This window comes from Myripristis murdjan, chromosome 23 (assembly GCF_902150065.1).
Source record: "Myripristis murdjan chromosome 23, fMyrMur1.1, whole genome shotgun sequence".
Lineage (NCBI taxonomy): Eukaryota > Metazoa > Chordata > Actinopteri > Holocentriformes > Holocentridae > Myripristis > Myripristis murdjan.
The window spans coordinates 10882788-10943735 of NC_044002.1; the positions used below are offsets into that span (position 1 = coordinate 10882788).

The following is a 60948-nucleotide window of genomic DNA, read 5'->3' on the forward strand; positions in this document are numbered from 1 at the left end:
AGATATTCACCAATCACATCACCGTGGATTACCAGATGCAGCCACAGCCCATCAGGACATTGGATATTGAAAATTAACCAGAGGATTTGGTAACAATAAAAAAAATGCTTCTCATGATGTGTCTAATGTAATCGGATCAGATCTGCAATGCTCGGCGCATCACTGTATAATGGTATTCAGCACCAGTGATTTTAGTCTGCGGCAGCACAAAAGAAGTTGTGATATCTGAGGACCAGAATTCACAAGCAATCTATTTGACTCATTTATCGAGACGTTCACTCTCGTAGTGTAACTGCAAGATTGTACTGACAAGATATGATATCTCACTGCAGGATAATGAATTAATTATAGCTCAGCAGTTTGTTACTCATCACAGAATGGCAACATACACAGAGGACCACTTTAAGGGCCATGAAAGCTTCGTTATGTTCACATAATTGCTCCAGTGGTGCTTATCAGTGGCCAGTAGTGCAAGTCAGTGGTCGTGAAGGATGAATTATGCCAATGCCAGACAGTTATCTTTCATCAACCGTGAACACGTCATTTCAATAATATGGGTAATCAAGTGCTTATCATAATTAAATGTTTTGTAAGCAAACACTACTGTGTACAATCTGTGTATATGGAGCAGGGTGGTCTTTAGATTGGCTGTACTGTGGTGGGTGTGCAGGGAGCAGTTTAGCTCAGGGACGTTAAGCTGTTCCTTATTACTGAAATGAAATGACCTGTAGGGGTAAACAGCACTGGAGCCGTCTTTAAGTGTGTTTGTGTGTGCGTGTGTGTGTGTGTGTATTTTAGTGCACATGTGCCTGACCGAGGGGGGCATGGGTAGAAGCACGGAATTCGTATGAGCATGTTCGTTTACAGCGTGGAGATTGCTGTCATTTTTCATGCACAAAATCAGATGAAGATTTATTTCTAAACCAAATTGTCCCATTCCTTGTCAACCGCACCCCGATCGCTGTGACGTCCCACCCGTGTCTGCCCATGATGCAGCGGTTGTTTAATCTAAGGAGGCATCAACCCAAGGGCACCACAGTGGATGACGCTGCCCATGATGATTCATCAATCACTGTCAGTGCTTAAACATCCAATCAGAGAGACCTTGCCAGTGTCATGTCCAATCAGATTGATGGGCGAATTTTTCGTCTCCTGGTTTCTTCAGATTGAGGATAGCAAACATCTCTCACTCCCAGATTTTTCATGTGTTCAGGATTACATTAAGATTTTTACAGCTAGAATGAAAAAAGTCCAAGTCTAAAATATTAAAATATTCTAAGGTATCTAAAATACATAGACTCAATCAGAACCAACCTGAAAAACCCCTTCGTATTTGTGAATATACTTTGCCTATTGGTAGAAAATTGTGTATATTTTAATCTGGGAAGTAACCTACACTGTGCAACATGAAAAGAGAAATTAAAAATGACTAATCAACCAAAGATGTCTGAATCAAGTCACACCCTGCCAAATAATGTGGCTGCCCAAAGGCAATAAGTCAAATAAGCTTTCAAAATGACAAATGGACTAGATGTCTGCATAACTATAGGTACCAACAATGTCTTTGTGGTTTTGTGATTCAGGTGAACAGTATTCCTTTGTGGCACATTGTAGCCCTTGGACGGCAGACATCTAGACAGCTCATGATAGATACAGCCACATATGTGTTATTCCAGACTTGGATAATGGATTTCCAGAGATCATTTTCCTGACATGACGGTGAATTTGCAATCTGAGGCTATCAGGTGCAAGCAGGATTTCATGGCCTCACATTATCAGTGCTGAAGCAAAATTGAATGGGACAGTTATTACTGTTGGGAGGATGAAATCGCAGATATGCACACTAACACACAGGTGGCTGTACACATTGTTGGATTCTGAATACTGCACAATGTTGCTCCTGTTTCTGATGCTCATTGTGTTTTCAGTGACTTTCCTGGAATTTCTTGGAACCTAGTCATTAAACACTTGTGCATATTTGAAAAAAGCAAAGCTGCAATCACTTCATGCACAATAAACACATAGAATGAACAGGTACTGCATAGAGAATGTGCACTGCTATGAACTGTGAATCATCAGAGGTCCTTTATGTTTTCAATGCTGTTATACAAGAAGCCAACAAGAAATGCAGATGTGAGAGTGAAAAAGCAGAACCAGTGGTTCCCAGCTATGGTGCATAATAGTCTGGCTCCCAAGTGGAAGGCCCGTATTTCACCAAGATTACAACCCATGAATTCAACACTCACTGTATTCAAGTGCATCTATAAAAGTCTGTCTATAAAAATGAGTTGCTGATGTTCTAAAAACAAACAAACAAACAAACAGTTAAATATACCACAAAGTGTTTAACTGGATTTTGAACTTTTGAAATGTGTGTCACACTGAATCCTCATGTACAAATGGTATCTGATCCTGGGATTAGGTTTCCACCAAGGTACTCACCAGGTGGACCCAAGCTGATGCAAGAGTCATGGGCACTAATCCCCCAAACTGGCTGTAGACACAGGCTGATTCCAGCACCTGACCTTTCTCTTCATCCCCTGCACCTCTGTCTTCCAGTCTACCCATCTCTCAATGAACCATACATGCACATACATGAGGGGAAGAAAGTATGGATGCACATAAACACATGCCTAATTCCCATATACTACTAATACAACTGCTGCTACTGCTGCTGCTACTATTGCCACTACAATTACTACAGCCACCAGTACTACTTCCAGTATTACTTCAATGGCTACTACAATGACTTCTACTACTACTACTGTCGCTGATAATACTACTACTGCTTCTACTAAATTCTGATGAAAGAGGAAGTAGCCACAAAAAGTTAGATCCTAAAAATTAGATTTGAATTTATTGAATTTGCAAGTCTGATTTCCTCAGGCTGTGACCACAAAATCCCGATCACTCTTCCCCTTTAACCTGGAGCTGCGTGTGGGCAGGAAAGCTCTGCCGGAGGACCTCTGGCTGTGATTTGGCTCATGGGGTGTTGGATGATAAGAGATGTAGCTTGGGGCTAAAACATGTCGCACTTTGAATGTGATCAGTATAATACAAATGAACACATGCAAACATACATTTGCTTGTCATGCTGGCAAACGACTGAGTTAAGCTATGAATCCTAATTAATTGTGGCTGAGAACGTCAGTGAAATGCCTAAAATGTGTATTCAAACACAGTGTCATAGTCCTCCTCCACACCTCCCCCTGTTGAGACTTTTTGTGAATGAGTGTCCCATTGTTGCAGGTTGCTTTTTATCTTCTGAGTTGTGAATGTATCTGTCTTGTTCTCTCTGTCTCTCATTCTCTCGTTCGCTCACACTCACACTGTACCAACACCTCTTCCTCTCAGGCTGAGTCATGATTCATATGCTCTATCATGCTGCCAGCTCATGATCAATTTACTGGCAGATTCATGCCTACACACATGCCCAGAATCTTTCCTATAAAATCACTTAAAGCAAGTTGGAAATCCTGTTTATTTTCACACCTAAAGGTTCATCAGCTCCTGGCCCACTCGCCAGCACACTGACATTGCCTCCGCTTTCGTGTCCCTGCAGAAATCGATGGACGGCCACTTAGAAGCGAGGAGGCTCTAATTAAATAAATGGATTGCAGCAGTTTTGGAGTTGAGAGAGAGGAGAAGAGGCTGATAAGAGTATTGAGACAAGAGGACTGCAGAAAGTGGTACAGTCTGTGTTTTAGGAATCCCACCCCTTGTGCAACCATATGGCAGTCACACACAACACTCTCAACACGTTACCTCTTCCCTGCATGTGCACGCATACATGCTCTATATCAGGTGTGTGACTATATATACCATTGCCAGTGTGCCTCACTAGCCCACACACACACACACACACACACACAGCCATCCCTGTTTCCCATCTGTCACCCTCCACTCAGCAGACAGCAGCGTTGCCTGTCAAAAGTGCTGGTCATTGATTGCTACTGTAAGGTGGGGTGGGCCCTGCAGTGTAGAATTACGAATGACTGCAGCAAACTATGGAGCTTGTGTAGGCAGTGACAGCTGTTTGGGTACAGTGCTCCCTTTGTACAGGCCAACTGACTCAAAGATCTCATCATGGACAGTTAATATTCAGCTGTAGGATCAGGGGCTGATTCACTGCAGGCAATTCAAACTATGACTAGCAAATTGGCTTAATTGAATTCTGCCTGCAATACAAGGCAGAATTCTGAGATGATTGAAAATGTCTTCAGAGTTTTATTTTATTGTAGGGGTAGTATCAAATTGTGAGTTATTAAAGGCTAATGGGACTTACAGTTACACTTAAAGAGAAAAATATTCATTGAGTCATCATTAGTTCAAAATAAGCATAGGTAGGACAAGCCACAATATCACCATCACTTTCTTTATTATAGTGTTCCCCCATAAGTGTATCCCTTGCCAGCTTGTTTGTTTGTGCTCTAATATGGATTTATTTGAGTGCTCCCATGTTTGTTTTCGATGTGGCCGTGTCCGGGTGGGCATCATGTTCCGATGTTTTCTGAGAAAGGCTTGTTGGCTGACAACAGGAGGAGGAGGAGGAGGAGGAGGAGGAGGAGGAGGAGGAGGAAAAGGAGGCTTGGGCCGAAGCAAGTCTCCGTGTCCCACCGCATCCTCAGGTTACTCACCGGCCTCATCCATTATTGCTGCCCCTCATCCATTATGAATGAGCAGGTACAATGCCACATGGCTCCGGAACCGACGCTCCCAATGCTCTCCCCTCCCTCCACCACCGGCATCGCTGCCACTGCCGCCACCACCGCCACCGCCCTTGCCCGAAACCTCCTCCACCCCCGAGCTCCTTTATCTTCTCTGTGGGCTTCGACCTACATAAACAGGGACGGCGGACAAAGTCTCAGTGAGACAGAGGGGAGAGGGGGTGATGAGACAGACATGGGAGAAGGAGGAAGATTGCAAGTACAGACAGGGTGCAGTGATTCAACAGGGGGGCAATGACATGTCAGAGAGGAGGAAGAGTATATGATGAAGATGGCAATCATTATGACAAAAATATTTTATATTGCTTAATGTTCCTGTCCAGTACCAACAATAGATCTGTCTCCAGTGCACATAACAGTTTATACCTTGAGCAAACTGTCTATTTAATGATGACACCTACTGAAATTGGCATGGCGCCTGCATGCAGTATCAGCCACCATTAGGCTCCAGATAATAACACTAATGATAACTTGCAGCCTCAAACCAGATTCTCCTCCAAGATTCCTCTCTGTCCTCTTTCCCATTTATAGCAAGGAGTTCCTCGATGCTACCGCTCTGGGGAATATAGTTTAGTCACTGCTTGCCTGCGTTTGACAGTCAAGAGGCACTTGTTTGACATTGGGAAGTAAACTGGATAGACCCAATGCTATGTTCCAGCCTGCAGCACATCAAAAGTCTTGGCTAATGTTCTCAACTAGACCCTGGAAACAGCTAGGCTTCCCATTATGTAAAGCCACTATAATAATCCAGTAATAAATTTTGCATGATGCTATAGAAACATCATGGCAAAAGTCACAGTAGGAATATCATCATCATACCATGCAGTATGATGAGGTCATTGCTGAGTACCACAGACACACTATGAGCCCTTGCAGGAAAATTACCCGATTTTTCTTGTGATTTTTCATTTCATGCTCGGCCAAGCTGTGGCAGGTTGGTCTTTAAGGTAAAAGGAAAGGAAGGGACGTTATTTGAGCCTACAACTGACAATATGACACATACTTTTATCCGATTTATTTTATAGATATGGAAAAGATCACTCACTTTAAAATTCTCACTATGCAGTGGAGCAGTGGGAAAGAAGACCATCCCATAACTGGAAGTTCACAGGCACAAAAGCCCATTAGTGTCCATCAACAGCCATGTGACCTGCCAAAAGTGTCTTTGAGCAGGACACTGAACCTCCTCCTGTTCAGTCACGATAATTCACTGTCAGATAAATTGAGAAAATGTAAATGTAATGCACCCCACCCCACTTCTGGCTCCTTGTGACAACACTACCCAGGCTCCTCTCTTTATTTTTGGGCGAGGGTAGCTTCAATGTTAGCTCAGAGTTGCCATTACTTATTTGGACTCTGCTCTCATGGAGAGACTGACTCTTCTGGGTCTTTCTGTAACTGGGCTATTGGAGCTGAAAGTAGGCTAGCCTTTAACTAGGCTATGTACAGACTGCTCCAACTAGGCTTCATGTAGTCTGGACACTCTAATTAGGCTAAGGTCTAGTTCCCAAAAAGTGTATCTGTCTGTACATCTAACTTGGTGACATATAGACACTTAAGCTTTAGTTAAAATTGAGTTTCCATCCATTTGCATGAGGACAGATGTGTTGTTAACCGATCAAAGTGTCCTAAACTTATTATATGGCCAGATCCTTTAACTATTCTCTGACAAACTCCAGACAAGCAATTCATTTTGTTCATAAATTATTAAGAACTGCAGGACAGGCACCATGCAAACAAACACTGTGGTGTTCACAATCTTACACTTCTCCTTCAACTCCAAGCATTGGAATAAAGTGTGATTCTGACTGGTACAAAGTGTCTCTGCATGTTTAGCATGGCAAAAAGAGGGAGTTTATTCAAAGGAAGATTTAATCAGTTCTACCACAGAAAATCATCTTTGGACCATTAAATGTCACACCTTTTATTAATGTAATTTTTCACCATTTTTTTCTTTGACACCGAATGTGTGTGACGTAGGCCAGGCATCTGCCGCAGCAGTATTTCTCAGTTCAGCTCACAGGACACTTTGCCCAGCTCAAGAAACAAAGGCCAGTCTGTTTCTATGGTTTCACACATACTGGAGATCTGAGTGGAATTTTACATAGACAAAGCTAATGGATAGGCTGCACTAGTCGACATTTAACAAATACCAAGGAGAGGTACTATTATGGAGAGAGAAGCTTCAGTACTGTGTCGCTGAATGTAAGCCAATCCACAGATAATGTTTTTAGTTATTACTTGTGCCATGGTATTGCTCATCAGTGAAATGAAGTGGAGTCATTACATCACAGGTGGCATGGGGGGAAAAAAAGCCTTCCGAGAACACACTCCAATGCCAGGCAGAACCCAAACACCTCCTCCCAAACAAAATGCACACACAAAAATGCACACACACCTGCTCTCCTGCGGGCCACAATAGGAAGCCCACCAAAAGAGCACTGACAAACATGGCCTTGTTTCTCTCTTCCCCTGATGCATTGCAGTAGAGATGGCTATTTTTCTGTGGGTGGAGGGTTGGAAAACTCCTGCCTTGCCCTTCATATGACACACCGACAGAGAGGAAAGTTTCCATTAGCCAGTGGACACCAACTAAACATGGCAACTGGAGAAAGGGGTGGGGGGTGGAGGGGTTGAAGGACAAGAGAGAGAGGCAGATTTATAGAGTTTGCATATTATCTCGTAAAACCTTTTTATTGATATTGCCGAGGCAAATTGAATAACGTGTGTAAGAGAGAATTAGAGCCAGACAGAGAGACCTGTGTAGTGTAACTGGATCTGAGAAGATGAAACACACACCACTGACATGACGATGGTCTGAATTTGTGAGGTAAAGTGAATGTGGCCAGGGCCAGGGCTCCAGTTATCTCAAAGCACCGAACAGGCCTGGAAGGGATTTCTGATAAAAATAAAAACCTGCTTTATGTCAACCATATCACCACACACACAGTTGAAAAGGCAATTCTTCCTGGCCAAAATAAACCTCACACAGATTATAATTATAGAATAGCAAATGGAAAATGGTAAAGGACAAAGTGTTTCCTAAGTAGCAATGAGTGGCCATTATGTGCGTTATGAGTCAGAGGAATTGAACCTCAACCTTGTTGTAATTTTCTCCATTGAATTGCCGGGCACATGATGTTCTTTTTTTTGACAAAAGTACACCCAACTGACTTCCTGAACTAACCAGTTTAACACCAATGTGTTCAATTTATAAGACTACTGACCTTTTGGAATAAACAGACTTTTATTGCTTTTTTAGACCCATTGCTGCCTTAACCCATGCAAGACAACACAAGACATGGATTCTGTTGGCTGTATCAAGAACTGAACCTGAGACCTTTAAGTTATAAGAAAGCCTCTCTAACCATTACATTGCCTTATGTTGGACTAGGTAATACCATGTCTTAACCAACGGCATTTACAGTGATGCTTCCTCCTCTTTCTTTCACTAAGAAAACACCCTCCTTGTCATCCCTCAAGCTGGAACGGACAAATAAAGTTATAAACTGGCCCTGCCTCAGCGCTGCCTTTCTGTCACAGCAAAGTGACTGTGAGTTTTCCCCAGACAGGCTCAATGTAATTGGAACAGTGGATTGAGAGGTGGGCGTGCACACACACATAGTCACGCACACACACAGGTCATTACATTTACCACTAAGCATCTCAATAAGCCTGACCAGGCATATCTGACATATCCATCTGCTGTGGTAGGATCATGCTGGATCTGTCTCTGTCTCTCTCCCTCTCTCTCTCTGTCTCTCTCCCTCTCTCTCTCTCTCTCTCTAAATCAGGGTAAGGGGTGTTCCTGTAGTAATGATCATGGGGACATGACATGTAATCATGGGGTTGGTCACAGCTTGGTAACCAAGCAGGCCTATGATTTACCCACATTTACATCTCAGCAATATGTCATATCGGTCTGGGTTTGTGTAACAAAATGAAAAGGACAGTTGAAATTCTTGAAATCCTTTAATCCTTTAAGGATGACTCGAATTTCATGGGTTGTGTCTGCTGTAGCCCACACACTCCATATCCTCCCCATCCTCCCTATCTTCTTTCTTTCACTGTCTCTGTCTGTCTCTCTCTCTACATCAGTTCAATTAAAAAAAACTTTACTTGCATGATAACTCTTAGTTTACATTGCTGATGCGCTCCTAAAACAGCAAAATAGCATGCAATAACACGAATAGTAACCCAAATGAAAATCTGACATCCATTTTTGAAGTTTATTTGAAGTGTGCGCACACACACACACACACACACACACACACACACACACACACACACACACACAGAGAGAGAGAGAGAGAGAGAGAGAGAGAGAGAGAGAGAGAGCAATATTTAGTCTCTATATCAGATGTGACCTATTCAAAGTGAGTTGTGGTTGACTTATCTCAGCCTCCATTTCTCACATGCTCACTCATACACAGTATCTCTTTCAAAGGCTCAAACACTCCATCTCCCTCTCAGTAACACACCCGCACACACTCATTCTCTTTCCACTCCTTTATATATTGCATCCTATGTTAACCCAATGTGTTTTGATATGGTGGGAGGGTCAAGGCCATTACCTGCTGGAGGGCAAGGGGGTGTGTGAGGACGCTGATGTGTGTGTATATGTGTGTACCCAGGGGTAATTTGCAGCAGGAAACATAGGGCCTTGTCTATTACTCTGCCTCTCTTCCTCTCTGTGCCTCCTTGCCCTCCCAGGGGAAAAGCCCCCATGCGAAAGGGAAGAAATGCGGGGTAAAGGGCACCTAGTTCCCATTGGATCCTCTCTTCTTTGCCCCATCTGTGCCCATTCTGTGCCACACTGCTAGGGACACTGCAAAACCCCTGCACTGGCTTGAAGAAGAAGGCTTTTTTTTTTCTTTCTGCTGTGGGTTAAGTAAACATCAGATTTTTGGCACTGTAATTAAGTTGCTGTTAATTATTTTTCATGGTCCCCAGTGGTGCTCCTCAGAGTTTTAGGGGGTGTGGAGGTAGGACACTGTAAGAGGAGTTGCAAGTTTATAAGGCCGACAGGCTCCACGCCTAACTGAATAACTAAACACAGTGAAAACGATCTGTAATTACTGCCCGTTACCACTAATTTACCCAAAGTCACCTCTGCCAGCGAGCTAACCAGCCCTCACTGTCTAGCTGCTCTGAAGCACACCAGTGCTTTCTCTTTGATGTGTTTGCCTATCTATTAAGACTTCATGCCTTAGTGCCTTAATCTGATGATATATTTCTTGTTATTTGCCTCATTTCTAGTATGCATCCTCGTTTCTAGCACCTCTATTACTGTGAAAAACTCACACATCTAATTATTTATTCTGCAGTGTTTTTGTCTTTTCCATGTTGTTTTCCACTTGCATTCCCGTTGGATTCTAATGTTAGCGTTTTCCGTGAGCGTTGCACACAGTCTAAATGTGGAATCTCAGGTGGTTTCTCTGCCTTGGCGGTAATTGAGTCAAGACTATTTATGTGCCCTACATTTTATGACATGTAAATGTTCACTGGCCTGAATGAAATACACTTTCCAGCTCCTCCGCTGGCCGAGCCAAATGTAAATACAGAAGATATCGACGGAAAACAGACCACGGAAAGCACATCGCAGACGGCAGTGGCAAGACCTCCAACCCCACCAACACCCTTCTCTGGTTCCTCCTCTTTCTCACACACATATACACAGAAGTGTATATAGCGGAGACATACTACCCACACACGGTTTCCGTCTTTCTCTCACACACCCACATGTCGGGTTGGGTGGGTCGCTGTCCTGACAAAGTCTACCCAGAATGGGCACTTGAGGTGAATTATTGTTTGTGAGTGGAAACTTGGCCAGATAATCTCAGCGCTGCTGGCTCAGGGCTGAGTAAGACCACTGTCTCCTCTCCCTGCGCACACACACGCACACACATGCACACACACGCACACGCCCTACACAGTCACACACAGCCTTTGTTTCACCGTCTCTATTTCCAGTTCACACACTTTTGCTGACTCCTGGCCTCGTACAATACCTCCTTGTCTGTCTCCGCTCTCTCTCTCTCTCACTCTCTCTCCTCACTACAGCCTCTCGTTCTCTTCTCCCACCCTCTCTCTCTCCCGATTTCTCTCCCCAACCCTTTTTCCCAACAACTCTGGCCTTTATCCTGCAGGCCGTTTACCTCTCTGTGGCTGCCCTCGTCAGTGCCTGCAGTAAATTCCAGGAGTAGCTGGAAACACAAACATGCGCAGGCCTAAGGCGGGCAGCTCAGTCATGACAGACCTCTCCCCACCACCGCCACTGCTGCACCTACCACCTCCTCCCTTCTCTCTCTCTCTCTCTCTCTCTCTCTCTCTCTCTCTCTCTCTCTCTCTCTCTCTCTCTCTCTCTCTCACCTCTATCCAGTTTTTCCCCTGGCAGCTCTCCACGCAACTCTGAGGGGTCTTTGTGTGATTGCCTCACAGAACAAGGTCGCTCTTGAGTATATATGCTTGAGTGCGTGTGAGAGTGTGTGCATGCCCTGGTGTGTGTGCATGTGTATGTTTAGTGCTTTGCATGTGGATATATATTTTCATCACAGGTGCCACTCATGTTAAAGAAATAAAGTATAGTCTTGAATCAAACAACAGATCAACTAGCCTCTCTGTATGCACACATATAGCGCATGTGTGTTAATGTGCTAGTCTGTGTGCCTGTGTGTTGTATGTGTTTATGTGTCAGCCTGTCTGTCTGTCTGTCTCTGGTTGTTTTGCCTGTCAGCATTGTATAAATGTCTATTGTGGAGGTAATTGGGGACTCATCCAGCACCGTAACCAATGTTTGCACTCTTGTGGACTTTAGGAAAAATGTGATTATAGTAATTGTGGCCGACTGATGACATGGTAGATGAACAAAAGGTTTGTCATTACAATCTATGAGACCCATTCCTAATGTAAACCTTGTCTGATTGATAGAGCTGCTGTCCACCATGAATGATAGGTCTAGGCAGTCTGATGTTAATGCAGTCTCCAACATAATTTGATATTGTTCTGATATGAGAAATACATCAGAACCATAAATTAGTAACTGCTGGATTTTTTTTGATGAAGTTGTGAAATGAAATTTCTCACACATCATCAAGTAACAGTAGGAACCACAACATCTGTGTCCTTCTCCAGAGTATGCAACACCATTTTTCCTCTTCCTCTTCAAAGGAGGAAGCCCCCCTTCACGACCAACTCCCCGCCAAAGTGCTGAGCCAGTGGAAAATCTAACGTCCGTTCAAGAAACAAAGTGGTGGAGAAAGATTGGTTGACCAGGGGAAGCAATATTAATACAGCGTGTCCTGACTGATAGGGACATGGCCCCTCTTGTGAAAGTTGACTAATGAGCAATTTCCACGTTTACATTTTCCACTTACTCACCATGACTGTCACATGATCTGTAAGTGTCCCATAGGCATTTGCACCACAGTCAAATGTTTACTTTAAGAAAACACTTTTGGAAATGATCTCTCTGTTGTCATTTTTTCCATTCTCTTGGTTTTTCATTGTGCATTGTGGCTTGTGTAAATGACCTAATCAGTTCACAGCACTATGCTATCTCCAAATGTGATAAGATGTCAAGACTGTGACTAAGTTCTTCTCTCGGTTAGAATAGCAGACACGTTCTCGCAGTTGCACTTGCTAGACACTCCTCAACTGAACCTGTAATTATTTGTCAAGCTATCTTGTTTCAGGGTGTCTAGAGGTCTACCCCAGTAATTAAAGTCCTATGTTGGGATGAAGTTAAACACAACTATCTTGTTTTTATTCTTACATGTGACCCTTGGTATAACTTTGGCTTATCTTTAGAGTTTTCTTTCAGATACTCTGTGAAACTATGTGCTGTCTTACAATTTCAATTAATGGAGTAATTCTGTTTTGATTGTGGTTTTAATGAAACACAGAAGTTACCCTGAAGGGAACTTCCGCTTTTGGTGGAGTTTTGGCGTGGCTCATCACTAATGCTTAGTCAGACAGCATAAACAACACATTAGCATGCACAAAGGCTAATGACACTTGACATTTACTGTAGTTCACAAGATGCTCCAGAGCATATGGCAAATTTCCACTGAGAAACTGAGTCAACAGCAAGACTCAGACGACAGCTGTGGGGGAAATGATTGGTTTCCCCTACTCCTGATTTTAACAGACATAATTTCAAAATCTGTCCAAGATTAATTCTAAATTAAGCTGCAAGATACACTGAAATGTATTTTTTCTTCAGTTATTCATTTTCTGAGTTTTTCCACTTCTTTTTTTTTTTCTTCAGGGCATATATGTGTAGCCGGTTCCACAAGTAGTAACGCAAGAGAAAAAGCTTCATCAGTCCCCTTTAGCCCAAAGTAAATAATTCATTGTCACCATTAACAAGTCAAATGACAGGACAGCCTCTAGATTGTTGTTGTGTGGATAGAGCTAAATGGATCTTCTTCTTGCTAAATTCTGCATTCCCAAGGACTTTAAATGGATTGAACCGCAGATTAAGTAAGCTCAACTGAGCAAACAGGCAACGGTACCACAAGGCAAAATTCCAATTTACTGTCTGTCATATTTAGATAAAGAATAGACACGACAAACATTGGTATCTGGGTAGTAATGTGAAGGAAAATCTTGTCATGGAAAGACACACAGAGCAGATGGATTCCGCATGATAACAGATAACTTTTAATGAATCCTTCTAATGACTCTTGCTGTCCCAAGAGTGTGTGCATGTGTTCAGTTATTTATTCATTTATTGCTTTGTTTTTTGTTTGTTTGTTTGTTTGTTTGTTTGTTTGTTTTGTTGGTTTTTTTTTATATTGTTGTCCACGCATTATGTATACGAAAAGTACACATGCACAGCTCATGAAAAATACATGTCTGTGTGTATGCAGTGGGTGGAAAAACAATGCAAATAAAGTCTGCGCTGGAGCGTGACTATTTTTGCATTTGTAATAGCAGATGTGTTCATTTCCTGCTCTTCAGGTCTACAACCAGTGTCTCTGTACATCAGTCACAACAGAATAGCTGGAGACAGAATGCCTAAAGAGGGCATATGGCTAGACGCCTTATCAAGTATGACATTATACTGATCTAAGGTCAACAAACCCATGACCATCTAAATTAATGCCTGAACGGTAAGTTTGACTTCAGCAGTGGCTGAACAAGAAAGAAAGAAAGAAAGAGGGACCAGGAGGGACACACACTGATGGACAGACCGATACAGACACAGCAAGAGAGAGAGATGGAGGGCGTCAGTATCGTGATGGAGGGACATCTGCTCAGGGGTTGGCCAAACATGCAGCACTGCAGGCCTCCAATCAGAAAGCCTCCAAAACCACTGACACTGAACTGGAAAAATGGCACAAATAAAAATAGGATTTCGTCTCTCCTTTAGCACTGCGGGGTTTGAAGGCCCTCAGAGCAAAGTCTGTTTGCCAACCCCAGCTCAGCTGAGGCCGATACATTACTTTTAGGTCTGTGCAAAAAAACATCAATGTTGAAGTTCTGCCGTGCAATGACCCCGGTTTGAAGTTCAAGTGCAGCAGATTGATTGACAGCTGATGTTCAGGAGGGTGGGGGAGGAGATCTGATACCCAGACCTGACCAGTGGCATCGCTTGAAGACTCTTTATTGCAAACATAAACTTTCCAGACACTTCCTTTGCAAAAGTTGGACAGAGAAATTGGTTGAAATTCCACAAATGTTCTCTTTCCCCTCAAGGATATCTATCTGTCAATCTCTCTATCTGCATGTCTGTTTGCTCATCTGTCAGTATGTCTGTCTGCCTGCTTATGACCAACCAACACAGTCAAATAACAATTAGACATAAGGCAAAATGATTGCACAAGTCGGCTTACATAAATCAAGATTTTTTTCCCCCCTGCTCCTTCTCTTCCTCCTTCTTTCCATCTCTTTTTCTCCTTGACGTAGATCTGACTCAGAAGTTCTGAATCAACATTTTCCAAATTTTAAATTGCACACAGGCATAAACATGTTGAACTTTTCCCCTGTTTACAAATCTCAAGAGGTAAATGCTCCTGTGCAGTTTGGGCTGTTGCGTTAATGATAAATCCTATTATGTCAAGACAGCAAGTATATTACACTGTGGTTTAACCTCAAGTGGGCTTGTTTTCTGTTTATCATCTACCACCACTCGTGTCTTTTATTTAACCAGGGGTCCACCATCATGAAGTCATGAATCTGAAGATGAAGTTATTTCTCAAGTGCATTTTTCACCTGATTTCTGTGGTGCAGCCAAAATGCCTGATGTGCTGTTCCCCTTGAACGGAAATCCTTTTACCACCATCACACACATATTAAACATTTTATGCCACTTTATCTCTCTAATTCATTGCCTTGCTTAGCTGTTGGAGCATTGCACCTCATACTGTTTATAGGTCTGTTAAAACCATAAAGGTGATAGTTCAGAGTTTATTTGCAAAATGTGCTGCAGCACACAGTAATTAATAGCTCAGGAACTGCTACTGTGTACTTCCATGTCCTGTGTATTCATGTAGTGCATATTTTCAAGATGATCGATCTGTCTATAGTAAGGTATACAGGTCACAAACGCTTTACTTGTGTTCAGTCAATTCACTTTATTTGTTTCAGGTCAGAATCTACAATCTCCTGAGTTGGACTTTGAAAGTAATCCCTCAGCTCAACAGGGAGAGAGTTTTTGCTGAAATAAATAGGCTATATTGTCGGTAGCCTGAACATGTTGTGTCTATACTGTATATCCATACATCAGTAGGGGACAGATGTTGATAATATAGAGGTGACACAATTCACTGCACTCTCACACACAAACACACGTATACACACTAACTGTAAGCTGACCAGAATATGACCCACAATCTGTACCATGATTGTGGGTCATATTCTTTGGTAATCCCTAACCTATGACTTGTATGCTGATATGTATTGTCTAATCTTTATGCTTCAATTAGAAGGCCAAGAAAAGGGGGAGGAGAAAGGTAAAGACTACACTTGTGACTAGAATATAAAGCATTGCAGTTCATTTCATATGACTGTCAGCAAGGCAGTGGAGAGGCTGGCTGTCCGGTGTGTGACTCCTTCTCCACAGGACTGCTTGAAGAATTCAAAGAATACAGGCATTGAATCCAGAGAAGAAGAAAAAACAGCGCTACGTCATGGAAAGAATGACGTCAGGTTTGATTAGGCGCCGAGGGAAGAACCTTATGTAGGTGGAGTTCAGACCACCAGACACCAGAAATGATGCAAAGCACTGAGTTTTCTGTGCACACTCATTGCAGGCTGTATCATATGATGGGGAGAACTGATCTTTGAATAATCCCGTTATTATTAAGAGCGACAGGGGAGCAAAGAGGGAGTACTCGGGGATCATGACGTAACCGTTTCCATAGGCGACTGATATGCTGGCTAAACCAATGGGGATCCACACCAGCAGTCCATGCCCATCCTCCTCTTGACGTGCATCACATGTCCCCGGCGGTGTTGTGACAGAAGGTGATCAGTCGAAGCGGGAGCTTTCACCTTCGTTTACTTCCGTCTTCGCTTGAATCCACGTTAGGCGTAGCAGACCCCTTGCAAGAAAGTCCATTACAGCGGCTCATACATGGTCCAGTGTGTTTTAATTTTGCCAAACAAAGTAATACTTATGGTCTTGGTAAAATGCTTATGAGACAGCATTTATATATATTTTACATATTAGTAAAACATGTAGTCACTCTTGATTTGCACCTTTGGCATAACGATGTGTGCTTTAAGCACAGAATATCCGTCAGGGCTTGTGTATAAATGTGCTACAGTATACATTTACGAGACATCTTGCAGTTAGTTATATATATACATACAAACTGGTTTCAGACACGTGTACGCATGTGCGAAACGACTTCCGGTCTATAGGACAAGAGATTGTATTGCCTTAAAGCGGAGGGAACTATCTTGACGGTGAAGCGCGGAGACATTGGTTGTGACAGCGCAGTGGGCGGGATTTTACCTCAGATCAGGGGAGCGAGTCTAGTCTTTGGTGAGACTGAGGGGGAGCGATAGAGAGAAAGGGAACTGAGGTGTTCTTCACAGAACGGAGTGAGTATTTTTGGGTGTATTTCTGTGATAGCGGAGGAAATTACCGCTAGCAAATGGTCACTTCCCAGTGCTGGACGTTGCATATGTAAGGCTGAGCTTTATAGGTCCTTGATTTTTGTGTGTGTAAGGATACTCGAGGGCCAGTCACTGGTGGGTTTTAGCTGCCTTTGGTGGTTAGCTCCATGCGAGCTAATATCGTTAGCCAACGTTATTTCTTCTGTGGACTGACATTGGGCGTCTCGTTTTCCTACGGAGATAACGTTAAGCAGCCGGGGTGGGGAGTGGGGGTGGCAGATTGCCTGGTGGTTTTTTTTTTTAGTTAACTTAGACATTTACATCCCCCTGAGCTAAGTTTTTCGACTTGTCAGTGTGCTGGAAAGAGCTTTTTTGTGTGGTATTCCCCCTTTACAAGCAGCACAGGCTAACGTCTGTAAGCTAGTTGGCTAGCGTGTCTAGCATAGAATGTTATTTTGAACTGTTGGACTCCACGCGCTACAGTTGCTCGCAGACGAACGGCCGTTGGAAACTGAATCCCATAGAGGCACTTTTAAGTCATATGTTGAGTCGTCGATAAACAGCCACGTAAAGCCAGTGTTTGAGTGGAATAACTGAATGTCCGTCCTCAATTTAACAAACATCAGACCGTATTTCTGCGCCAGGAAGTCTGCGGTAAACCAAAGTTAACGTTAGGTCCAAGAATAGGTTAACTAAACCCTGGCAAACATCAAGTATCGGTCAAGAGACTAACAGCTAACTTGGCTAACGATATCTCAAAGTACCACCTTTCATCATTAGGAGTAACGTTGGTTAGATAAAGGAAGCGACTCAGTTCGCTTGTGCGGTGCCTGTGCAGAAACGTTGCCAGGGCTCGTCATGGACCTCGCCGGCTGGTGTGTTAGCTTATGTCAACGTTAGCTTGCTCCTTGATAAAGCTTCGCTCCAGGACTGTTTGATTTTTACAGTGAGATTTATCCAGTCGACGAGAAACCCTCTTTACCAGGTTCGGGCAGCAACCCCTGCTTTTGTCACGGTGCCAGCTGCATTGCCGTTTGGTCTATCCAATCAGTCTTGCCAAAAGCTTATCTATCGTGGTGGGGACCTGTCATTTTCAGCAGTGCAAGCTGTAACATCAATAAAAGGGAAACCGTTAACTTAATAGCTATCATTAGAGAGCACGCAGCTGTAATTCGGAAGTCAGTTTGTACCACGCTGCGACTTAAAGGTTTAGCGTCGAAGTGTCCTCGTGCTAATTTCCAAGTAACGCCACACAATTTAACCTAGACACTCTTAAGTACGTACATTAAATGCATAAGTTACACCCTGACCTTGATAGACAGCCCAGTACAGGTCCCAGTTCCTTTCGTCAACGTTACTACCTGCAATACTCCCATGTTGCTGTGAGTGCAGTCACTGAGCACCTTTTGGTGTCTAGTAGAAGGGATCAACCCTTATCCAATTAAATAGCACCCAGCTTGTTGCGATGCCAGCAGCGTTTGCCTGTCTCCGTGTAATGACTCGATATCTGCTGTGAATTAGCGCTGGCCAGTGACTTAACATTGATCAGAGTAGGCTATGTTTCAACTCAGTATTTGGGGTATACAACGTTAAATATGAATTTGCATTTTTATGGCAGGAGCTGTGGCATTCATGGAAGCATAGTATAGTTTTCATTACAGAATAACATGGAGTACTCAGCAGTTCTTAGCCAGAGGTAGGATATGATGTGAATGGCTATATTTTATTGTCAAAATGTGATGTAATAATAATTGCCATTTTGCACGATTGCTGGAATACATAGTAGGTTTGAGTAGCATTGGTTTAGTTTTCGTAGATTTTACTCTGTTAGATTAATATTTGTGTTCTAGCTAGTGGGTAATAGTTAATTGAAGCTATGGAGTTTGGTAGCCTATATAGAGGTTCAGACTTTGTTTAATGATTCACCTAAAGCATCAGTAACACAATCTGTTGCTGTGTCTGAGGCCTTTGAACCCAAACTGTTGCTGTCACTCAAAAATGAATGAGCCACTGTTCGTAGCAGACAGAAATAGTCTTCCTTTCACTTTTGTAGATCTTATTGTTTTAGCATGATAACTTGAGCATGTCCATTCAGTGTTTTGCAGTGGTATGTAATTACTTTTTTTTTTTTGGTTGGGTGTTTTATTCTTTATCAGCATATGTGTTTAAGATAGGGTTATTGGTGATGGTAATGGTAACCACAACTAGTTAGAATATGTGGTTTTGCAGATTGTTTTGGAAAATGGTTACTTTTCAGAGGTAAGAATATTTCATCTACATGGTTATAGGGTTCAGCTGGCTGGACTTTGCCCTAATTACATTTGTAGACCAACAACACCCTCAAGAGTAGAGCACTAGGCTCTCAGTCTCTGTTCAGCCCATTTTAAATTAATTAGACATGCTCAAGAGTACACGATTTCTGTGAACCTATCATAGTTTGCCATAAGCATATTGCTGTTTGGCTCTTTTGGCACGCTGATTTTTAGTAGTCAACGAACTGTAGTTACTCTGAAGCAGGCAAATGTGCATTAAGACTTACTGAGTATACTCTCCTCTCGGCCGTGAGGGCTTATCAACTCTCTCCTTGATTCATCATGGATGAGTCCCTTCACAGCTTCTTGATATGTGCACTCATTATATTGCCACACTCTGCTCTTCAGTCAGGTACAGGAGTTAACTAGTACCAGGTGTTTTCCATATCAGAATATTAAAATGGGCGACATTTGTGCCCAAATCAGCTATGTCTTAGTCAAATACTTGTAACTCAGCTAACTAAGACGTTTGCATTAAAAGCATGGTGTAGCTAGTAGAATATTGTGGGTCATTAATCTAAGGTGACATTGAGCCCCAAGTAAACCAGTGTGGAAAGCTAAATATAGTCTGTTGTTGTACTATTAAGCACATTGTAATGATGGTGTTATTTACTCATGATGGAGTATTGCTGGATTGTAAGGTGAAGGTTATTCTAACTAAGGATTTGAGGACAAGTGGGGTCTGACTCATTCATTACTACTCATTTTAGTTGGGCAAAGCAAAATTGCAAGCTCAGAATTGTGGCAAATGCCAATTTGCTTCCTCTGAATGCACTATGGAACTAGATGCACAGAAAGCGAGGGGATCATTATAAAGAAAAAGGCAAGCTATTGTCTGATGCAGTGTTTTCCTATACTTGTAAATGTCCACTAAAATACAGCTAATGCATGTATAGCTGAACATCAAGAATTACTCTTTAGGGCTGCTACAAAGTGTGGCAGAGCTGCCACCCTTTGTTAGTGGCAGTTAGCGGTCTCAAATACCAAATGACTAATCATTCACATTTTGTGGTTACGGGCAATTATCTTGTGTTGACATTTCTAAAATAAATGAATAAATAGGCTAATATAAGGAGAGATAATGACAGGTGCATCTTCCCTTTCCTGGTGCATGGACTTAAGGGAAAAAAAACAGCTTAGGAGTTGGCACTCAGTTGCGGTAGAAATGTTTTTTCAAAGGTTTTGAATCACTGCTACCATGAGAGGTCCTTGATCATACAGGCGTAGCTGCACAAAAAAATATTAGCCTGATAGGCACAGTAAGTGTGCAAGATTAGCTGCCAACAGATACACAGACACATAGACAGAAAACAGTGTTATTTTCAGTATTTCCCTGCCATTATAACATTGCATAGCACTCAAGTCGATTGAACGGGAAATATGGAAAAACAAAAATCCACCTAATGATAATGTTTTGCCAGTCAGTCTGTGGATGCACAGGCACTCAAGTGAATGCAACCAATTCAAAAATGAACTCGCGCTTTCCAAAAAGCAAAGAAAACCACAGTCGGGTCAGCTCTGGCTTCAGATGAGCGAGAGAGAAGTGGTGGTCGAGCAAGCTAGAGAGTGAATGAAGAGAGGGCGAGGCGGTAGCAAGAACAAAAGTTTTTCAAAGGTTTGAATCACCACAACCGCGATCATACATTCATAGCTGTGCACAAAAAAATTGGCTGATAAGCCCAGTATTATACGAGATTTGCTGCGGACAGATACACAGACAGACACATGACCAAACGCAAGATCTTTTCCAGGCTGCCACCTGGCAGAGATATCAAACTGACAGGCCTGACACAAAAAACACAAATTTCATGTTATCTCCATAATTGATCTCTTTGTATCATTTTAAGGCTTAGCTGTACACATTTCTGTCTCTACAAAAACATGTTCACACTGTTGATCATTATGATGGTGTACATGTTTGTCCCCAAATTAAACCCTCTTCCCTACCAGTATATATGTTTGACGAACACTCAGTAATGCATCATGATGAAACTGGAATGGCGGGACAGCAAGGTCATGCTGTGGCAGCACATGGCAGGGCAGTAGGACCTCAGGCCACTGAGCTTCTCTGTGGAGTCCCAGATAACAAAGAACACAGAGGGCTTCTCATCTTCAAAGTGGCTTGATCAAAGATGGCTAATTCTGTAATATATTCCATAGTGCCAACATGAAGGGCTCTGTAACCACAAAATAAAGGTATTCCTGGTAGTATTCTTATTTCTTTAAAATGATAAAATATTCCACAATTCAGTTCTGCAGTCACTGCATAGACACACATATTAAGGCTCACGTAGGGATGATAGGAAGTATGATATTTATGGTACATTTACAGTCTGAGGAGAACAGTTTTGTGATTTTAATATTATTATGTGGTAATTTATTTTGGCAACTTTAAAGATGCCAAAAGATGAATTAAATGGATTTGAATTAATTAAACAAATGTTTTATGATTCAAGGTTTTATTGTATTTTTGTCCACAGCACTTTTGGCCCTACAAAGAAAACATTCTGTCTTAGTCTTTTATACCTGGCATATACTTGGAAACTGTTCAGTCAGGGCAGATGGGAATAAGCAAACAGGAAGCAAATGATTTCACTAAACGGCTTCTCACAACTCACATACACATTCGCAACTATTTGAAGATGCCTTGACAAAGAGAAACATTGAATAATTTAACTTTTAAACTACATTATATGGTGGTAAGTAACTGATGGATGCTGTGTCGTAATGTTAGCTAATTTAGCTAATGTAGACCCCATGCAAATACAGTGTGATGTACTCTCGAGACTTCTGACAGACACAACGTTGTGCCAAACATTATGCTGCACACCAAGAGCACAGAAACGTAGAAATGGATCATGTAGATTTTATAATGCCTCTATTGGAGTTTTTAAGCTGTATGTGTTGAAAGTGTTTTAACATTTATATTGGTTAAGCACTACTAATATGTAGACCAGTAAAAACTCAAGGAATATATTAAATCTAATTGTTTTTAGATTTTAGGCCATTATAGATTCTTCCATAAATGAGGTTAGAAGAGCTGGAAATGGGAAGTGTGTTGAGGGTGACACCTCTGACTGTGTGTCCTTATGAACTGGCAGGGTCACAGTGTTTGAGAGCTGTGTAGAGGTTCTCAGTCTCTGGTGTGAAGTAGCGCTCTCAGAGCTGCAAGCCATGCGGCACAAGGAGGGCTGAGTGTCTCTGCTTTGTACCCTCCACATTTACACGGCCTGACCCAGTTCACTGACGGCCAGAGTTAGGGGGGGAGGGGGCAGTCTGGGGTAGCTAAAAATACCACCCCTCGCATCAGGCAGCTCCATTGCAGAGGGATCCCTAGAATTGCTATCCTTGACTCCCATCGAGTTGTTGGCACGTAAAGGTGCACAAACTGCCAGAGGGTTTCCTTAGACTGGGAACAAAGACATGAGGATATTTCTGAAATGCCTACAACAATAAGTTACACTGTCTGTGTAACTTATTCCACCTGCTACAGCCTTCCCGGTATAGGATTGCTGCCGTTAAACTTAAGTGTGATCACAGGTTTAATGGCTTGTGTAGAGAAGAGACAGGTGACTTATAAGCAATCTGGTCCTTACATGAAACTCACATATTTGTCGTATTACTGTGCTAGGGTGTTGCTGCTGTTGTATGCAAAGAGTTAACCCTAGCCTCTGTCATTCGACCATACCATGCCAGCTGTTGGCTTGGAGATCCAATCACAATGATTTTCCACTGTTGTGACATGTGACCTGCTCTGCAACCCGAAACTGTCGCAGCGCAGCAAATGTTGGCACTTCCTTCATCTTGGCGTTGTTGCCGCTTTCAGAGTAGAGGGTGCTCTGAGAGCATTAAACAGAAGGATAGGGAAATGGAGAAGGCATAGAACTGTCTTCATTACATTAAGATGAATAAGTGCTTTGCCCATGTCATGCCCAAGGCAACTGAAATATTCCTACAATTTTTAGAGTGTCATGTAAGGAAAACACATTCAAAGTTATGCATTCCAATGTGCAAAATGATATGTTAAGGAATCTAGACACACTGGAAATTTAGACTACCTGTCTGAATTTTTGGGAAGCTGTATCTTAAAAATCTATTCCACACAAGAGCCAGAAGGTTTCAGAGAGGAACTGTGACTATGGCACATATTTAATTTAGTTGTGAGTAAAAGTTTAAATTTGTGTTTTACACATCTGATAACCATAAGAAAACACCACGTGAAATATCTTGGTGGAGACCTTGGTGTGCACGAAGGACTTCACCCGAAACTTGTGGCCCGTGCAAGAGGTACAAGAGTATTACCTCTTCAAAGTAGGGGTTTCTGCCACCTCTGCCACCTCAGAAATGCACCCAACCCTGCAATTATGCAGTGTAATGAATAATAAATCCTGTCCCTTTTTCCATGGCAGATGGCCCCAAATAGAATCTCAACATGTGACAGAATAGTTTCCAAGAATCTCAATGGAATAAGCTGCAAGCCTTTATTTGTGTAGCTAGTGATAATAAAAGCTACATTTTTCCTCATGTCACATCTGTGTCCCAGTTAAGTTTTTTGACATATTTTGATTTGGGGGTGTTGCTTTAGAAGAGTATGTTTTGAAGTTGTTTGGTGTAGAAGACAGATGAATAGTGCTTACAAGCATGTTTAGATCATTGTGTTCTAGCCAGACACATGCAGACAGCAAGTAAAACTGACTCTCCAGCTGGTGGCCACAATGAAAGATAACCGCAGCTTTTTTTTTTTTTTTTTTTAGTCAAGGAATTGTATCCTGGTCTGTTTGCACTGGTGCCTTCCTTTATGAAACTGATGACTCAGTCCAGGTTCCATTTTGCTCTACATAGCAATGTAGATTATAGTTTGACTTTGTTTTACACCTGAAATTACAGTATGTTTTTTTTGTATTTGCTCTATTACGTGTGCTGCTACGCCAAAGTCCCTCATGATTCTAAGAAATTCAGCAAATTAAATCCTCCTTAAAACAGAATGACAACTGCTGTACTTTAGCCTGCACTTTTGAATGAACCAGTCTCATTGTGTTAGACTGATTAAATCTGAATGGACAGCAGTCTCTCATTAGAGTGGACTCTCCCATGTAGAGCACTGTGGAGCTCCCTGATGCCACAGATAGTCTTAATTAGATTAAACAGAAGGCTTTTCCTGAGGTAATCTGTCAGTCGGCCCCAACGCACCATGTAACATCACAAGTGAAACGGCAGGAGGCTGGTGCTCCCCGCCCGACAATGTCAAACCTGTGTTGTTTGCCTTGCCAAGGTACTGTGATAATGGAGAACTGGAGACTGGAATTTTTAGATTGGGAGTTTGATTTAGGTAAGATTAGATTGTACTGCTTTACATAGGAAACAGCTGTGCTTTAACATGTAGATTGACCTAATAAAATATAAGGTAATTGTTATGTTTCAGTTAGTCTTTTAAAAGTAAAATAATTACTGGTATATTGATGTGAAATGTGATGGTTTTAATAGCAAGAGAAACTCTGCCATGCCAGAGATGGGAGTTTTCACAGTCAGTGTGCTGGTACGTGGATAGTATGTATCAAAAGCAGCTTAAAACATAATTATGATACATGCACATAAGAAACACATCACAGTATTGATGGATATTAGAGCTCTTTTTGTCATTGAATAGTTTTGTTGTGAATACTGCATGCATCATTTTAAAGCATGACAATATGCCCAGCTTCAGTTTCTCCCTGCCAATCCCACTAGTCTGAAAATTGAAAGTCACTGGTCAAGGAGATCAGTATTGTGGAAAAAGGGGGAAGGGTCGGAAGGAGTGGTTATCAAATCAGTCCGATTATGCTGAGGCAACCTGGTACTGGTAAAATCCTGCGCTTAAATGTATGGACTTGCATGTGGAGGTAACTGCAAATATTGTCTATTAGCTCAGTCTGTCAAATGAGTGGTTTTAAGATTGCGTTAATCACAAGGTAATTTGTGGATTAATTGCGATTAATCACATTGAAATATATATATTAAATGACTTGCTTGCTTATTTTTTCAGTGTTGTATAGTGCATTTGAAAACAATCGTTTTACAGGGTTTATATGATGAATTCCTGCCGCAGTCTTTATGATGTTTTTCAAACCGTTGTCTTCAACAATGCTTACAGGCCTATAGTTCATGGAAATTCATTAAACAGTCAGTTTTGCTGTGTTGTCAGATTTGCCCCTTATGCTCCGCTACTTTTGGTTTGTAATTTAGATCAGATTTTAGAGTCATTGCACTCCAACATTTCAGTTTTGCATTAAGTCCATATGACTTTATTTCTGTCCAGAGATCTGAAAGCTTCTTGAAGAAAAACTTGACAGCCAGCGGGCAACAGATTATCTTGTCATTAATTTTGGCTATTATTGGTATTCAGTATCTTGGTGCTGGCAGCATACGCTTTGTCATGTGTGATGTCGAGAGGGGTTAAGGTGGACACCAATTTGCCACCGATCAAAACCGGCCAATTATACACCTGATTGGCTCAGACTGGAACCAGCAGGTCTGTCTTATTGTAAAGCAAATTGTATTAGCTGGTTGGGCATCACATTGTGGCTGCGCCAATTAGCGAGAACAACAGTATACTAACAAGCAGACATGAAACCAGATTATTGTGAGTAACCAGGTTATGTTACCTTACACCAATTATAGTCAAAATCTTTGTAAACATGCACTCCCCTACTCTGACCTCCCCCAGACAATCATCGCGCTATGTTTTGTATTGTTTTCATCAGATCAGTCCCTAATATTCACTCTATCCTTTTGCAGATGCGAACTTGTAAAAAGAAATGCCGAGAAAGAGTGTCTGCTGTGTGGGGAATTCTACATAGTAGAGTTCTGTAACCTTCTGCACATTATTTTCATTTGAAAAAATAGGAAAAAGTCAAACAGTTATGTAACTTAGTGCACTTTATTTTATTTACTTTATTTTTCATTTGGAGAAGTTCTTTAATCTTTTGAGTGTATTTTATGCAGACCATTATTTATTTATGTGAAATTTATTTATTTATGTGTTGTATGCTGTTAATTATATCAAACTACACAAAATTGGTATCGGCTGGGGTTGGTATTGACAGGTCAGGCTTTTCAAGTAATATGCAATGAGAATTACACCCAAAAAATTTATTTTATTTTTTTTTTTCTCTGATCGTTTTGTGCTTTATTTTTAAAGTTTTGTGAATTAAAAATAGCATATGTCTACGTACAGCTGTTAGCCCAGGGGTAACTTACAGCTGTTTTTCCAGTTCAGATTGTGTTAGTTCTGCCAACTGCAGTTCAGTGATTGTTTGAAAATCACAATTTATTTTATCAGTCACAATGAATTATGGTCAGTGCAGTTTTCTAACACATATTCAAAGTCAATGTTGACATTTTTATTTATCTGTTTCCTTTGTCCTTTCAGATCTGCATGTGTAGTGGTCTCTGTCTCTGTGGATGATCCTCAGTCACCATGAAAGACTAGGAACTCAGCTCTCCGAGGGATATGGCCTTTTCTGATTTATCCCTGTCGCGCTACCTGGCTTCTGACTCCAGCTGCCTCTGAAGGGACTTTCAGCTGTTTATGGGAACTACCACTGTGCTCGCTCTGTTGAGGATTTGAGTTTTTCTAGGACGCCATTTCCTGTCCCCACTGTTAAGTTGAGGCAGCAACGCTGCACAGTAGTGTGGGGAAGCGTGAGACGATGGCGAACAACTCATACAGTGGGGTGAAGAACTCCATGGTGGAGGCCAACCACGATGGAGACTTTGGCTGCACACTCAAAGACCTGCGCTCGCTCATGGAACTGCGGGGTGCAGAGGCGCTAAGCAAAATTAGGGAATCTTATGGAGATGTTCAAGGACTCTGCAGCCGGTTGAAAACATCACCTATAGATGGTAGAGTAAAGCCTCCACAACACTCAACGACAACTGTTTTTAATGGGATAAAATACAGGATGCTTTCCCAACACTGCTAGTAGCGAGTGCTATAGGAATGCACATGTGGTATATAGTTTAGGAGGCGTCATTGGCTTTGTCATCCATATTACCTTGACATCACTTCCTTGGAAAACTCACATGCCAGACAGGTGGCCAGTCAGGCTGGCACTGACCTGGGCCAGTCCTGCTCTATTTCTAGGCCTGTGGATATGTCCCTTGCACCCTCCCTTTCTCCCTTTTCACCTCTGTGTGTGTGTGTGTGTGTGTGTGTGTGTGTGTGTGTCTCTGTATATGTCTGTGTTAGTGAGTAGGCTTCAGACAGACCAGCTGTCTGACTGGGCACAGGACCAGGCTGCAGGCAGGTCAATGTTCCACATGTGGCGGACAAAACAGGAGGGTGTGAGGCTAGCTAGTAACGACTTGAACATGGTTGGGAAGGAGTGAGCTCATCTTTTGAATAGCTCTTTCTTGTGTGTTTAGTTTTTGCTACCAAAGCATTACTTTACTGGCCCTTCACAATGCCCTAACCCTAACCTGCCACCTCATGAACCCTGTTGATGATCACAACTCCATTCTCCCTGAGTTAGTTTTGAATATTGAAAGCGACCATTGCAAACAGCGCAACAGTGTGACAATGTTTTCTCGCACATTGTAGACAAAACCACCCAATTTCCTTAGCTTCTCTTCCCTCACCCTTTGCTGTGCAGTGGTGATGGCACTTTCCAATGTTGAAGTCATGTGACCTGGCCAAAACTGTCAGAAAACTGAAGACTTTTGTTAGGGCCTCATCTAGGCACTGTTGCTTTACAGCACCTTTTCTTTTCCTTCTGTCCTTTTTCTTTTACCCATTCTCTTTCTCACACAGTCTCTGTCACTCTCTCTGCCTAATAGCCAGTATGACCTTGATTGAACCCTTGGGGGAGGGGATTTTCAGTTTGATCCCAGATTAAAACGGCACCGCATATCCACTGTAGCAGCAACAGTCCTGTGTGCAGTGTCTCAGAGCAAGTAAAATGCCTGTGCATCGCTAAACTCAAAATGGAATGTGAAAAATACCATGAACAGCTCAAAGCATCTTTCATTCATGAAAGAATCATTAGCTCTCAGTTTGTTTCTTCACATTTAGTTTTTTTCAAGAAAATGTATATTAAGTTCACCAGGTACATGATGCTGTGTCTTCTGCTGTTTTTAATATGTTGTGTAGTCCATTGTCTAAATAGTGTGGAAAAAAAATGTTGAATAATGCTAGCAGTTCAGAGAGAGAGTTGTCTAAACATGCATGTGTAAGTGTCTGTCAAGTGGGTGAAATTGCAGAGTCTTGTTATAATTGGAGCATGAATGACATTGGATGTTTCGTATCTGTGAATGTACTTGTCTTCTCCTGCCTACCCAGTTTTCCCTACTCTGCAACAACAAAAGAATGTGGCCCGGCCAGGCCTGCCAGCTTGTCTGGATTGTATCTCATGACTGAGCCAGCATTAACATGTTAGATATTTAATGAATATAGTAGTATCTGTTGTCCTGAAACATTATATTGTGTGTTCTCTAACTGTATATGTTGGTAATACAGCAGAATATTGTAATCAGGCTTGGAATATCAAAGCTAGTTTTCAGCCCAAACCTCTGACTCTGTTACCATCCTTGAGCAGTTGTCCAGTTGCAGTTTTCATTTTGTGAATATCAAACAATCATAGAGACTCACAGAGAATGCTAGATAAATTAAGGGTATCTTTTTTTGTCAAAAGGACTCCCTAATTTGGAAAGCAAGGGCAGCTGCCTAAAATTTTGTTTTTCCCGGTTTGAAGGAGTTTTGCTTTTACTCTTGCAATTATTAGTAAGTGCACTGTACAGATAAGCTCAAGTAGGTCCACGTTTTCCCCCTCAGTGCGTGCTGTTCCACTTGGTACGTGGCCACCAAGCTTTTGATACTTTGGTTTTCATTCAGCTCATTCATCACTAGCCTGGGAAATTAAGCCGTCATTTAAGATTACAGGAGCTTGACAATTGAAAAGGGATTTCTAATTAGTTGGCTGGTCATTTCTCTAACCTCTTAAGCCAATCCTTTGGTAATCCTTAGCCACTTCCAAGCCTCCCCACCCTTGTAAAAAGAAAATTGACCGCACTTTACTGGTGCAACTATGCATCAACTTGTACTACTGTTAGCTTAACTTTAAGTACAGTGCTTCATGTAGAAATGAATCTAAGACTCTATGCCTGTTTGGATTAGGCCAAATGTCACTCATAATGGCACAAACTAGAGCCATTTTCCATAGTGCCACAGCAACATTTCTTATCTTCCCAGAGGACCCTGTTTACCCTGCATAATAAGGGACTTATAAAATGGTCAAGGCCACTTTGTATCAATATTATTGACAGTCTTTCCCTATTTTCCCTCTTACAGTTATTCCCTGTTGATTGCTGTTTTAGTGTAGTCAAATATTTGGGTTCCAGCCTATTGATCCAATCAGTTGTGGGCTGAGAGGCTTCCGCTGTTGAACTGCAATTCACAAATCTGACAGGCTCTCCACATCTTTCATCCCAGCCATTGCACCCTCTCATTCAATGGGAAGGTTCAGACTGTTAAATGATAGTTTTCTCCTTGTAATTCAGTGGGCTGGCTCAGCTTGTGTTCATGTCTGAATTCAAAATGATGAGGTTAGAAGGGCTTTTGCCAGTGAGTGGAGGCAGCAGATGGCCAGGCCCCACTTGTGTTGGTACTCTCATGGTTCTGGTGCTGTATGTTGGTTTAACTGCTGTAATCTCTAGCTTTTTAAGATGTGATTCGTGTGGACTGTTGGTTTCACCTATTTTTTTGTGTTCAGTTCCTAAGTAACCAAAAGCCTCTTTGTAGAACATTTGTTTAGACTTTGTTACTTGTGTCTCTTGGCATGCCAACTTTTGTTGTTTCACTAAGGCATAGTCTTATGGACTTATGGACAGAGGAAAGATCTTTAAAACTACATTGCCATTTATCAGTCACTATGCAGTGGTTACTGTAAAATGCACCGTAATCTGATTTTTACCTGACGAAAGCAATACTCCAGCCTAAGATGATAACTGGTACACACATAGACGTAACCTAGATTTCTGATCAAACTTTTGATTTATTTGACCCGGTAAACATTTGTCTGATTTAACTGATGTGCATATTAAATATTAAATATGCACATGTAGAAAACGCTCACAGAGCTTATAATGACTGCTGCATGAATCCATTACATCTGCTGTTCATAGCTGAAACGGAGAATAATGCGGATTGTTATCAAGGTATTTTATTAGCACATTAATGGGCAAATAATACAGAAAACATCAGCTAGCTTCTGTTTCTGAGTACGGTAACACATCTTTCAAGTAATTTGTATAAAACAAGATTCTTGAAGGAAATCACATTACTTTCAAAGAGGTGAATGCTTGACTTGTACTGTCACCATTTTATGTTTAGCTAGTTATAGTAATCATGGTATTTTGTGCAAAGGGTACCCATCGTATGGAAGTAAGATTGTTGTGAAGTTGCTTGTCTAGTGTAAGCCTCCAGTCCTTATGTCGGACAGTGCGATGACACTTCTCCATCCATACAGAATTGTGTGCAGGTAGGAAAAGGTTGGCTGTGACCAGGTCTAGAGTGAAAAGCTTACCTCGACCCCCACTGGTGGCTGAAATGACAGTACGCTGGGGGTCAGCTGGGGACAGGCATCCAAATTAAATGGTTAATGATTAGCTGCTTTACTTGAGACGGACTCATGGCACTAAAATGATGTGAGGGCCCAGGGCCAACCTATTTTCTGTTTGTGTCCAATGGCGGGAGGCCCATGTAAATCGTTCTCTGTCACTTTTATTCATTGCACTAATGCAAAGGGAAAATGTGGTGGAAAATTGAATGGGGTATTAGCTGTCAACATGTTTTTATAAGAGGCGTAGATAATCAAAGCAGACGGTGAGAGACATCTAAGGAGTAGCAAGAGGCAGCTATGCAGGATAATGCCCATAGCCTCTTCTTGGAGCTCTTCTGGTGAGTCATCACTCTGCTTACACCCCACCAGAAAAGTTATTGCTGGCCCTCAACAGCACTTAGCCATGTACCCAGTGTTGCAGGAGTTAGCTGTTGTCGAATATTTTTTCTCTGCTTTATTATCGGGGTTTGCAGTGGGGAGAAAGGAAACATGGAAAAGAGATGTTACACGTCTTTAACTGAATCTGAACCCATGTCAGTACCAGTATGTGGTGTATTTCTTAGTGTGATTCCTCATTTATGTAATATATTTAAGTGGGTAAAGCATAGTTCAGTTATCTTGGACATGTATTCTGTTTATTTACAATATTAACTAATAGTAGGTTCAGCAAGACCATGAATTGTGGGCTGAACTTCATTCTTTGCAACATGGTGTTGCCATTATTCTCGATGGACTGCCCTTCAGTTCTGTTGAATGTAGTAGACTGCATCTTTTCAGTACTTTCCCAGTTTGTCTCAGAAAGTAATTATTACACTAATGAAAGTGTCTTTTATTAATTGTTTGGGGAAAAGGACAACCAGAAAACCAGTGGTATGCCATTATGTTGGAAAAGACTGATTTCTGCTTGTCAGATACTTATGGAAATTGGGAAAGGAGAAAATTATTCTTACCTTGATGCTAAATAGTATAATTATTATAAAAATTGGCATGATAAGTAGTTTCAGGTGTTAGTTTCAGATAGTGGTTAATTAGTTTGGGTAACCATTTTTTTGTGATTTTTAACATGAATAGATGCCCCCACCTGAACCTGCCTCTGAATATGGCCTGAGTTTTCTTACTGCTTGGTCATGCACTTAATGGCTCTCGATAGATGCTGACAAGGAATTGGAATTCTGATGCATGTTTAACTGTTTACTTGACATTGGTTAAGACAGAATGATGCAAAAATGAAGCCCAATTTCAGGTGTTGAAATCAAATGACTTGCATGCACAAGCTGCAGCATTAAATAATGAAATGTCTAAGCAACAAAAGCTGCAACTGACTATTTCCTTTATTGATTTATCTGGAGATTATTTTTGATCAACCATTTAGTTTGTAATATGTCAAGCATAATTTAAATGCCCATCACAAATAGCAGACCTGAAAGTGATGTCTTAAAATTGCTTAGTTGTCCCAGTAGCTAAAAATTTCCCAAAATAGTCATTATATAATGATATAAAACAGAGAAATCAGATCTTTGTATTTAAGCTTTAATCAACAGTAATTTTACTTAATTGACAAACAATTAATTGATAATAAAATATAATTGAGCTATTTTCTGTTGATAGACTAATTAATAAAGTAACCCGACTGTAATTCTGTGTTTGCTCTTACATTTAACCTACAAGTTGAGTTGCTTTCAACTCATTTCAGTGAAGTCACAAATTGTAATACATTATTACATTGTAATAAAAAGAGAAAAGATGAATCAGGACAGTGATTAAATATGGAAATGTTTATTAATCTTGCATCAAAAGATGATTGTAACATTGGTACAGTTTTACTTGGTAAATGGGCAGTAGAGAAAACATTAATTTCATTGTCAACCTGCAGTTCTTTTCAAAACATGTAATGATTTCCAGTCCGTGATGACATGAAGAACCTCTCCCAGTTTCTTTTGCCAGAAATATCCAATTGTTTCCTGTGGTGTCCCCCATCATTTTTGACAGCTTTTCTGTACAGAGCATGAGCCAGATTGCGAGGTGAACATTTTAGCTCCCTCCTAGTGCTTATGTCACTGTAAGACTCATGCAGCAGACTTATTACACACGTGGTGTGGTGATCTTTGATGCACCTGCTGGCCACAGAGAGTTGTACATGTCTCTCCATACATTGACCCTCGTGATCCTTTTTCCCCATTAAGATGATGCTTTTCCTAGTGCAGCCTCTCTTCAGCCTTCAATAGCTGACCCCTCCCTTCCCACCCATCTGCCTGTCAGCAGCCGTTTCACACACACTCTCCCCTGGCCCCCATTCCTGCTCCACCTCCTCTCAGCCTCACAGAAACGCAAACACACATACATACACACACACACACACACACACACACACACACACACACACACACACACACACACATCCATTTCTGTCCAGTCTGCACAGGCTACCCACACACAGTCAGTAGGCATGAATAGGACTGAAAACCTGTCATGCATCATCAAATGTGCGAAGGCCCTTTTGAATATATGACTCTGCCTTGAATGTGGAGGCATTTGAATGGGTGGCTTCAAAATGCTCTCTGTGCACATGGATGAATGAGACCAGGCCAGCCAGACGAGTAATATGTTAATAAAATGAATGTACAGCAGGAGAGTATATATAGGATGTGTGAGGATGAGATTGATGTTGCTTCTCCAGTTAATTGGTCATTTCCATCTATTGAAAGGGCATTTGTTGGGATTGTTTTGCATTTTACATTACTGCTTCCAACAGTTTTTTTTTTTTTTTTTTGTGACAAGAAGATGTCATTTGCAGTGTTTCATTCAATTGTAAAATACAGTTAAAATGAGAACTTATATATGAGTTTATTCATATCTCCTTTGTCTTTCTCTCCTTAGGTCTAAGTGGACAACCTGCGGACATTGAGAAGCGGAAAACAGCGTTTGGGCAGAATTTTATTCCACCCAAAAAACCAAAAACATTTTTGCAGTTAGTCTGGGAAGCATTACAGGATGTAACACTGATTATTCTAGAGGTGGCAGCGATAGTGTCGCTAGGCCTTTCATTTTATAAACCTCCGGATGCAGAAAGAGAACGTAAGCAGCAACCCCTTATTGCCATGATCTTCTTATTTATTCATCTTCCCACTGATACATACTACTTTTGCATACTGTTTGCATTAACATATTTGTTAACATATTGACTCTGCAAGATATTTTCTTAAAAGAAAAAAAATTGTCAAACGATCATACCTACCTCATTTGTTTCACATTGTAAAATTTCTATGTGCATTTTAAACAAGCTATGTCTGAGTGAGTTATATGTTTTTTTTTCCTAAGTGAGCTGACATCTGTCAGCCAAATCTCTGTAGTCATGTTGTCATGTTCTGTACCCCTGCAGATTGTGGAAAGGCAGCTGGGGGTGTGGAGGATGAGGGTGAAGCTGAGGCAGGATGGATTGAGGGCGCTGCCATCCTCCTGTCAGTTATCTGTGTGGTGCTAGTTACAGCATTCAATGACTGGAGTAAAGAAAAGCAGTTTAGGGGTCTCCAGAGCCGCATTGAGCAGGAGCAGAAATTTACTGTTGTCCGCGGCGGACAAGTAATCCAAATTCCCGTAGCTGAGATCGTCGTTGGCGACATTGCACAAGTAAAATATGGTAAGATATGGTCACCATCAATGTGATTCAGTTAGTTAATTTTTTGTCTTGTGGGTATGTGCTTGCATGGGCATGTAATAAAGGCACCATAATGAGATCAAGGTTTAGAAAAAGATAAGGCGAACAAGTGGTCATTCAAAAATGAGCAAATAATTTAGATTTTTCTATGCAGTGTTGCCCCTCCAATTTAAAGGCCTGTTTTGTCTGTGTGTTTCAGGTGATCTGTTGCCTGCAGATGGTGTCCTGATCCAAGGCAATGACCTCAAAATTGATGAGAGCTCTCTCACAGGGGAGTCGGATCATGTAAAAAAAACTGAAGAAAAAGATCCCATGCTGTTGTCAGGTAAATTCAGCCCTGATTTTAAATATCTCTGAAGCCCTGCCCTGTTAGATGGTTGTAAGCAGACAGTAAAAGTTCCGTTGCTGTCCAGGGCTAGTCCGGTCATTTCATAAACAGGTGATTGACGATCATAGTTTATCTTAAGAGTGATTTTTATTTGTATGGGTTTTTCCTATATCGATATTAAGGTAATAATGAGGATAGTATCAGAACTAACGAAAATAGATGTTTAAAAATAATAATCTCTAGAGTCTCTACTCTGCATTTAGAGGTGTTTATGGTGCAGTGGCTTGTCTGCCTGCTGGGCCCTGTTCATCAGCACAAGTAACAAGTGAATTTTAAATCCTTAGTTACAAAACATCTTGCGATTCTTTTCCGTGGATCTGACACGCCACATCTCCGTCTTCCATATGCCTTCTCAACAAATCTCTCCACTTCACTCCATAAAAGTCGTTAACATTATAGATACGATTTGGATCGTGATATTAAAAATAAGATATAATTTTAAATTGAACATGATGCTGTAATATTGTCGTTCCAAGCACAGACTTGGTCTGTGGTACTCTGGGTTTCTGTGTCACTGTGTGATGGCACACCAAGCACAAACACACAATGTGCTGACACGACAAGTTGCGTTTTGGCTAATAGCACCTGTGCTGCCAGCTATCGGCAATCTTAGTCCACACTCGATCGCCGATCCAGCTTGGACGATATGAAAACAGAAATGATTGACCAAACCTAATATATGTCCCCTCCCTTATAAAACAAAGAAGTCCCTCTGTGAATCACGCAGCACAGCCACTTTGACGGGAAACCCATTCAAAATCTCAATTATTGGTGAGCCCTGTTTATGAGTGACGCAGACAAGATGGAGCTTGTTGAAAAACGAAAGGTAAAATCACCAATTTGGGACCATTTTGGTTTTATACCAGATGGAAACAGAACCAGCTAATCTAGAAGGAATAACAAAACACTTGGTGGCAGGAATGATACCATTTCGCATGGAAACTGAGTAGATGCTTGTAGATGCTTAGATGTCTTTAAAGCCAGTTAACTGACACAGACACAACAGACATCCACGGTCACACACACACACACACACACACCCTTTGTCCAGAACTGACAATTAGGTCTGTAGATGAGTTCATTTTGACTGACATTGATCAGAATAAAAAATATTATGATCACTACAGCCCTCTTGGTGTTCAGTGCCCCAGAAATATATTGCAACTCCATCAAATTCTTTGACTCTGAGCTCACTTTAAATAAAATAACGCATCCGTAATTATTTGAATTATAATGATTTGAAAAACTGACTGTGCTTTGAAAGATGAGATTGTATGTATGGAATAGATAGTAGTTGAGTTTGATCACTCTAATGCCAAACTAGATTAAAAGTGATAAAGGGCTGAAAAGGTATCACTAACCTGACAGTAGCATAATCAATTAAACCACTCTAGCATTCTCCAGATATTTTACACTCTAATATTTGATTCTCTAATATGTAGACCCCACAGTCGATTCCAGGTGCACTTGTGAAAACACTCACTCAAGCCACCCTCATGAATCCCATGTTTCTGAGTTCAGAAAGGGGAAGGCTACTGCTTGTTTTGTTCGTAATTCCATTTACTCAAAGCAAGTCAATCCTTTGATCAAATGGCTTTCGTCTTGACTGCTCTCCTCAGTTCCCAGAGGAACTATGCAGGGATTTAGGAGAAGCACTTCTTTTTCCGCTGCTCCTGCTTTCTACTGGCGCATCTCCAAGACTGAAACATCTACCTGTGTGTGTGTGTGTGTGCGCGCGTCTGCGCACGCGCAAATTTGCATGAATGTCACTCCACCACCACTGCTGTCTCAACTTCCTTGCTCGCGTAGCTCAGGCTATCCTCCTCCACTCTCATCCTACGTCCCAAAAGAATGTAATGGGGGCATCCTCTAATTAATACGGGCATGAGGGAGCTCTTCAAAATGCCTCCCAAATCTCTCTCTCTCTTTGGTTTCTCCCTATTCGTACTCTCTCTTTTGGTTTGTTCATTTCCCTTGCATGTGTTCTTGGCTTTTTCTGTCTATTTCAGCTCTGTTTTCTTCTGTATTCTTAGTGAGGGATGCAGAAGCAAAGATATTACTCACTGTAGAAAGCCTATTGTAGCCTCTCAGATTTCCATTAGTACACTGAGACTGACAATTGGCTTTTGATTAAAGGCAGTTGATTAAAGGTTTGCATCAAACACGAGTGTTTCTGTCTCCTTTGACTTTCTAGCACGCTGTTCTTTTGTATTTATTGCCCACTTTGAAAGCCTTTATTTATGTTATCCTTCTTGTGTGTAGCTGAACATGCCACTTGAAAGCCTGCTCCTTAAACCAGCTCTTCAGTAAGCAAAGGAATCTAGTTCAACATCCAGTCTGCACCAAAATGTTTTATAACAGGAAAAAAATAAGGCAGACAAACCAACATTTGGGTGGGGTTGAAACAACTGCCAGAGTATGAAGGTATAATGGGAAACATGGTATAAGTAGTCTTGGTAAGATAGTGGAACATCTAGCACACCATTTAGCCAGATGGCAATCCTTTCCTTACCTCCTTTACTGTTTTTTTTATCTCCTCCCTCTGTCTTAAGGTACCCACGTAATGGAAGGCTCAGGGAAAATGCTGGTCACTGCTGTGGGTGTCAACTCTCAAACTGGAATTATCTTTACCTTACTCGGGGGTGGTGATGATGACGATGATGATGAAGAGGAGAAGAAAAAGGAAAAAGAAGAGAAGAAAAAGCAGAAGAAAAGTTTGTTTCCTCTTTCCTTGTTGACCCTGCTGTTTCAGTTATCATTGATTGATCCTCACTGGAGGTAGACAGATATGCACAGCCATTTTCTTTTTCAGCCACCAATTTTGCATCTCAAAACAAGATTCCATTTCCTGTCAATGAGCCTTTGTCTCTGTGGTGCTGGAATTGTAAGGGCTGTGCCTATGAAAGAAAGTATTTATTGGCTGCAAAGTTGCATGCACATCAAGGGTACAGGCTTGACTAACAAGAGCTGAGGTAAGATGTAAGAGAGGCCCCTGGAGGGAGGGCATTGCAGCAACAAGGTCAGGGTTCAAACCTGAGCTGTAGCCATTGCAGTTATTTTTAGACATACAGGTAACTAATACATCCAGTTACAAAGGCTAGACTGCACCCACTTTATCAATCAGCATAAAGCGTTGTTTTTAGGGTCCAGAATTAACAACATTTACCAGCCAAAAGCGGCTAAAGTTTTGGTTGGTGGAAAAACTAACCATAACCCTGACCCTAACCCAATGTTGATTTAAAGAAGAAAGTCACACGTTGGTGTTATTGTGCGAGGTGTTGTCTGAGCAACACAGGAGTCTTGTCTAAAATATGAAGCTCAAATCACAGTTTGTAATTAATGCATAATGCAGTATTATGGGTGGTAACAAATATTTTTAGGCTGGTAAATTTTCTTATTTTACTTGGCATTGGCAGATGAGCCAAAAAGTTGATTTTGGATGCTGGTTGCTGTACACCAGGGGTGTCAAACTTGTGCCATGGAGGGCCAAGAGGCTGCAGGTTTTCATTCCAACCAAAAACTCCACCAGGCGATTTCACTGATCACCCTACCTCCAAACAGAGAGGCGGGACTAATCAGTAAAATCACCTGGTGGAGTTGTTGGTTGAAATGAAAACCTGCAGCCTCTTGGCCCTCCATGGCACAAGTTTGACACCAGTGCTGTACACAAACACTGAAAAGTTTGTAGTGAAGATGTACGCTCTGCTTTGTCTGTATCACAAAACAGAAGGTCGATGTATTTATGGTTTGGGTCATAGGAGCTATAATCAAGTTTGACTGTTGCTGTGCACTAACCTGCACTAATGTGGTTTTATGTGTGTGACTGCAGTTTAGTTCTGCCTCTATAGACTTTAAATCTGTCAAGCCTACAGAAATACCAAGGAATTGTGCGAAGTCCTGTACAATGATCCCATTTGCATGCATAAACCCACTGCACTGGTTCTGATGTTTATTACATAACAAGAATTTCAAGATCCTGCCTTAATCAAATCAGAAAATTTACATACTTATATACTTACAAATGTTTTACAGTGGCCATTACAGTGCAGCAAATTGCAGATTAACCACCAATAAGTTAGTGACTATGTTTCTCTTTTTTCAATTTTTTTTAATAGACAAGAAGCAGGATGGATCAGTGGAAAACCGCAAAAAAGGTTAGTTCCATACACACACAGAGGGAGACACACACACACACACACACACACACACACACACACACACAAATATGTTAAATTACCTTACTGCTTAGTGTCTACTCAGATGTGTTAGGCTGGAGTGTTAATGATATTTCCCCCCTATTTATCAGCATTGGATGTGATTAAAGCTGCAGTCCGTTTGTATATATAGCAGACGTGGTTAAAAGAAGCAATGTAAACTTGCGTTAATGCATCTCTCCATGTGACTATATATTTTAATACTGCCAGTGTCTATCCCTGTCTATTCATTGTACTGTCTGGTCCTCACTCCTCTCTTGTCCTCCTTCCTTGCCACATTGCACTTCGGGTGGCAGGTGCTACTGAATCCAGTTATGGCGATTAGTGGTGAGGAGATTAAAGCCATGCAACAATTCTGGGGCCAGAACATCTGCTTTTAGGGCTGCGCGATATATCGTTTCAGCATCGACAACGCAATATGCACATGTGCAGGACGCGTGATGTCAAGTAAGGCAAAAGAACTCAAACACATCACGCTGCAACTTTTTTGCTGCTTGATACAAAAGGAAAATTTGCAAGGTTCTCATTTTTCATGATTGCTGTACAAGAAAAGTCAGTTTGATATAACATAATTTTGTCTGGATTAAGAGCTAAGGATGCCAGTGACATAAAGGCACATTCAGGTGTGCAAGGTGGCTTTTGAGTGTGTATGTATTCCTGTTATCAGGGACACCTTGTCTTGGTGCTGGTTAAAAGTTTAAAGTTACTGTCATGGGGCTTGTCCGTACCTTGATGTAAGAAATTCTTAACGCACACACACACACACACACACACACACACACAGAATGTTTAGTATCCAGATCTATGTTTACTTAGATCTTGGTGGCATATAGATACATCTGTTTGTTGCTTGTGTTTGAGAGTTTTACCGTCCTCAGCCTCACCAGGAAGCCTGTTTATCTTCCACCACACAGATTAAAGTTACATTTGAACATTGTCCATTTGTAGTGTCCCTTTGTAAAGTTTATTCAGAAACATGTTGTTTTCCTAAATATCTCTCCATTTGTGCATATCGGTGTAAGAGTCGCGTACATGAAGTCCAGAGGGGTGACAGAGTACTGAACCAAGTGTGATAGACAGAGGAGGCTTTTTTGGTTTGTTAGGTGAAGATAGACTTTTGAAGTACCCAAATAATGAAAATTCTGGTTGTTACTTCTATATCTCTACATGAATAAAGGTATTACATGTATTTGCTGAATTTTTTTCATATCACAATATATATCACAGAAAAAAAGATACTGTAATATTATTTTTTTCCAATATCGTGCAGCCCATTCTGCTTTCCCAGACTTTCCCTCTAACTCCCCCTCAAGTCTCTACTATTTAATTTCTATTCACATCCCAAGCTGGACTATTGAGAGTCAACCATAAAACTCACAATGCTGATACTCAGACTGATGATGAGGCTGTTTAAGGGTAGACATCCAACTAGCAAGCCAGCCATGTATTTGAGTGTCCTGCCGGGACTCTGTGATCAGTGGTGCTTGGGCCTCTGACCGCAACCCTGGCGCTAGTCCCTGGTGCACAGATTCCCTCTGCCTGCCAAGAATGAACAGTAATCCTTTAGACTGAGATTACACAGCCCATGTAAGTGCAGAACAAGCCACTGCCCATGGCTGCAGCAATAACCCAATGTTAATGCCCTTCCTCTCCCTGCAACACACATGCAGAATGCTAGAATCAGGACCATTCTAAACAAAACTTAAACACTAAAAGATGAACTGGAGCTGCCTGCCTCATATAAAATTGTAGCTTAAGACACCCTCATCATGCATGGTGGTAACGCGAGAAACAATGAAGTGAGATTGGAATAAGATTAGGTGTCAGATTTCCTTTAGCAGCAGCAGCATCCATAGCAGGCAGGCAAGCCTTAGAGCTAATGATTTTATCATGGGTAGTGACACCACGGAGATCAGCCCCTGCCGTCCTGCAGGCTGGCTTTCCTCCTTCCTTTGCCATGAGAGGCTTTGCGTCTCCAAGGTTACCTGGTCAGATGAGAGTTTGGGATTGCTTTCAAGTTTGCAAGTGAGGGAGGAGGGTTTATGAGAGAGATTGTGGCAGAGATGGAAGATTTTTTATGGGACTTTAAATGCTGACTGCTTTTTTAGCTGTGGCAAGAGAAGCTGGTTCCTCAGTTCCCAAAGCAGCTAGCCAGTTAACCTGTTCCCTGAATATCCAGGTGGGAATATAGAAATTACATTTCCAAATGTTTCAGCTAATTACAACTTGGAGTGTAGTCACATCACTGCAGATATAATTACGCTGCCATTTCCCTAAGTTCCATGTGAAAAAGGGAAACATTAAAAAAAAAAAGGTGGACTAAAAATATTATGTAGTCTCAAGTGTCCTTCAAAGTCAGTTTTCATTCATAAAGTGAAATTATCTTAAAATATTGTGTCCCATTTTAATATACTTTAAATATTCCTTTAAGTCTCATAATTTGCTCAAGGTATACTGAATTGACTTGTGTGACTTGTTTGCTAAATCAACATATAGAATTAACTTTAGGCTAAAATCCACTTGGACCTGTTCTTTATATACTACTTCATATTAAGTGAAACATAATGATTAATCTGCAAGCAGATTTTGTTTGCCTGAATGTGCAAGGTTATCTCACTCAATTACAGTTTGTTACTTGACCATGGAGAGTTAATTAATTTACTGGTATAACAACAAAGTGAGGATTCAAAGGTTTGCCAGGTTTTGCTGATGTAAATGTTCTAACAGACTTTGTGGTGACTTGACCTGTCAGTGGGTGGCTTGTCCTGTTTCTTGTGCTCTCTTTGGGTCATGCTGGTTTAATCTGGAGTCAAGACCACAAGTCCTAGCTGAAATAATCTCCATCCCAAGACAAAGCTCATCCCATAGTCCTGGGACTGTTTCCAGTATGGCAACCTAAAAAATAATGTGTTTTTGTATGAAAATCAAATTGTATAAATTGTATCAAAGGGTGTACTTCACCTGACACAAGCACATTGTAAATGTCAGTCCAGCAGTGTAACTGTCAAGTCATTGCATTTACCATCTTCTCATGCATTCTTGTTGTAGCTAAAGCCCAAGATGGAGCTGCAATGGAAATGCAGCCTCTAAACAGTGATGAGGGAGGTGATGCAGAGGAGAAGAAGAAAACCAACCTGCCAAAGAAAGAGAAGTCTGTTCTTCAGGGCAAACTGACGAAACTAGCCGTACAAATTGGCAAAGCAGGTATGTAGGAAAGACTGGATTGGATATAAACACAATTAAATGCTGTATTATCTGCTGCCCTCTTTTTATTTTTTCCCATTTGATGCAAATTTCTTCAACATCATATGATTGATTTATTTATTTTGTCCTTTCAGAATTATTTTCACAAGAAATAACTAGATAGTAATAGTCACAGGCTGTTTCTCAGTGTGAACAATTATATTTTCACAACTCTCTTTTCCTCATTCCTCCCTCTTTTCCTCACTCTGTCTAGGTTTGGTAATGTCAGCCATCACTGTTATCATCCTGGTGGTCCTGTTTGTGGTGGACACCTTCTGGATCCAGAACTTGCCCTGGGTTAAGGACTGCACACCCATTTACATCCAGTTCTTTGTAAAATTCTTCATTATTGGCGTCACTGTCCTGGTGGTGGCTGTGCCTGAAGGCCTTCCGCTTGCAGTAACAATCTCCCTGGCGTACTCTGTCAAGGTACAGTCTCCTAATCGAGTGACCTGTGCCAGTGCCAACCGGCTTACACTTAGCCTATTAAAGCTAGCAGGCCAGGCTGTTAAGACACTAGAAGCAGACTTGGCTAACTGATACCCTAAAGCCAAGCCATGATCCCCTCTGCTGGAGCTGTTGGCCAACAGAGGGCTTTATCCAATCAAGGAGCTAATAATTTCAGTCTTGGAGTCTTTGAGCAGGAGTTTCTTTGGTTTCATTAAAGTTTTGTGGGAGTTGGTATTGTCTTCAGTTCAGATCAGTTCAAATTTCATGCTGCTCATACTGAATGTAGTTGCCTGTCATAATAGGTTTGACTGCTTTTCTTCCTTCAGAAAATGATGAAGGACAACAACTTAGTTCGTCACCTGGATGCCTGTGAGACAATGGGCAATGCCACTGCCATCTGTTCAGACAAGACTGGTACACTTACCATGAACCGCATGACTGTGGTACAGGCCTACATTGCTGAAAAACACTACAGGAAGGTCCCTGAGCCTGAGAACATACCCCCAACCATCATGGACATACTAGTCCTGGGTATTGGGGTGAACTGCGCCTATACCACCAAAATTATGGTAAGCAAGCATTAAACTCTCAATGTGGCTGTGAAATACCATGGAGCTATGCATTACATGAATATTACCTTGCATTACATGAATATTACCTTCTATTATAAAGAAAGAAGTTGACAACCTAATTAATTAAAAGAAGAGAGAAAATCCATGTCACCATACCATCCTACCCACTACAGAGATTTACTCTGCCACACATAAATCCTGATGTAAGCATTTTCAGCAAATCTGTGTCAAGCTCATCAATCAGTTTGTCTAATGTTGTAATCAAACAATGTAATTGATCAAAATGAAATGTGTGCACTGATTTCCTGAATTGCAGGTGCTTAACTGTATCTTCCATTCTCTGCCCCCCACCCGCCCACCCCACAATCTCTCACTTCCTCCCTCAGTCTCCAGAGAAAGAGGGCGGCTTGCCTCGTCAGGTGGGTAACAAGACCGAATGTGCCTTGCTTGGCTTTGCTACTGACCTGAAGCGGGACTACCAGGCTATCCGCAATGAGATTCCTGAAGAGAAGCTCTACAAGGTTTATACCTTCAATTCTGTCCGCAAGTCGATGAGCACCGTGCTGAAGAATGCTGATGGCAGCTACCGCATGTTCAGTAAAGGGGCCTCAGAGATCCTACTCAAGAAGTAAGAAGACTTAAGATCTGCTCTGGTGTTCATTTAGCTTAATGTTGAAGCAAGAAACAGTGCCATACAGTTGAGTTGTGTGTGAGTGTGTGTATTCATTGAGTTTCTATTGAAAAGACCCAATGCACTGATGTGTGCCACTTGATCAGTTTTGTGGTTACGGGGATGCCTAAAAAGTGAATAATTCTAGGCAAAAACCCAGGCAAAAATATGGCTGAGGTTCTGTACTTGTTTTGGCTGTCCAGGCTATGCAGGAGATGATGTGTGTAATGGCTTAATTAGCTAAGAAGTTCAAGTGCATCCCACCCCAAGTCCCTTACTTTGCGTCTTAAAAACAGGTGCTGAGAGAAAAAGCTCGTAATAACCCCGTAAGCCTCTTAACCAAGTAGGCTTCTTTTTAGCCCACGGAGGTCCTAGGCAGACTTTCTTACTGCTGTAGCTCACAAGTCAAATGCTTTGTCTTCTCTACTTTTCCCTTTTTGTGATCTGTATTGTTTTTCACCATGCACCATTATCTTTCTGCCTGTCTCTTCATCCACATCACGCCATCATTCTTATCTCTAACCTAGCATATTTTTGTTTCCCACTCATACCTACCTTTTTTACTGATTCCTATAAGCCTAATTAAATATTTCCCATCATCGTCCTAGGTGCTATAAAATCCTGACTGCCAATGGCGAAACTAAGGTGTTTCGACCACGGGACAGAGATGACATGGTAAAGAAGGTGATTGAATCCATGGCTTCAGAGGGCCTAAGGACCATCTGCTTAGCATACAGGGATTTCCCTGCCTCAGAAGGCGAGCCTGATTGGGATAACGAGAATGATATCCTCACTGGCCTGACCTGCATCTGTGTGGTGGGCATTGAAGACCCGGTGAGAACAGAGGTGAGTAGCTACACAGTTTCATGTGAGGAATGCGCATGAAGTGTTATAATATTTTTGTATTACTTGAGGCTGGGAGAGAGAAGTTGAAAACATAATCAAAAGTGAGCTGTACATCTTAGATGATAACTGGGGCAATGAGTCATCAGAGAATAAAACTAGTTTTGGTTAAGATCTGTTTGGGGTACTGTTGGTCAATTTATTGAATTGAATCAGGTTCATAGGTTAGGTAAACATCTTTTCTGGAATCATTACCATTGACATTGAAATGTTGCACACAGACTACTTTGGGTGGAGGTAGTCTATTTTTTAGCACTGCATTAACACTGGAGACTACATTCTCAACCTACCTGTTTCCCTTATCCTCCAGGTCCCAGAGGCTATCAGGAAGTGCCAGCGTGCTGGCATCACTGTGCGAATGGTCACTGGGGACAACATCAACACAGCACGAGCCATTGCCACCAAGTGTGGCATTCTTCAGCCTGGAGATGACTTCCTTTGCCTAGAGGGCAAAGAGTTCAACCGGAGAATACGCAACGAAAAAGGAGAGGTGGGCCTTGGTACAATAGGATACCTCAGATTGCTGACCATCATGTGATATCAGTAAACGTACCTGTGGGATTCTATTAGAGTGTTGTCTCCTGTTTGTAGATCGAACAAGAACGCATAGACAAGATATGGCCCAAACTAAGAGTACTGGCTCGTTCTTCCCCCACAGACAAGCACACATTAGTCAAAGGTATCTGATTATGTTTGTTTGATATGTATATGATATGGAAATCTTATGGATGGTACTAATTTATCATTTGTTTTAGGCTTCAGATATCTAATGCATCTTACATATTCATGTTTTACTTCCCCAGGTATTATTGACAGCACAGTGGTAGAACAGAGACAAGTTGTAGCTGTGACGGGAGATGGCACAAATGATGGTCCTGCCTTGAAGAAAGCTGATGTTGGCTTTGCCATGGTGAGTTCTCTGTTTATTTCCATGTAAGACACCAATTGTGAAAATAAGATACTTAGCTAGAACATAGCCAAACAAGACTGAGAGTCAAAGAAGTGAGCTGTAGCACCATTGATATTGGGCCCTCGTGGGAGAGAAACACTGGCTAGAATACCATTGTGAAAAATTCTCCCAAACAAATGTGAAATCTAGTTGCCAGTCCCAGATCACATGACCTAAATAGTAAACAGACCAGACATTGCCATAAGCAGAGCCCCATGCTACCCTTAGTGGGGCAAAAAATTAATTGCTCTCTTTGTTCTGTCAAGGGCATTGCTGGCACAGATGTGGCTAAGGAGGCATCTGACATCATTCTGACCGATGACAACTTCTCCAGTATCGTGAAGGCCGTCATGTGGGGACGCAATGTGTATGACAGCATCTCTAAGTTCCTCCAGTTTCAGCTAACTGTCAATGTGGTGGCTGTCATTGTAGCATTTACAGGAGCCTGCATCACACAGGTAGGCACCCACATGCTTTGCTTCACTCTCCTCTGCGAAAAGGCACTTTTGTGTGGCTACTCAAAGCCAAATACCTGCTGTGTTATAAAACTCACTTGAGATGATCCAAATCAGAAAAAGCTCTGGATCTTGATTGCTTGACAGTTATTAACAAGTATGTTAAAAACAGAATAACTGTTTATGGGGAGGGCAAGGGACTTCTGGTCAGTCTGAACGCCAATCAATTTGTACATCCCATTGCTCTGTGGGTCCAAAAGTCCAGTATTAGCTCATTTTCTGCTAGTTTAGAGTGAGTGTTAGAGCAATGGAAAGTAGTAGAGTGTTATCTGTCCTATGCCAGCCATAGGGCATAGCCAACAGTAGCCATCAGATCATGGATTGAGATGCTGTTGCAGTTTATTGTTGGAGTCAGTTTTCTGTTTCTTTTATAACCCAGTAAAGTGGTAAATGCAATTGTTATCCAGCTACTTAAAATCGTTTCACTAATTCTTGAAATGTTTTCTCTAATTGCTGTACGGCATTATGTAAAATGTGCCTTAGCTGTTATCATGAGTAATTCTGAGACAAAAATAACTCATAGGGCCCTATCTTGCGCCAGAGTCCCTAAACCCGTTATTTGGGGATTTAGCATTGCACAAGAGGCGTTCCCCCGCAAAAGTTGCTATCTTGCGCACCTGCCGTTATCCGTAAAACACCTGCGCTACCCACTATATTATGCATAGGCGTGTTTTGGGCGTTACGCCAGTTAAACCAATCACTGTGCCAGGTGCCATTGCCTTTAAGGGCAGGTTGCGCTATCCTAAATCCTAAAACCGAAACCTGTGATGGAGAGAGGGAGGTAGATTTTCTCAGGGGTTCAACTGAGGCTAAAGCAAGGTAGCTTTTTATATATATATATGATATATTATATTATAGGCGAGTTAATTCGGGAGGTGGAGCCACATGTGTCCAAGTGGACGTGTCACAAGGTTGAACTGATGGAGTAAAATCCCCGGGCCACACCACACAGACACAAGAGGCAGAGGTGGAACTATGTGTAAACTAATTTATTGACAAGATAGATTGGGCAAATAAAATATTAAGAATAAAAATATACCACAGCTGCTGGCTTATGATAAAACAATAAAACACACTGGCGTAAGTGTCCAATTAAAACAGTCTTTCCTCTAAACAGTCTATATGAGTAATATACTCAGTCCATTCCGACGGCGTCCTGGTATCAGTCCGACCGCGTGCGTGGTGTGGCTCCGTCGGGGCGCGCATTGAAGCTGCCTGGGCGCGCTCTCGTAAAAGCCCAAATGGGATAGCGGGTGGTCCTGAGCACCCGCTATCCGCTTTCCCTAAAGTGTGTGCTCAAGATAGCAATTTTAGGGATAGTGCATAAAACACGCCTACAGACACACCTCCAGGCGCAAATAACGGAGTCGGCATAATGTATATTGGGTAGCTTGAGTGCAAGATACCGTGTAGGGATAGCGGAAGCTCCTAAATGCGCAATTCATGGGTAGCGGGTAGTGGCAACGGGTAGCGGGTGGCACAAGATAGGGCCCAAAGTGTGTACAATAGGATTCAGTAAAGGAACTGATCTGAAATCAGACTGGTAACAGGAATAGAAAATGGTACCAGAATTAGTAAAATCCTAACAATACCCATCAGATAAATCTAATAAAAATGATCTCAGTTAGGGTTGGATTCCCAGACAGGATTGTAGGTTTTGTTTAGACTGTGGCTTAGATGGTTTGTTGACTGAAGATTCCATCAGTGTTTGTCAGTGCCAGTTATTTAATGTGACAAACGTGACCAGTGAGTACGAGTAGACTACTTTTGTCATTGTCATTTTATCCAGTAGTAATCAGCTGCCTCTGTCTGACGATTTTGCTTTATGTGACAGCTACTAAATTGGCGCTCATCTAGCCAAAATGTAGTCATGGAAAATCATGGATTCACAGACAAGAAACAAACTGTTTAGGCTACTGCTCCCCTCTGTGTATTAACTATTGCTATAATTATGGCATGTTGGGCGAGTGCAAAACTTAAGCTTACAAGCCAGCATCTCATCTCCTCATCTGGTTTATCTTATGCACCAGGAGACTGGTGGAAATTTAGTCAAATAACTAGACTAACTCCTGTAATTTTAAATACTTTGTGTTGAAAAAGCAGACATAATTGGAATGAGGTATCATCTCAGTACAGTTAGATACTTAGTTTTTCAGCCATGTCAGGAGTTGCTTTTAGAAACTGCAGGAACAATGAAGCAGTGAGTCAGCAGCTGGATTTGTTAACACTGGAGAGAACCATCACTGTAACCCAGTGTGGGCGGGTTTAAGTCAGGAGTTTTGGAGCCAATACTAATTGCTCAAGCCAAAAGTAGTACCTACTGATACCAATCTGTCGAGCAATGTAGATTTACAAATCTTTTGAATCCTCTGCAAAAAGTTGCAGAATACAAGTGTGGTATGAAAACTATTTTGCTTTACAGAGGCAAGTCCCAAGCAAAGAGAATCAGCCTGTTTAATACTGATAACAAGAAGGTATACAAAATTGAACTGTTGCAATTACATTATATAAACGCAACAGTTTATTTAAAAAAAAAAAAAAAAAAGGCTGAAGTTGGAGATTTTTACTACATGGCGTGTGGCTGGTGAAAATACCACTTTGTTTCAGCACCGCCCAGCATAATGTTATTAGGTTATTTGCATTATGAGAAAAAACTGAAACCTTGGCTATTACAATAGTCTGTGCAATGCTACATTATTATTGTCACAGTTTTGCCTTAAGCCAGAGAAAGAGGCTTTGAATAAATTGCACTAAAGAATTTTGTTTTGATTTTGTTCAAAATTTTTCCTTTTCTTAGCCACACTAAATGTTTCATCTGTCACGCATGCAGTATATACATTGTTCCCTTTTGCTCCTAAGCAACAATAAGCAGTAGCAATGTAATGACTCACTCAATTCATGAATCAGTTTCATTCATGGTTCAATTTTCTCACAATATTTTTAATGAAAATTGAATATAGATTTTTTATTATTATTATTTCTGTGGCATAATCAGTGCAACAATATGTTTTCTTTTCTGCCCAACATTTTAAACAAATGTATCTGTAAACTGCTGTAGAGAATTTGACTCTTAAAAGGAGGTGTAAAATTGTAAACAAAATCTGTTGTAGCAGTTTTAGCATCAAAATAAAGCGATATCTTAAATCATTTCAACAATGCAAAATTGTGAGCACGGGGCAGCCTCAATCTCCAGGTGCTCCAGGCTTAATCTTTTTGTCGTCTTACTTTATTTTTTTCCATTGCTTGGTAGTGCTCTGGATGCCCTGCTGTCCCAAATGCAATGATTTTTTTTTTTTTAATACTTGTTCTATAATATTCTTATCATAGATCCGTGTTTCCAACAGCCAAGTTGAGATCCTGCTGAATACTGTAAAACCTAAGTTAAAAGTCAGGTTAATTATATGATAACAGTAAGACATCAGGCTTTCTAACTTGGCTATTTCAACCTCTGCTTTTTGAGAGATTATATCAGCCTCATACACTTTATACAGTGTTTTTCTCCTTCAAGCAGCAGGCAGCTCTTCCCCATTCTGCCTGCAGGAGAAAAGCCACCTCCTCTGGCTGCTGCTGTGTTGGTATATCTGCTGTGCGGAAACCATTTTCCCAGTTGAGATACCACTATGTGGTTTGTTAAACTGCACACAAGGCATTATTCTCCCAAACGCGCAAACTGCATGTTGTATTAATGGGTGCAAGACACGACGAGTATAATCAGGGCATCTGACGATGCACATCATCAATTTTTGCATCACAAAGTATCATGACACAGTATATTGCTACTATCCTAATGCTACGTGTCTGCATTGTTTCCATTAATAACAAGTAATTAGTTTACTTTGTGGTTGCTTTAACCACCTGCTAACAGCCTCAGACAACATGTCCAAATGCACACATTTTCTCACCACTCAGAAGGCCACAGAGCATAAGCTCGAAGTTAGTTATGGAGCAAGAAATAAAGAAATCTGTTCTTTTTCCACATACAGAGGAATTTTATCCATGTCACATGGAATATTCCTTTATAGATAATGTAGATTTTCCATGATAAAGGATTTGTGCCATGTGTTAACTATTTTACACTGTGATGGTGTAACTTTTTCTTTCTGTCATTCTGACCACCTCCACTCATCCTAATCCCTTGTCTACATCTTTCTCTACCCTCAGGACTCCCCGCTAAAAGCAGTCCAGATGTTATGGGTCAACCTTATTATGGACACTTTTGCTTCCTTAGCCCTGGCCACAGAACCCCCTACAGAGTCCCTTCTGCTGAGGAAGCCCTACGGCCGCAACAAGCCTCTAATCTCTCGAACCATGATGAAAAACATATTGGGCCAGGGGGTCTACCAGCTAGTAATCATCTTCACACTGCTCTTTGCTGGTAAAATTCTGCACTACATCTGCAGCTGTAGGTCTCTCTGTGCAGGGGGGTGGAAGGGTTGTACATACACACACAGGTACAGGTGCTAGCTACAAACACAATGAAAAGTGAGAATTAAGAGCATTATTGTAATCTACTGTCAAAGTTTGACCACAGATTCTGTAATGATTACTACTACAGATTATTGATAATAATGCACACTAGACATTATTCTCACTCTGGAGAAAAAAAAAAATATCAAGAAGTATGACTGTAGTTAAGGCAGTTGAACTGCACTGCATATGCCAGTATTCCTACTACTCCACCAATTCATGTGCATCTCTTTTATTGCTGGACCGTAGAACTGTGCTAGAATCTGTATTATCTATCAGTCAGTGCTACACTAGTGACAAGCATGCCATAATAACATTTGTGAATGTAGAGTCAGATTGTATTTAGTTGTGTCATTCAAATTTAATTATGAAGTAATTTGGATTGTCTGCACTACATCTTGCCTGCCTAAACTGGAAGACCCTAAAAGAGGGTACTGTCTATATATATTTGTTTACATTGAGTTATATGTAACAGAAACCAAAGTAACTGATAGTCATCCATCAACTTAAAATACAGATAATAGAAATACAGATCATTTAAAAGTATTTAAATTGTGATTTTCTTTTAGAAGTGACAAAACTACTTCCTAAAACATGAACTCTTAACTATGTCTCTGTGACTCTGCAGGGGAGAAAATGTTCGATATTGACAGCGGCAGGAACGCACCCCTTCATGCACCACCCTCTGAACACTACACCATTGTCTTCAACACTTTTGTCATGATGCAGCTCTTCAATGAGATCAACGCCCGCAAGATCCATGGCGAAAGGAATGTCTTGAGGGCGTTTTTAACAACCCCATCTTCTGTACTATTGTGTTTGGTACCTTTATTATTCAGGTAAAGTGGACTGAAGAATGTTTTATCTTTATACCCTGATATCACTTCTTAAGTTTCTTCCTTAAAGCAAAGAAAGTTCACTTTGCCCTGTGAATCTGACACAGACCATTCACACCATCACGCTGTGCCCATGATGCATTAATGGTCTCTCCTCAGTGGAAACTCAAGTCCAAATCAAATAGTTTCTTAAAATCCTACATTGCTGGAATTTTGCAGTGCACACCTCCCAACTTTTATACATTTTGTATACAGACTCTGCAGTTTGACAAGGAAATACAGTTGCACAAGTAACCACCTAAAATAGATCAAAAAGCTATCCTCCTTTAAAATTCATCAAAATGAAAATCCAGTTGAGAAATGAACCTAGGATGCTTGACTGTTGGCGTCAGACATTATTTTGCAAATGGTTAGTCTTCCCTCCTATCACATCAATATAATAGGCTGTTATTTCAGCAGCCATTAAAGTTTTCCATTACCATGACGGATTTTTGTTGTATTGGAAATAATGAAGGGATGGGGAGAGGTTGTCCCACACAGTAATATGATTGATTATGATAAGGACACATCACATCAGCTTTACAAAACAGCATATTTCTGATCCTATATATTAGAATCAGTCCTGAGGGGAGTGTCATGTAAAGACTTTACAGGTCGGCTGCCTAACTGCTCTATTCCTATGCTTAATGCCCTAGGATAAGTTAGCAGAATTAGTTTTAGTTTAGACACTGTCTCTTTTCAAACTATTCGTGGTCATGGTAAAGCATGTCAAAGCAACAATAACAGTGTTAACTCACTGTGTCGAGGAAGGAGCTGTTCATGTAAACAGGGAGGTAAGTCAAAACCTCAATTCTGAAAATGAGTCCTTATGTTAGTTTCCTGTGTAGCTTTTGCTGACATTTAGTGTAACTCAGTTTACCCTCTGAAGACTCCAGCATGAGCATTGTGTGCTTGTATAAAATTGTTGCTAGTTTTAAAACGCATACAGTACCTCATTCCATAATTGAAACAAAATAGGATAACACAGGAACGATCTGAGTACTTTGCAAGCCATTCTACATTATTCACAGAAATACAGGTGCAGAACAGACCAATGCTCCAGTAATGCACTCTTTAGGACCCTGAGGGAAAAAAACAAACTTAGCTATTTAGCACCATAACAGTGAAATTTCTCACAGAACAGTACAAGACTCATTCATCCCATTTAGCATGTTATTTCAAAATTCCCCTAAGTGTTCAGGACCCACTATATTGATTTTTTTTTTTTTTTTTTTTTTGGCATTTCTACTCTAGTTGATAGTGACCGTAGAGAGACAGGAAAGGCAGGGGAGAGAGATGATATGCAGCAAAATGCTTGGTCTGGAATCAAACTCGGGCCACTGTGTTAAGGACTTAGCCTTGATTCGTGGTAGGCGCTCTGCCAAGTGAGCCGCCCTAGGACCCATTATATGGCTAATGTGACACGTTGTAATTAATGACACATTGTAATTAACTTGTTTTTACTGTATATGTTCCTGTAAATAGGACACACCTTAAATTAAGGCCTTGATCTGCCTTTTTCAGCTGTGCCAGTGTCCCAGGGGTAGTTTCCAGTTTCAGTATAATTTATGTCAGTCAATGTACTGTACATACAGCTGAGTGTATGGGGAATGCCCTGTCATGAATATGTAGTCGATAACAGGGATGTATTCAAAATGTTCTGGAGGTGTTAATAAGTTTTTGTGATGTACATGTGCACAAACACTAAGGTTAAATAAAAATTGCTGCGTATTTAGCGCCTCAAAGGGATATACCTATTTTTGTTCTCAAGGGTTGTCAGATCTGCAATACTCAACACCACCACAGCATACAGAATTACATTTCATCAGACAGATTGTGAATATGCTTGTTGTAGAATGCATGAAAGAAAATATGCTTTTTGTAGAATACATGAATAAGGATCCTTTGTCCATAGGACACCAGTCTTCAAACCATAAATCTTCAGTATTTACTCTGAAGTTAACTCTCCTTTTGTCTTCCTTCCTATATAGATTGTCATTGTGCAGTTTGGAGGGAAACCATTTAGCTGTGTGGCTCTGACCATTGACCAGTGGCTGTGGTGCACATTCCTGGGCTTTGGCTCTCTGCTGTGGGGACAGGTATGATGTGACAACACAGAAGAGCTTCACTTGCAACTGGTAGTTAACTAAATATAGTGTGGCACTGCCCCCTTGTGTTGAAATTGGCTTGGTGGGTTAGTAACCATGGCAAGTCAACACAGTGTGATTTAAAAATGCCACTGTGTACAGATGCCTGAAATATTTAGGGGCTTCACACACATTTTATTACTCGTTCACTAAAGGAATTTGACAAATGCATAGCTTTTGTTTAGATCATATTTTTTATGTCAAATTAGCTGTATATTTCCCAGAGTATTGCTTAATGATTTAAAATCGTTGACTTGAACGTTCATCTACAGGTTTTAATCAGTGGTCAGCAATTCAGCCCATCCTTAATTAATTCATTTCACTTTGTTCACATTCTTTTATTTCACATAATCTAGTTTTGAGTTAAGGGTCCTGATTGGTTCATTCTGCCAAAGTTAAATGATACTTCTAAGAAGATGACATTGACATAAATAAGTGTTGCTAATTTATGTGTTTTTGTCTTCCAGGTAATCTCCAGCATCCCTACTAGCCGTTTGAAATTCCTAAAGCCAGCAGGCCATGGCACCCAGACAGAGGAGATCCCAGATGAGGAGCTGGAGGACATGGAGGATATGGATGAAATTGACCACGCTGAACGTGAGCTTCGCCGCGGCCAGATCCTCTGGTTCCGAGGTCTCAATCGCATCCAGACTCAGGTAATGTTATGTAGAACTCCCCATGTACCACTGAGCATCGCAGCCTCCACCAGCAAGGGAATCAAAAGCCATAAACCCTTTAACACTTTATTGCTCCTCCAGCTTAAAAACCTGTTTTGTTCTCTCTCTCTTTCTCGGCATTCTTAAAGAATGGCATGTGCCCTAAAAAAGCCTTTTCTCTAATTTTTCTGTTTTGCTTTTGAGCTAAAGCGGGTTTCTATGCCTATTTCTGACTTGGTCTTAATCTATCTGCTAGAAACGAGAAGTTTGAAGGTGCTGATGAGAAGCAAGCAAATTTGATGAAAAGCACAATAGAACAGCTTGAATGTTCACACAATTTTGGCATGGCTAGTTGGAAGTATGGAGGGATCCTACAGAGGAAAGAGTGAAAGCAAGGTCCGATTTGGGAGTCAGAGCTCCTCCCGATCAGTGCCTTTAAACCCAACCGCCCTCTTCTCTCTCTTTTAACTACTATACCTAAATCCGATCTCCAAATGACATTTTCTATGATTATTGGTGCCTTTTCTTTTTTTCTGTCTTTTCTCTCTCCTCTGGCTGTGTTGTTTATTTCCTCTGGGCTTTTCTTCTGTCACGCTGTCTGATTCTTTGCAGATGGATGTAGTGAGTGCGTTCCAGAGTGGAACTTCCTTTCAGGGGGCTCTAAGGCGGCAGGCCTCCAACTCCAGCCAACAACAGCACGATGTAACCAATGTTTCTAGCCCTACACATGTAGCCTTTACTACTACTACCACTACTGCCACTGCCGCCAACACCGCTTCTGCCACTGTGGGGTGTGAGTGTGTGTTCTCCTCTAGTGCATGAGACTTTTATTTATTCTGTTCTTCTAACATCTTCCTCTCCACTCTCTTCTCGCCTAACGTTGACACTTTTACTCTCTCATGCTTCTCCTAATGTCCCCCTGTGTTCTTCAAAAAAGACACCAAAAATATCACATCTTCCATATTGCTTTGATAACACTGCTGTATATATATGTATCCTGTAACCAGGTCGCTAAAGTGTCAAGATGTTTTTATCTGTGTCATCTTGTTTTCTGTTCTGCTTCTGCTTTGGTCTGAGAAATGGAAAGGTTGTACTATTACCCGGGGGGGATGATGTACATTACTATTTTACAAAATTAGATTTTGGATTGACAGTCACCAGGTTTGTCTGCAGCTGCCTCAGTCTGCGCTGTGCCCCTATAGCGCTCATGGGTCTGTGTCACAGCTCTCGAGCCCCTAGCTGTGTAAATGTTTTGAGTATATGCCCATGATCACGGTCCAAAACAATAGAATGATAAACGATGACATGGTCCTCAGTGACAGCAACTAAGTGAATGTCAGTGGTTCTTATGTACGTGGTTAGTGGTGCAATAATGACCTTTTCCTCTCCAGCTGTGGCTGTGGCTTGTTCTGTCTCTTGGGGGTTTGTCAGTGATCTGCTTTAGCAGCAGTTTAAGGAGGTGGAGGGTTCACGGCATGAAATCAAGCCATATTCTATCCTGTGATAGCACTCTTACCTGACAGTCAGCTGCGGGTGTTTGGTTATAAGGGTGTCCATAGTTTTTGGAAGGTCCGATTTCCTTCATTGAATATCTGTCCTCCATTCAGTGTGGAATGTCACCATGGAAATACCCCTATCAAATGAAACACGTCCACCCTTGACGAACGCCTTACACTTTGCCCTTGCAAGGACTGTGTGTGTGTGTGTGTGTGTGAGAGAGAGAGAGAGAGAGAGAGAGAGAGAGAGAGAGAGAGAGAGAGAGAGAGAGAGAGAGAGAGAGAGAGAGAGAGAGAGAGAGAGAGAGAGAGAGAGAGAGAGAGAGAGAGAGAGAGAGAGAGAGAGAGAGAGAGAGAGAGAGGAGAGAGAGAGAGAGAGAGAGAGAGAGAGAGAGAGAGAGAGAGAGAGAGAGAGAGAGAGAGAGAGAGAGAGAGAGAGACAACAAACCTAGCTTCTCTTTCAGAGCTTCCCAGGAAGGGTATCTGGCCGGTGGTGGATTTAAAATGTGTAACAGATGTGTTGACAGAGTTTAATGGAATAACTGACTCACTTGTAAGTGTCAGTATTGTAGACCTTTGTCAGAATGATACTGAATGGCATCACACAAGCCAGCAGCAGGTGCAAGTTCATTTTAATTTGGCAAATTATCCAACTTAGAAGTGAAAAATTGTGATGTGCTGTGGTTTTATGACAATCTTTTTCTTATAGGTGGGACTTCTCCAAATGGAAAGGGAAACTGAAGTTCATGGGGCAACAGATGTCTTCCTACTAAACTCTAAATTGTTTCCTTTCAGGTGGTGTTGAAAAGACAACTAAATCTAGACTGGAAAGTGTCAAATGTTATAATTTTACAGGATTTTCTGTCTGAATACTTGTTGCTAGAATGTCTTCACATACAGCTGCCAAAATGAGCAGAAGAGAGATGAATACCACTGACTTGCCACATATTCCTCCTTAGATTCTGTGAAATGTGTCATGGGCTATACTCAAAGGTTTACTACCATTGAACACAAGGTAGCACCGCGCTCTGCATGGGTTCAAAGTCTGTAGTCTTGTTTGTGAGTTTTATCTACTTGTGCTGTTTTTGACATGTATACCAGCTTGTAGACATGCTTGGCTGCCGCAGTTTTTTGTTTTTCTCCACAAACATAATCTATGACTGACCACTCCACTTCTCTCTGTTTCTGTCTCTGTCTCTGTCTCTCTCTCTCTTTCTTTCTTTCTGTCTCTCTGTCTTTCTGTCTTTCTCTCTCTGTCTCTCTTTCATCCTTCTTTCCTAAGCATGTCCAACAACAGTAACCTCTCTATGTCCAGCCTCTGTCCTCTGCTCTTTGGATCTGTTCTCGTCTAAAGAACATCATTCTTACTGTCTCTTGGTTCCCTTTTGCATTTTGATTAATTGGACACAGGCCTCTACCAAGTGTTTTGTGGAATACTACTACTGTACATATGTGAAAACATATACTGCATTGGATTTGTCAGTGGTTTGTACCCTCCCCAAGATCTTGGTTGAGTCTTGAATTTAGCTCTATGGTAAGACAATCCAGTGTACCTGCATTGTTTTCAACACCAGTTCGTCTACCAGCACTGAGTGCTTGGTCTCTGTGTAAGGAAGAATTGGATTAACAGCAAGCATCAGAGTTGACTTGCATTACAAACTAGGATCGTACTACTAGACAATCACTGCATACTTGCACGCGACTGAGAGTTTTCCCACCTCACATTTTTTGTTTGTTTTTTTGTTTTGTTTTGTTTATCTGATGCCCCTAAAACTCACCTTTCATTGACCCAATAAAACCTGTGCCCTCAATTTCTGTCTGTGGTGTTACTCGATATTGAAGATGCAAAATGTGCATTTGTCATTGTTGAATGTGACTAACTATGTGCCTGTCCCCCTTCCCTGTCCCCTCTGCCTTCCCTCCAGATCCGGGTGGTGAAAGCATTCCGCAGCTCCATCTCCCTCTATGAGGGGCTGGAGAAGCCCGAGTCGCGAACATCCATCCACAACTTCATGACCCACCCAGAGTTTCGGATAGAGGACTCTGAGCCCCACATCCCCCTTATCGACGACACTGATGCTGAGGATGACGCTCCCACGAAGCGCAACTCCGCCAGCCCCCGCAATGCCACACCCACCCCGCCCTCGCCTGCCACAGCTGCACCCACCACACCTGTTTCTCCCTCCCCCAACCAGAACAATAACGCCGTGGAGAGCGGCAACCATCTCCTCCCGGAGGGCACTAAGTCAGGAACCCCCTCAGCCCCAGGGAGCCCCCTACACAGCCTGGAGACTTCCCTCTGATTTGACCCTGCTCCACACATACCACCACTTTTCTACCCACCCAGGAGCTCAACTCAGACAAATGAACGAACATGCTTCAGAGCAGAGGAGAGACGGAGGGCAAGGAGAAGAGTGGAGTCTTCTGTGAGCTTAGCTTGGGCTGGACTAAAAGAACAGCAAACATTCAGAAGAATGTAGGGTTTGGTGTGGATGCATAGGTCATTTTATTTTTATTTTTTTTTCCATTTTGTTCCCGCTGCAACACAAGGACTTCGTCTCCACCCCTTCCTCTTTTTTGTTTTGCTCGGTGAACAAGGGGTGAATATAAACTCAGATTGAAAGTGACCTGTTTTTATTATTCTATTACTATTATTATTATTATTATTATTATTATTATTATTTTAATTGAGAAGGAGGAGGTCCTCCTCCTGGCTTGAAGATCGTCTGTAAGAATTTGAAAGAACCTTTAGCTTCTCTTTTATCTGAATGGTGTTGTATATTTATCTCTTTGGCCCTTGCTTATTCAAAAACTTATTTCTGCTCCATCAGCTGTTAATATTTTGAGTTATTTATGTTTTTGGAAAAAGCAGGTCTGTTTACAAAGTTTGTAGATACTTATTTCTGTTTGTAGGCAAAAGAGCTTCCTGACGTATGAGGCAGAAAACTGAGGATAGAGTACAAATTGAATGAGAGGATTATTTCAGATACTGCTGTATTTTCAGGAAAAAGGGGTGTTTCTATTGAAACTTAACTATTTTTGCCTGCAGGTTTTATTTGTTATATATTTGTAGATAAATATAGAACCTTCTAGCCAAACCGATAAACACTAAGGCTTGTATAGCAAAGAGGTCCATCGGGTGAGGTGTTTTGCTATGAGAGGGGACATGGAAGACAAACAGGACCTCTGTCCATTCACATTTCTATAAATATTTACTTCTTACATTTGTTTAACAGTTTTTCATGTTCACAAAACTCTCAGGAGTTCTGGGTTCTCTTTTAATTCATTCATTCATTGTGTTCATGGGTTTCCACATGTTGAAAGGGTCACTCATTAAAGGGAGTTTAAAATACATCCAGTCATGATGTTTTATTTCTATCTTTGTTTTTCTCAGCAAAACTTCAGTCCCTGCCAATGTACAATACTGACATTTGTTTACTCAGGCATAGAAAAGTATTTAATTGAAAAGGAATCTGTTAAGAAAAAACCTTTTAACTTCAAACTTTGTGTCTTTAGGTAGTAAATCATTGTCTTGGTCAAAAGCAAGTGGGTTATTTTCATATTTCATTCAATCTTTAAGATTTCTCTTTAGGAAAACTTAATTTTACCCTCAGAGTTCTGGTTTGTTAACATTTCAAAAATCAAAAACAGGAAAAAAAAAAAAAAGTTTGTATTTTTATCCATCCTTGTCCATAAGACTCCTTTCACCATCTTGAAATGTTGCTGCATTTGATTTGTTTGTAGAATATTTTTGACACCTGATGTACTGGAAACACTAAAGGATTGGACACGTGCATTTTTCAAGAATAAAGACTAGGCATACACTGGTATCTGCACAGGGTACTTTATTTCATAGTGTTCCTTGGGGAAAAATTTTGATACAAATCATAAAAATTGTACCTTTGTATTTTTATGACAATATAGATGATACCTTTCAGATAATCCTGCTAAACCAGTTTTGGAGGATTTGACACAAATTGCATTATACGGGGAGGGGTTTGGGCACTGTAAAAAGGGTTGTGATCGGTTCTGATAGGAATATTCTTCTCAGGGTGCAAATTGTGTGAAAGGGGAGAAGACACTTCTATAGGTTTGTGGCTGAAATATTGCCACATTTTATTAAATGGTTGGGAAGTTCCTTGTCAACCATACAGGCGGATGTGGGCAGCAGGCTGCAGATTCTTAATGCAGCCTTCTGGCCTTCTAACCTGAAGGGAAGTGGACTGGGGAAGGAGGTGGAAACGCTCAATCATAATAATACACTTTGGGGAAATAGGTTGTTTTCCTTGTTTTACAGATGAAAAAAAAAAGCAGCTTGAGATTGCATACAAACTGAGAAATTGGAAAGATGAGAGGAATCCATATAAGGAGTTTGTTCTGTAGCTTCTTCCTATAATGGGAATGAATGTTTATCCATCTGTTTTATGGATTATTATTTTTTTATCTTTTAACATTTGGAAATAAAGAGTACTTCATGTCTGTTTATCTTGAGCAATTTAAATGGTTATCGTGATTGGATTTACATTTGAAACTTGTCGAGTAATGTGTATGGTTTTTAAAAATAAAAAAATGTATTTAGCCTAATTGCAGGGCCATGTTTTTCATTTGTCACACAATATTCATGAAATTTAGTTATGCATTACATTATGGATGCTGCAGACCCTTGAATAAACTACAAATATATAAAAAAAACTATTACAGCAAAGCAACACCTTGCGTCATGTAAGGTTCCCATAACTCTGAATGCAGCATGATGTTGTCAAATATATTTTGGTCATCAGATCACAAACAAACACACAAAACAGCCAGGTTAGTGTCAAATTTAGTGCAAACTGCCATGCTCAGTAAACAAATAGAAAATGAACATCTATATTTCATGTGTGGCATGATTTATTATTTTGTGCTCTAAATGCAGTTGGTCATGCATGCATGTGCACAGTTAAATGCAATATGTGATTTGGTCTGTTTTGTTATTTTTATTTTTTATTATTTTCGCTTATTCCATTAATTAGTATAGACATGTTTAGAGATGGACAGTCATCTATG

At 41.2% G+C, this 60948-nt stretch overlaps 1 protein-coding gene across 1 annotated transcript; it reads left to right on the plus strand.

Annotated features, from left to right (window-relative positions):
• Nucleotides 1–16652: 16652 nt before the first annotated feature.
• On the plus strand, nucleotides 16653–60486 carry atp2b1a (ATPase plasma membrane Ca2+ transporting 1a). The gene is given in 22 exon segments (XM_030045500.1): nucleotides 16653–16781; nucleotides 26517–26989; nucleotides 33580–33777; nucleotides 34082–34339; nucleotides 34557–34682; nucleotides 37298–37459; nucleotides 38861–38899; nucleotides 42008–42163; nucleotides 42417–42631; nucleotides 42979–43221; nucleotides 43611–43852; nucleotides 44503–44740; nucleotides 45108–45287; nucleotides 45389–45476; nucleotides 45601–45707; nucleotides 46013–46204; nucleotides 50423–50636; nucleotides 51357–51503; nucleotides 51506–51567; nucleotides 53595–53702; nucleotides 54218–54406; nucleotides 57828–60486. Coding segments are annotated over 21 exon segments (3735 nt in total). The 5' UTR covers nucleotides 16653–16781; nucleotides 26517–26796; the 3' UTR covers nucleotides 58206–60486.
• The last annotated feature ends 462 nt before the right edge of the window (nucleotides 60487–60948 follow it).